Genomic DNA, 72,089 nt, shown 5'->3' with positions numbered 1-72,089 from the left:
ATGACAGATACATTGACCAATGGAACATAATTGAGAACCCAGCTGTAAATCCACTCACCTATGGTCACCTGATCTTCGACAACGGCCAAAAATCCATCAAATGGGGACAAGACAGTCTTTTTAACAAATGGTGCTGGCAAAACTGGATGTCCATCTGCAAAAAAATGAAACAGGACCCATACCTGACACCATACACAAAAACTAATTCAAAATGGATCAAAGACTTAAATATAAAACCAAAAACTATAAAGATCATAGAAGAAAAAATAGGATCAATGCTAGAGGCCCTAACACAGTGTATTAACAGAATACAAACCATAACGAACAACACAAACTCCAGAAGATAAGCTGGATAACTGGGATCTTCTAAAATTAAACAGTTATGGTCATCAAAAGACTTCATCAAAAGGGTAAAAAGAGAACCTACAGACTGGAAAAAAAATTTTGGCTATGACATATCTGACAAGGGCCTAATCTCTAAAATCTACAGGAAGACCCAAGACTTCTACAACAAAAAGACAAAAAATCCAATTGAAAAATGGGCAAAGGAAATGAATAGACACTTCACCAATGAAGATATTGAGGTGACTAACAGACACGAGGAAATGCTCTCGATCACTAGCCATTAGAGAAATGCAAATCAAAACCACGAGGAGGTACCATCTCACCCGGCATTTCTGGCACAAATCAAAAAAACAGAAAATGACAAATGTTGGAGAGGCTGTGGGGAGACTGGAACATTTATGCACTGCTGATGGGAATGAAAAATGGTACAACCATTTTGGAAAATGATATAGCACTTTCTTAGAAAGCTGGAAATAGAAATACCATATGATCCAGCAATCCCACTCCTAGGAATATATCCTAGAGAAATAAGAGCCATCACACGAATAGACATACGCACACCCATGTTCATTGCAGCATTGTTCACAATAACAAAAAGGTGGAAACAACCTAGACTCCCATCAACAGATGAACAGATAAACAAACTATGGTACATACACACAATGGAGTACTACACAATGATAAAGAACAATGATAATTTGTGAAACATCTCACAACATGGATGAATCTGGACGGAATTATGCTGAGTGAAATAAGTCAATCACAAAGGACAAGTATTTTATGAGACCACTACTATAAAAATTCATGAAAGGTTTACACACAGAAAGAAACAATCTTTGATGGTTACAAAGGAGGGGAGGGATGGAGATGGAAAAACACTAAATAGACAATAGATAAATGATAACTTTGGTGAAGGGTAAGACATTACACAGTACTGGGGAAGCCAGCATAATTTGTCCAAGGCAATGTCACGGAAGCTCCATAGACCCATCCAAACTGCAAACTGGGCTGAGGGCTGTGGGGACCGTGGGCTGTGGGGACTGCGGTCTTGGGGGACATCTAGCTCAGTGGCATAACATAATTTATAATGAAACTGTTCTATATCCTACTCTCGTGAATACGATCTGGAGTCCCAAAAGTTTGTGAGCAGTCGTCTAAGAGACTCCACTGGTTTCACTCCGTCTGGAGCAAGGAAGAATGAAGAAAACCAAAGACACAAGGGAAAGATTAGTCCACAGGACTAATGGACCGCAAGCACTACAGTCTTCACCACACTGAGTTCAGCACAACTAGATGGTGCCTGGCTACCACCACTGACTGCTCTGATAGGGATCACAATAGAGGGTCCCAAACAGAGCTGGAGAAAAATGTAGAACAAAATTCTAACTCATGAAAAAAGACCAGACTTACTGGCCTGACAGAGACTGAAGAAATCTCGAGAGTATGGCCCCTGGACACTCTTTTAGCTCAGTAGCGAAGTCACTCCTGAGGTTTACCTTTGAGCCAAAGATTAGACAGACCCATAAGACAAAAGCAGGCTAAAGGGGCATACCAGCCCAGGAGCAAGGGCTAGAAGGCAGGAGGAGACAGGAAAGCAGGTAATAGCAAAACCAAGGTCGAGAAGGGAAGAGTGTGGACATGTCATGGGGTTGGTGACCAATGTCACAAAACAATATGTGTGCCAATTGTTTAGTGAGAAGTTAGTTCTATAAACATTTAAAGTACAATTAAAGAAAAAGTTCAAAGGCATCAATTCTTCTTTGGTCTTCCTTATTCATTGTTCAGCTTTCGCATGCATATGAAGTGAATGAAAATACCATGGCTTGAATCAGGTCCACCTTAGTCCCCAAAGTGACATCTTTGCTTTTTAACACTGTAAAGAGGTCTTTTGCAGCAGATTTCCCCCATGGAATTTGTCCTTTGATTTCTTGACTGCTACGTCCATAGGCATTGATTGTGGATCCAAGGAAAATGAAATCCTTGACAACTTCAATATTTTCTCCGTTTATTGTGATGTTGCTTATTGGTACAGTTGTGAGGATTTTTGTTTTCTTTATGTTGAGGTGTAATCCATACTGAAGGCTGTGGTCTTTGATCTTCATCAGTAAGTGCTTCAAGTCCTTTTAACTTTCAGCAAGCAAGGTTGTGTCATCTGCATATCACAGTTCGTTAATGAGTCTTCCTCCAATCCTGATCCCCTGCTCTTCTTCGTATAGTCCAGCTTTTTGGATTATTTGCTCAGCAGATAGACTAAGTATGGCGAAAGAATACAACCCTGAAACACAGCGTTTTTTGTTTTTTTCTGATTTTAAATCAAAGGAATAAACAGAAAACCAAATAATCAAAATTATAGCAGATACTATGAATAAACTCATTTTGAAAAGGGTAAAAATTTCTAAATAGGATTTAATTATTTAGATACAATTCCTGGTATAAGCCATGTAGAACATACAACATTATTAGATTTGTGGATTTCCAGAAAACGAACATTTTATATACGAATGTTTGGGGAAGAGGGGTTGTCCAGTAGATAACAAGATTAAAGAAAGCATATACACATTTTTAGAAGACTACTTAAAAAACTGAATCTAAAGAAAAATTGTATACAGCAATGCCACAAATATTGAGGAGAACATAATGGATTGCAATAGAAGACTCTTGGAAAAATTCTAGGACATTCTATATTTTTTGTTTTGTGCCGTCTTTAAACTTAGGATCGAATGATGCTGCAAAAATCTATTTTGACAGCACTGAATTTTTTATGTCACGCAAGAAATTATATAACCACCCTTTTTGCTTCAACCAAATATTGGAGTATATTGAAGACACATTTATTGAACATAAAATTTAAAATCATTTTTGAACATGTGATGGGAAAACGGAAAAAATGCCATTTTGCTACTAAAACTTAATTAGAGGGAGGATGCCATGCATGTTAATGATATATCTAACAGTGCAGATTCTAAAATGCCAGTCAAAAGTATACTTGTAAAAATATCCTCTTTGAAATGCATTGCTCAGTACTAATTAGGAGTGAAGACAAAATTGCTATAAGCAAAATGAGACAGGAACCAAAAGTCGGTGTATATCATTCCCTTGAAAGCATATAAGGGATTAAGAAAATCTTTCAAGGAAAGCAAATTTACAGTATTTACAAAAAGATATTATTGTTGATAAATAAATTGCAGAGCTTCTTTTTTAACTGTACTTTAGATGAAGGTTTACAGAACAAACTAGTTTCTCATTAAGCAGTTAGTATACATATTGTTTTATGACATTGGTTAACGACCCCACGACATGTCAACACTCTCTCTTCTCAGTCTTGGGTTCCCTATTACCAGCTTTCCTGTCCCCTCCTGCTTTCTAGTCCTTGCCCCTGGGCTGGTGTGCCCCTTTAGTCTCGTTTTGTTTTATGAACCTGTTCGATCTTTGGGTGAAGGTTGAACCTTGGGAGTGACTTCATTACAGAGCTGAAAGAGTGTCCGGGGGCCATACTCTCAGGGTTTCTCCAGTGTCTGTCAGGCCAGCAAGTCGGGTCTTTCTTTTTGAGTTAGAATTTTGTTCTACATTTTTCTGCAGAGCTTCTTGATGGTGACCCCGACTTCCCCAATAGAGAAAATCCTAGAGAGGCGAGGAAGACTCATTTCAAATGGTAATTCCATGGTCAATCCACCTGTGATTCAAAGTATTATTTTTTCCTACATTGGTAACAATAATATTATCTTTAAAAGAAGGGTTTACATCGCTGATAGAATATCATGGCCTTTTCAGCATCCTAGATCAGTACTTCTCAAACTTTCAGGAGCATACAGAGTCCCCAGGATCTTATTTAAATTAAGACTTTGATTCCGTATTCCTGGGGTGGGACCTGAGATTCTGTACTTCTAGCAAGTTCCGGGTGATACTCTGATGATGCTGGATTCTTGGAGAAGCAACGTTCTAGATATCACATGTAATTGGAAGCATTACTATGACTATGAAGTATCAAAGCTGGGTAAAAATGTACAATTGAAATTGATAAACATGTTAAAGAACTCTATACGTTATCCATCAACGTATGAAGAATAAAAACTTAAAGCTGTCTTTTTAAAATCTAATATTCTCCCACTGAAATATTGTGCTATCTCTGTGACAATAACTTACCAGGCCCTTGTAATTTTCAAGATACAATTGATTTTGCCAATATCAATATTAATGGAGAATATGGCTTCTCAAAATTAAATTTGTTAAAACCAAAGTAAAGTCCACAATGCCATAGGAAAGGGTATCAATCTGGTGATCATTTCTATAAAGCAAGTAATCACTGAAACCATCAATAATAATTTTATTTCCACAAATACAAGGTGTCTATAGATTGTATGACAAGTTATTAGATCCAAGTAATTTTCAATTCCTAATTATTATAAACATTTGAATTTTCTATTATTTTATGACAAATCACTTAATTGTATAATTTATATAGAAAGACTGTTTTTAATTGTTATTACTGAGAAATTAATAATATACAAACTTTCTTTTTTCACTTGAAGACGGGGTAGCTTTTTAAAATTTGCATGAAATGCCATATGCACTGGTGGTAGACTTGGTTTGGGGAGTGCCTATAATAAAGATTAAAATGGCCCATGAAACCTATTTGCCTGGTTGAAAAAAATTCCTAACTCATGTAAATAAGAGGATCAAAATGTAGTCTGACCCAGGAGGGGATTTTTTTTTTTTTAAGTTTTTATTGTACTTTAGATGAAGGTTTACAGAACGAACTAGTTTCTCATTAAACAGTCAGTACACGCATTGTTCTATGACATTGGTTAACAATCCCACTACATGTCAACACTCTCCCTTCTCAACCTTGGGTTCCCTATTACCGGCTTTCCTGTTCCCTCATGCCTCCTAGTCCCTGTCCCTGGGCTGGTGTGCCCCTTTAGTCTCATTCTATTTTATGAGCCTGTCTACTCTTTGGCTGAAGGGTAACCCTTGGGAGTGACTTCTTTACTGAGCTGAAAGGGTTTCCGGGGGCCATAATCTCAGGGTTTCTCCAGTCTCTGTCAGGCCAGCAAGTCTGGTCTTTCTTTTTGAGTTAGAATTTTGTTTACATTTTTCTCCAGCTCTGTCCAGGACCCTCTATTATGATCCTTGTCAGAGCAGTCAGTGGTGGTAGCCGGGCACCATCTAGTTGTTCTGGACTCAGTCTGGTGGAGGCTGTGGTAGATGTGGTCCATTAGTCCTTTGGACTAATCTTTCCCTTTTATCTTTAGTTTCTTCATTTTTCCTTGCTCACCAAAGGTGAGGCCAGTGGAGTATCCTAGATAGCTGCTCACAGGCTTTAAGACCCCCAGGCACTAGTCACCAAAGTAGAATGTAGAACATTTTCTTTATAAACTATGTTATGCCAACTGAGCTAAATGTTCACCAAGACCATGGTCCCCACAGCCTTCAGCCCAGCAATTTGGTCCCTCAGGGAGTTTGGATGTGTCTATGGAGCTTCCATGACCTTGTCTTGTACAAGTTGTGCTGGCTTCCCCAGTGTTGTGTACTGTCTTACCCCTCACCAAATTTACCAGTTATCTATTATCTATTAAATGTTTTTCCATCCCCATCCCTCCCCCCAGGAGAGGGTTTTGATGGACCCCCAAATACACTGTTGTAAGAATACTCATGGTACTAAGGAAAATGGGACTCTAGAGCCATCAGTCTATCTCCCAGGTGACCAACCACCAAGCTTCATGGGAAAAACGAGAATTGTGGACCAGCACATGGCATAGAATGTCTGGGTCTAAGGCTGTTTCAGCTATGGAGTTCTTTTATCCTCTCGTCTGCAGTCTACACTTTAGCCATTCAACTGAATCATTCTCCCTTTCCCTCTTTTTTCCTTCTTCTGCCTCTGCTACCCCTCTCTGAGTAGCTCAGTTCAAGGGAGAAAATCTGACTGGTCTAATACGGCCCCATTGGAAGAAAGGCCTGGAGATCTACTTCTAAAAAATCAGCCACTGAAAACTGTATAGAGCACAGTTCTACCCTGACACATATGAGGTCACCATGAGTCAGAACTGACTTGATGAGAGCTAGTGCTGATGGTTCCTGCTAGACAAAACTCGCTTGACCAGAACCCCATAAGCTGATGGCTAATAGACTCCCTTAGAGAATCCCCTTGGCATGACTTTCCTGAGCAGGGCCAGTGGGGGGGAACTCCTCTTGTTCAGATTGGTGGCTATGGATTGACTACGTAGTGAACATTTTTTAAAACAGGTCAATTTGTTTAAAAGACTCCCTTGATGGAAATTATCTTTATAAACAACATTTATTTTTTGGATTATAAAAACAATACCTGCTTGCTTTAGAAAATATAGGTAACAATAAAGAAAAAAAATTATAGAATCGCTATTACATTTGATGTATTTTTTCTTTTGAATGTGTGTGTGTGTCTGTGTATACCTATATACAACATAAAACACATATAAAATTTCAAATTATGCTGCATGTATTTTCTTCATTTGTGTCATAAAATTATTCCTCCGTCATAAAAAAATTCTTCAAACACACCCTTGCCAGTGGCTCCCTAATACTCCAATGAGAGATGGCTATCATCAGCTGCTTCGCTATTGTAAGACAGATGTTAATTTTAACCAGACTTTATCTGTAAGAAAATGTTGGAGGGGTGGCAGTGGGGACAACTCAGTGTGTTATGCTTTGGGCTTTTCACCCCTCAGCCTGACTGAGGAAAAATAGCTGGTTTCTGTCTAGGTAAGCTCTGGCAGCCGGGACTCACCCACCTGAAAGGAGGCTTAAAGACGTGGAAGCCCTGGCACAGGGAACATGTGCACATATTTCTGGGAAGGAGCTGGTGCTAAAGGGTTACAGGATTAGAGAGCTAAGCTGAAGGGCTGCACCTGGAGGCAGTCCTGCCCACTGAATTTACAGCAGGAGCCTGGGAGTCGTATATATGAGTAATGCTTCATGATGTTCTTTTCCAAGCCAGCAGCAAAAATTGGCAGGGTCCCTTCCGTATGCTGTTGATGTGTCTAGAATTCAAATAATTTGATTCTGAGATACAATGACAATGGGAAGCAAGGCATTACCCCGAGAGAGTGATGGCAGACACAGCTGCTGCAACCAATATTCATGGAAGATGTTGCACTAATGAGTGTTCCCCATTTGCTGTCCTCCCTGAAATCTCTATCATGCCTCGCTGCTATTGCCCTTACTGAAGGGCATTAAATTAAAAAGTAATGTGGCTGACCATTCTTTATATTGTTTTCCCCCATAGTCTGAGCAGTGAAGAATTGGGGAATGTGCAATAAAACCTTGGCTTGAAACTGATATGTCTCTTTAAAAAAATGATGCTGGCATTAAACACAGCTCAGGAAAATATATTTGAATATCAGGGGGCATTGCAACGTTTAGCATCACTTGCTTTCTCTTCTTTTACATTTGTCTGTTGGCTGAACAGGTTAATATTTTTCCAAGGTATAATAGCTGGGAGGATTCTGACAGTAGTAACAGGAGATCTGGTAAACTGGGTCCTCCTCTCTTTTGAATCACAAGGTATTTTGCTCGTGCTGGTTGTTATTTCCATTAGAGGAACTGATAAGCAGATTCTGACTTTATTTGCCCAAATATAGTGCTCACACTGCCTCTTGTTTGTACAGTGTTTAGCCTTTCTGAAGAACTTTATTTTTTTAAGCTTATTTATCCATGGCGTAGCATCCTGGATGGGGACTGTGAGCTATTTGTCATGATTCCTGGTTTGCTATTGTGGCTTTCTTTCTCTGGGTCTCATTCTTCTTCATCTAGAAAAGGAAAGTATTGGTCTTTGCCCCTCTAGGTCCTCAATTCTCTGAATCTATTATCTCATTTGACAATTTATTACTAACGGTAATGTTGGCAAAACATCCTAGGTATCATAACTCCACATTTTCTATAAAAACCGCACTCCTCTAAGATGAATTTGGCAAATTTAACCTATTGACTCTTTTTCTTAACCTAATAATTTTTTTTTTTAATAATTAGTTTTCAGAATATGAACACATAAATAAGAATTGCAACCATTTACATAGCATTTACTATGTGGCAGGTATTGTTCTAATGCTATATTTATCTTTACAACAAGTAAAGTAGGTAGGTAGGTAAGTAGAACCAAAAAAAAAAAAAACAAACCATAGCTCCCATATAAGACGGGGTAAAACTACCTCCCAGGGTTTCCAAGGCTGTAAATCTTTACGGAAGTAGACTGCTACATCTTTCTCCCGAGGACTGGCTGGTGGGTTCAAATCGCCAGGTAGGTAAATAGGTAGGTTTCAATTTTACAATTGTAAGAAATAATTTATGGTATGTCTTGTTTCTGCTACAAAGGTGCCTTGGACAGATGGTCAATAGAGGACAATGGATTGGGTAAAAATTCATCAGCAACATGCCCCCAGATCCAGCTTTCTCCTGGACCCACAGACTTAGGGTAAAATCTCTTTTTTTTTTTAGTTGTGCCTTAGGTGGAAGTTTACAGGGCAAATTAGTTTCTCATTAAACAATTAATACACATATTGATTTCTGACATTTGTTGCCAACCCCAGGACGTGTCAACACTCTCCCCTTCTCACCCTTGGGTTCCCCATCAACAGGTTTCCTGTCCCCTCCTGCCTTCTTGACTTTGCCCCTGGGCTGGTATGCCCATTTCGTCTCATACATATGCTTGAACTACATGTATTATTGCTTGTTTTATGGGCTTCTCTAATCTTTGGCTGAAGGGTGAACATCAGGAGCGACTTCAGTACTGAGTTAAAATGGTGTCCGGGGGCCATACTCTCAGGGTTGCTCCAGTCTCTGTCAAATCAATAAATCTCGTCTTTTTTTTGAGTTTGAATTTTGTTCTACATTTTTCTCCCTGTCTGTTGTGATCCCTGTCAGAGAAGTTGATGGTGGTAGCCGGGTATCATCTAGTTGTGCTGGACTCAGTCTGGTGGAGGCTGTAGTACTTGTGGTCCATTAGCCCTTTGGACTAATCTTTTCCTGGGCCTTTGGTTTTCTTCATTCTCCCTTGCTTAAGATGGGGTTGGACCAGTAGACATATCTTAGATGGTCACTCCAAAGCTTTTAAAACCCCAGATCTACTCACCAAAGTAGGATGTAGAACCTTTTCCTTATGAACTATGTTATGCCATTTGAGCTGGATATCCCCCAAGACCATGGTCCCCAGCCCTCAGCCCAGTAACCTGATCCTTCACAGAGTTTGGAAGTGTCTATGAAGCTTCTGTGACTTTGCCTTAGTCAAGTTGGGCTGACTTCCCCAGTATTGTCTACTGTTGTACCCTTCACCAAAGTTACCACTTATCTATTGTCTAGTTAGTGTTTTTTCCTTCTCACCCCTCCCCTCCCTTGTAGCCATTAAAGATTATTTCTTTCTGCAATTGTGGTCTTGTACAGTATTTGCCCTTTTGTGATTGAGTGATTTTTTTTCTTCAGTGACTATAGGGTTGCTATGAGTCGGAATCAACTTGATGGCAAGAGGTTTGTTTTTCTGTTGTTGTTTTCTTGAGTTATAGTTAGCAGGGTATAAGATTTTTCTAACCCTGAGCAATATGAAGATGTTATTCTATTATTTTCCGCTTTCTAATGTTGCTTTTGGAAACCCTGGTGGTGTAGTGGTTAAGTGCTATGGCTGCTAACCCAAGGGTTGGCAGTTTGAATCCACCAGGCGCTCCTTGGAAACTCTATGGGGCAGTTCTACTCTGTCCTATAGGGTAGCTATGAGTCGGAATCAACTCGACGGCACTGGGTTTGGTTTTGGTTTGGTTCAATGTTGCTTTTACAAAGGTTACTGTCAGTCTACTTTTGTTCTTTTTTGCATTGTTTTTTTTCCCCCTCTCTGGCTCTTCTTAAGATTTTGTCTTTGGCATTCTGCAGGTTTACTACAATGTATTTTGGTGTGGATTTATGTTATATATCCAATTATGGACAAGCTGTGCCTCTGGCATGTGAGAATTCATGTGAGTTTAATCAATTCTGGAAAATTATCAGCTACTAACTCTTCAAATATTTCCTCTCTTCAAATATCTCTATTCTTTCCTTCTGAAACTCCAGTTAGATGTTGAAATTTCTCATTCTAATCTCCATTTCTCTTCATCTTACTCTGGGTAATTTTCTCAACTCTGTCTGCCAGCTCACTAATTCTTTACTTAACTGTCTAAACTCTTTAAACCACTCAATGAGTTTTTAATTTCGGTTATTTTATTTTTGCTTTCTAGGCTTTCTATTTGATTCTTGTTCAAATATGTCATTTTTTAAAAAAGAGAATTGTTCTTTTCTTACATTTCTATTTTTAATATCTTTAATTATTTTTACCATGCTTATTTTATATTCTTTTTCAAAATGCTTTTCTAATAACTGAAATTCTTGGGGCCTCGAATTTTTCTGTTCGTGGTATTTGCTGGCAATTGTTCATGGGGGGGTGCTGTTATCCTCGTGTATTCTGATTTTGTTTTGTTGAGTAAGGCTTTATTTTTCCATTGAAATTCCTTGGAATCTGAGTTTCAGGTGTGTCCCTTCAGAGAAAGTTTGTATTTGTTTCTTCCTGGTAAGACAGAGCAATTCACTGGGCTAATATAAATTTTTATTGTAATTTTTTGGATTGAGAAAAGTGGTTCCTGGGCTACACACCTATTGTAAATTCAGAACCTAGGTAAGCAGCAGGCCTGAGGTTTTGAGTTCTCAGGGGGGACTTTTATTTTCCCTCACCCAGAATCCTGGCAGAGATTACAAACTTCCTTGACATCTCTCTGCACCTGTGGATAGATTTTTTTTTTTTAAGTTCATCCTTTCACTGAGGATGCAGCCTTTTGAGATCTCTGCTTTATGTAGATGTCTTGCTTCCAGTCTCCTACTTCACAACAATATTCATCACTTTTACCTGCATTTAGCCAGATTATAATGGCTAGTAACTCCCCTAGAGCATCTCAGTGCCAGCAACTTTTCTGACCTCTATCTCTTTCTGGACCGAATATTCCCATTATTTGTTTTTCCTACAGTTCAGTTGTGCATTTAAATATCTTTGAATATAATTTTTTCAGCATCTGTAGGTATTGTAGGCTATCTTAGGCCACCATCTTCCCAAACTAAACGTTCTCCCATTTAGACTTTACTTCATCTTTGTATGTGGCTGAGTCTGACTTGTTTCACTTGCCCCTGTTTAGTAACGCTGGGTTTACTTGTCCTTGAGCACCTGGTTTCATTATAAGCCATAGTAGGCTGAATCAGAAGATTCACATTTTTTCTAATGATCCCAATTGCCCAGCAGTTAAGGCCAAGCATTTTTCTTTTCTTCTTCTTCTTTTTTTTTTTTGTTGCAATCACCTGATAATGCAGAAAGACTTTTGTCTAAATTCAAATGATTTTTTTTCTTTTTCTCAATAGCTCATTTCCTCTGGTCACACTAAGCAAGTAAAACCTTTCAAGAATAGGGCTAATAGTGTTGCCAGCAACACTGTTAAGACAATGTTTCTTCAACACAAAATGATGCACAAGATGGTTAAAGAGTCTCTATTAGTAGTAATAATAATAAAACAAACATTTGTTCAGTGTTTCCTAAGTCCTTTCAGCTACCTCTGAAATGTATCTTGAATCTGTCCAATTTTCTCCATTCTGCAGCAAATACCATGGTCCAAGCCACCATCGTCTTTCAACTGGATGATGCAATAGTCTCCCACCTGGTATCTCTACAGTCCAACATGCACATGGTAGCCAGAATGATCTTTTAAAAACATTGATCAGTATACCACTCTTTTGCTTAAGAGATTCCAGAGGCTTGCCACTGCAGTTAGAATAAAATCTGAGCTCACCTTCAGGCCTACAAGATCCTACATGATTTGACCTCATGTACCACCTTTCCCCTCTAGCCACTCTAGCCTTCTTGGTGTTTTTTGAGCTCACTAAGCTTGTTCTTGGCTTAAGAGCTTCAATTTGCCTATTCCCTCTGTTTCTGAATGTCTATATGGCTGGACCATCCTTCCCGTCATTCTGTTCCTAGCTTAAAGTCACTTCCTCACTGAGGCCTTCCCTGACCACCATTCACCCCCATCCAAAATGAGAACATTACTCTGCACCTCTTTGTTTTCTATCATGTTATCTTATTTTCTAAATTTCATTTATCACTCTGTAAAATAGACATGTTCATCTATTTGTTAATTTGTTTACTTTATGCTTCTTCCCACTAGAATGTAAGTACTATAGTAGGGACCTTGTCTGTCTTGCTCGCCACTGTATCTCTATTCCCAAGAACCTAGGAGATGCTCAGTGCATAGCTGTGGAACTAATTAATGCATGCAAGCATGAATGTTGGGAACTGTGCTAGTTGCTTTATGTAGATTACCTATAATTTTTACAATAATATGCTTAAGTAAATATTATTATCCCTATTTTATAGATGAGGAGACTGACTAGAACTTAAACTCGAGCCTGTTTGTCTCCAAAAACTATTGATAGTCTTCTACATGACATCTCCCTCACATTTTATCAAGCAGCATTAAGTGTGATGAAAAAGTTCTAGGTGGCAAAATTCTTTGGACATTTTCTTTTCACTGGTTGTGTTAGAATCTGCATTTTGTCTCTTTTCCTTAAAATAAATGGAGAAGTAATTTCCAATGTCCAAGAAAACATATGTCATTTGGTTATATAAAATAAAGTTTACTGAGATAAATAAATTAACGAAGCTAGAGTCAATATAATAGGTTTTGGAGTTAGACAACCGGGATAAAAGTCCAGGCTTTTCCTCAAGCTTCAGTATCCTTTTCTGTAAAATTAGGATAAAAATATCTGCTGCATAGGATTGTTGTAAGGACTACAAAATGCTTAGCACAGTACCTTTGTATGGCAAATGTTCAATAAAAGGTATTATAATATCAGTGATGATAATAATAATGCTGCCAAAAATCAGAATTCTATGGCTGGAAAATTGAAGGAAAACTCTCTAAGAGACGGTTCATTTACTGAGTGAGAGCTGGACCAGATAATTTCTAAGAAAAATTTTTAACTCTAAGATTATATTAATCTGATCCAAGCTTTTCAAACTCTATCGAGCAGGACTTTTTGTTTCTAATTTTCAATCTGTCATGTAGTGTACTTTTATAAAGAACAAAAATCAAATGACTGAAAAAATTAAAATTTTAAGACATACAAAATAAAAGCCTAATTTTTAAAAAGTTATTACATTCAACAAAAATAAAATTACTCCTTCAAATTGCCACCAAATTTTCTAAATGTGTTTTCCTTATTGCTTGCTGCATAACAATTCCCCCACACTCAATGGCTTAAAGCAATAATAACCAGTTGCCATGGAGTTGATTCGGACTCATGACCTCATGTGTGTCAGAGCAGAACTATGTCCCATATGATTTTCAATGGCTGATTTTTCAGAAGTAGATCCCCAGGCCTTTATTCCAAGGCAACTCTACGTGGGCTCAGACCGCCAAGCTTTCATTTATCAGTCAAGCGCTTAATTGTTTCTGCCACCCAAAGAACAGCTGTTTATCATCTTGCAATTTCTCTGCGTCAGAAATTCAGGAGCAGATCAGTAGATGATTCTGCCTTGGGGTATTTCGTGAATACATTCAAGATATCTGAAGGCTTGACTGGGCCTGGAAGATCCACATTCAAGGTGATCCATCCATATGATTGGAAAATGAGTGCTGGCTGTTGGCAAGAGGCCTCAGTTCCTCTTCTCCACATGGACCTCCCCATATTGCTGCTTGAACATCTCCATTGTATGGCAACTGGTTTTCCCCAGAGCAGGCGGTCCCAGAGAAAGCAATGCGGAAGCCACAAAGTTTTTTATGACCTAGGCTTAGAAGCCACCCTTGTCATTTTCACAACATTCTATTGGTTAGAATGGTTTGGCCTATTTCATATGGGCAGGGACTACATGGGGCATGAATACCAGGAGACAAAAATTATTGAGAGCCATATTGGAGACTGACTACCACAAAAAGCTTACTCCCAATTTCCATACTTATCTATCTATAAACCAAACTTTGAGTAGCAGTTTCTTAAAAATAATCTACTCCAAGTTCCTCATTTTGCAAACGAGGAAACTGAGGTCAGCCCAAAGACACACCCCCTACTTAGTGGGAAAATCAGGTTTCGTATTTCCATTCCACAGTGGTTAAGTGCCCGGCTAACCAAAAGATTGGCAGTCCAAATCCATCAGCTTCTCCTTAGAAACCCTACGGGGCGGTTCTACTCTCTCTATACGGTTGCTGTAAGTTGGAATCAACTCCACGGCAAAGGGTTTGGTTTTTTGGTTTGGTTTCATTTCCGTTCCAAGGGGCCTTAGTGGCACGATAGTTAAAGCTCTAGGCTGGTAACAGGAAGGTAGGAGGTTTGAACCCATCAGCTGCTCTGCAAGAGAAAAGACCTGGCAGCTACCCTATGGGGCAGTCCTACACCATCCTTTAGTCTTGCTATGAGTGGAAATTGACTGGATGGCTGGCACACGACAGCATTTCCATCCTAGTGTTCTATCACATTACATTGCCTTAATATCTATTTTATATCCTATATAACTAAAAGGGGAGGGGCATTTGCCCTGAGCCGCTCATTTAGTAATTAGAATGAATGGGGTGAGGTAGGGAAGCTGAGGCACAGATGCTGCTGCTATGAGTTCTTTTGGGATCGCCACAAAGCCATCTTCAAAGTGGCCATCAAATAGGATAATTCGGTGAGCCCAGTTCAAAAGCATCACAATGTGACAATGGGAAATTGACTTGATTTAGCTTCAAAGATTCTATTAACTCAGAGCAATGATGATTTTCTTGGAGAATTAATATACAGCCACGGGTAGAGAACAGAAGTGACATTAGTGCTTTGAAACTTCTTTTAACTCAATTCTTAGATCTACGTACAAAACATTATCGCTCAGATTCCTGCCCCTATAATACACTCATTTCTGAACCAAGTGGTTAAATATTGATCCCAATTACAAAAGAAATACAGAATATTTAGCAAGCTCATTTTATAAGATTGGGAAGTAACCTGCTTCAGAAATTGACGGTAAGTGAATCCTCCTAAACACATCATTCCTATTAAGCGGGGAGAAAATCAGTTGCTTGAGACACATTCTTTATTTTTAAGGTCAAAACTACATTAAAATTCTGACAAATGCACAGTAGTATGTTATTAAATTCTAGACCGTATTTTCCTGTCTTCATCCCCCTTGTTCTCCTAACAGAGCCCAAAGCCCAAAACAAGACAAAGCCAATGTTTCTGAGTTGTTTTTTATTTTAATTTTTATTTGGAAATAGTTTCAAGTTTACAGACAAATTGCAACAATAGAAATAGTGCATCTTTATATCCTTTGCGTAGTTTCACCTATTGTTAACATTTTTACCCCATTTGCTTTACCATTTGTTCTTTCTCTTTCTCTCTCTATACACATACATACACACATGTCTGTTTGATATATATCATTTTTATTTATTATAAACATAAATTTTTATTTATTTTAAAAATAAACTTTATTATGAAAATTAAATTTTATTTATTGTAAAATATATTACATGTGTTTTATTTTATTTATACTGTATATAATTTTTTCTCAATCATTTGAGAATAAGTTACAATGCTCTTTACTCCTAAATATTTCAGTGTGTATTTCCTAAGAAACGGGGTATTCTCTTAAATCACCACAGTACAGTTGTCAACTTCAGTAAATTTGATATTAACTCAATACTTTTAACTAGTCCACTCATTTGTATTCCAGTTATATTAATCGATCCAGTAATGTCTTTTATAGCATTTTCCTCCTCTAGTCCTGGATCCAGTGTAGGACCAGGCATTGGATTTAGTTGTCAGGTCTCCTCAGCCTTCTTTATTCTGGAATATTTCCACAGCCTTTTTCTTTTATGACATTAACATTTTTGAAGACTAGTGTTTCCACCACCACCTCCCCCCTTTTTTAACATAGAAGGCTCATCATTTTGGGTTTGACTGATAATTTGTCTCATAATTAGATTCAGGTTATGCATTCTCAGCCAGAGTACTGAAAAGAGTGAGGTTGTGTCCTTTTCAAGGTATCACATCTGGAGCCACACAATGTCCATCTGCCCCTTGTTGATCACCTGGTCAAGGTGTTGTCCAGTTTCTCCACTGTGTAGTTAATGGTTTTGAGTTTTTCTTCCCCTCCCTTGTAACTAATAAGCAATCTATGGGAAGACACTTTAAGACTGCGTGAATCTCCTGCTCTTTGTTGACATTTAGCATTTATTGATGGATCTACCTTCATCCAAGCTTTACTGTGATAGTTGCAAAATGATGATTTTTCAGGTCTAGCGCTTTCTTCACATTTGCCAGTTGACATTCGGGAATCTACTGTAAGCAAAAGTCCTCCCTTCTCCCCATGTATTTATAATCGGTATGAACTCATGAAGTTTTATTTTTCTCAATGGTTTATAACTCATTGTTGTCATTAATTATTTTGGTAGTTAAGTTGTCCAGACTTGGCCAGTGAGGGCCACGTTGAGCTGACTCCTTTTTCTTTCTGGCATATTGACATCACTTTTTGGAGCACTTCCTTACTTTCTGGAATAACAAGATGCTCCAGATCCATCTCATATCTCCTCTTCCCCAGGCCTGGAGGTTCCTGACTTTTGTTCCCAACTTAGGCTTTGGTTTGTCATTCAGTCTCAAAATGGCAGAAAGCCTCAGCTCTCTATCTATTTACTCTCTACCCCTCCCTCTCATCTATTCATCCCATAAATATTTACTCCATGTTTTCTATATACATAACCTTGGCCTAGGTGTCCTAGGTGATGCTTAAGAACTTACAGGCATCAGGAAACAAGATTAACATACATAAATCAGTTGGATTCCTCTACACCAACAAAGAGAACGTAGAAGAGGAAATCATCAAATCAATACATTTACAATAGCCCCCAAGAAGATAAAATACTTAGGAATACCAGTGACATTTTTTAATGAGATGGAGAAACAAATCACCAATTTCATATGGAAGAGAAAGAGGCCCCAGATAAGTAAAGCATTACTGAAAAAGAACAAAGTGGGAGGCCTCATGCTACCTGATTTTAGAACATATTATACCGCCACAGGAGTCAAAACAGCCTGGTACTGGTACAACAACAGATACATAGACCAACGGAACAGAATTGAGAATCCAGACATAAATCCATCCACATATGAGCAGCTGATATTTAACAAAGGCCCAAAGTCTGTTAAATGGGGAAAAGACAGCCTCTTTAACAACTAGTGCTGGCATAACTGGATATCCATCTGCAAAAAAATGAAACAAGACCCATACCTCACTCCATGCACAAAAACAAGCTCAAAATGGATCAAAGACCTAAATATAAAATCTAAAATGATAAAGATCATGGAAGAAAAAGTAGGGACAACATTAAGAGCCCTAGTATATGGCATGAACAGTATGCAAAACATTACTAACAATGTACAAACACCAAAAGAGAAACTAGGTAACTGGGAGCTCCTAAAAGTCAAACACCTTTGCTCATCCGAAGACTTCACCAAAAGAGTAAAAGATTACCTACAGACTGGGAAAAACTTTTTAGCTATGACATTTCCAATCAGTGTCTGACCTCTAAAATCTATATGATACTGCAAAAACTCAACTACAAAAAGACAAATACCCCAATTAAAAAATGGGTAAAGGATATGAACAGGCATTTCACTAAAGAAGACATTCAGGTAGCTAACAGATACATGGGGAAATGCTCATGACCCTTACCCATTAGAGAAATGCAGATTAAAACTATGATGAGATACCATCTCACCCCAACAAGGCTGGCATTAATCCAAAAAACACAAAATAATAAATGTTGGAGAGGTTGCAGATGGACTGGAACACTTACACACTGCTGGTGGGAATGTAAAATGGCACAACCACTTTGGAAATTGATTTGGCACTTCCTTAAAAAGCTAGAAATAGAACTACCATATAATCCAGCAATTCCACTCCTTGGAATATATCCTAGAGAAATAAGAACCTTCACATGAACAGATATATACACACCCATGTTAATTGCAGCACTGTTTACAATTGCAAAAGGGTGGAAGCAACCAAGATGCCTATCAACGGATAAATGGATAAATAAATTATGGTATATTCACACAATGGAATCCTACTAAATGATCAAGAACGATGAATCTGTGAAATATCTCATAAATGGAGGAATCTGGAAGGCGTTATGCTGAGTGAAATTAGTTGCACAAGGACAAATATTATATGAGACCACTATTATAAGAACTCTAGATAAAGTTTGAATACAGAAGAAAATTTTCTTTTATGGTTACAAGGGTAGGGAGGGAGGGAGAGGGATATTCACTAACTAGATAGTAGACTAGAACTATTTTAGGTACAGGGAAAGGCAACACACAACACAGGGGAAGTCAGCATAACTGGGCTAAACCAAAAGCAAAGAAGTTTCCTGAATACAACCAAATGCTTTGAAGGCCAGAGTAGCAGGGATGGGGGTCTGGGGACCATGGCTTCAGGTGACATCTAGGTCAATTGGCATAACAAAATGTATTAGGAAAGCATTCTGCGTCCCACTTTGGTGAGAGGCTTCTGGGGTCTTAAACGCTAGCAAGCAGCCATCTAAGATGCATCAATTGGTCTCATCCTACCTGGAGCAAAGGAGAATGAAGAACATCAAGAACATGGTAAAGATGAGCCCAGGAGACAGAAAGGGCCACATAAACCAGAGACTCCATCAGCCTGAGACCGGAAGAACTAGATGGTGCCTGGCTACCACCGATCACTACCCTGACAGGGAACACAACAGAGAATCCCTGATGGAGCAGGAGAAGAGTGGGATGCAGATCTCAAATTCTTGTAGAAACACCAGGCTTAATGGTTTGACTAAGACGGAAGGGACCCTGACAGTCATGGTCCCCAGACCCTTCGTTAGCCCAAGACTGGAACCATTCCTGAAACCAACTCTCCAGACAGGGATTGGACTGGACAATAAGATAGACAATGATACTGGTGAGGAGTGAGCTTCTTGGCTCAGGCAGACACATGAGACTATGTGGGCAGCTCCTGTCTGGTGGTGAGACGAGAAGGCAGAGGGGACAGGAGCTGGTTGAATGGACACGGGGAATACAGGGTAGAGAAGAGGAATGTGCTGTCTCATTAGGAGAAGAGCAGCTAGGAGTACATAGCAAGGTGTATATTACTTTTTGTATGAGAGGCTGACTTGGTTTGTAAACTTTCACCTAAAGCACAATAAATGAATAGGAGCTTACAGGCTAGTTTGACATAAACCTTTCTTCCCATGTGAAGTTTTTAAGTAGTGGATATACTTTAAAATTATGATGTTGGTAAAGAATATTGAATATATCATGGACTACTGGAAGAATGAAAAAATCTGTCTTGGAAGAAATATAGCCAGTATGCTCCTTAGAAGCAAGGATGATGAGATTTCATCTCACACACTTTGAACATGTTATCAGGAGAACCAGTCCCTGGAGAAGGAGATCATGCTTTGTAAAGGAGAGGGTCAGTGAAGAAGAGGAAGACCCTCAATGAGGTGGATTGACACAGTGGCTGCAACAACGGGCTCAAGCATAACGATTGTGAGAATGAGGCAGGCCCAGGCAGTGTTTCGTTCTGTTGTACATAGCGTCCCTCTGAGTTGGAACTGACTGTATGGCACCGAACAACAACAAAATTTTAAATAAAACAAAGACTATATACAATAAATACTATGAAAGCTGTGAAAAAGCAAATCCACTGCCGACGAATCGATTCCAACTCATGGTGATGCCATGTGTTACAGAGTAGAACTGCTCCATAGGGTTTTCTTGGCTGTAATCTTTACAGAAGTAGATCGCCAGGCCTTTCTACCATGGTATCACTGGGTGGGTTCAAACAGCCAGCCTTTAAGTTAGTAGTTGAGCACAAGCCATTTGTACCATCCAGGGATCTATGGAAGATGTGAGGAGAGTTAAAAATCATTTCAACAACATGTAAATGCCTACTATATTACCCAGACACTAGCACATGCATGTAAGTACCTAGCCAGCATGTGCTAGGGTCTGGAGACATAGGGATAAATAAGAGACACCATCCCTGCCTTCAAGGAATGAAGGGTTTAACGGCAGTTTCTGGTTGAAGTGAGGAAACAACCTACAATAACAATAAAGTACAACAGTAAGAGAAAGGGGCGGGGGAGTGGGTTGGCGAGCATGTAGATTCCTGGACCACACTCCCAAGAGATCATGACCCTGCAGATTTGTGGTTCAGCCCGGGAGCCTGTGTATTAATAGGCTCTTCTTTCAGTTGACCAAAAAAAAAAAAAAAAAACCAAACCCACTGCCATCGAGTCGATTCCAATTCATAGCAGCCCTACAGGACAGAGTAGAACTGCCCCATAGAGCTTCCATGAAGCACCCAGCAGATCTGAACTGGCAACCTCTTGGTTAGCAGCTGTAGCACTTAACCACTAAGCTACCAGGATTTCCATTTAGGAGACTCCTAAACACTAAAGCTTAAAACCACTGAATGAGGAGTAGATGTAAATTGGAGAGGTTGAGGGAGACTGCTGGGAAGAAGAGGGGCTTGACCAGAGGGTCTATGTCAAATAAGAAGTCAGCAATATTCACTGGACCCAGATTTTGTCCCTGGGACAGTAGTAACATTATGTGATGGAACTGAGAATTAAAGATCACCCCACCAGCTCCTCTCTAGTCAATACCCCACCCCCAACCTTACCACCATGAAAATTCCAGGCTCCCCTGAAGACTTGCCTTGTATAGTCCAGGTCTCTGAGTCTTTATTCTTGCCCATACAACTCCCCACTTCCTGGTCCAAGGCCATTTCAAATGTCACTTCCTCTTCACTCCAGACAGCCACCCCCTCCCCTCTCCAGGCAGATTTCATTGTTCCCTTATCTGTGTTTCTATAGCACTTTTTATGTATCTTTATTATGGTGCTGATCTTGTATCCTTGTGATTTGTTTACATTTCTGGCTAGACTGAGCTCAAATATCCTCGAATAACTCTAGGAGAAAGGCATTCATTTTCCCCATTTTGCAGATGAGAAATTTGAGGTTCAGTGAGGTAAGCCCAAGAACACAGAGGCTAAGAGCCTTGGTTCAAGCTTATTTGTGTCATTTATCAGTTGTAGGATCTTAGCTAAGTAAATGAACCTCTCTGTGCCCCAGCTTCCTCAGCAGTAAAATGAAGATGATAATAAATAGAACCTGGCCTGCACCTAGAATTGGCAAAGCACCAGGTGTAAAGCACATGCTAAGTGATATATAAATGTTTGTTAAGTCATGTCATTGCAATTGTGAAAATGGTGCGGGGACAACATCTGACCTCCTTTAATTTCACAAGGGGGAAGGAAAATCGAGATCAGCTGCTCAAGGTTGAGTCCTACAAGGCGGTGGTCAGACATGCCTCTTCTCTGTGCCATCTTTACCACCTCTGACACCAACCATCCCCCCCACGGTACTCTCCACTTCTCTGCTGGGTTTGATAATTCATTGCAATGGCCACACAGAACTCACAGACGATACTCACAGTTATGGGGTTTCTTAGGGAAGTAACAGGTTACAATTCAGGTTGAGGAACGCTCAGGATACACTTCTCCCATCAGGACAGCCTCTTCCCAGCCATGCTCGCCAGCAGGCCTCTCTCTGGTCCTAGGCCTCTGTCCTGCTCAGGCAAGTATTACAAAGCTCTTTTAGCCCTGCCACTAAGTCCCCAGAGGCAACCCAGGTGCTCAGCTTTTTCGCTCCGTGTGCTGGACATCTCCTCCCATTGTTTCTCTGCCACCACTTCTCAAGCTCTCTCTTTCTCTCTGTCTCCTGGTTCCAGGAGCTTCTCAGCGCAGGGATGCCGGGTTCAAAGGATGCACTCTCCGCTCCTGGTGATGGTGGGATCCTCTCTTTCTCACCTCTGGGGTGGCTCATTTCAAGCTCAGCAGAATGACAAAACCAACGAATCCCCTTGGTGGGCCACAATTACCCTATTTGCACAGTCCCACACAAAAGCGATCCGTTGCACAAAGCAATTCAAACCAACTAGGAGTCTGGGTGGCACAAGCAGTTTGTGATCGGCTGCTAAACTACAGATTGGTGGTTCAAGCCCACCCAGCAGCTCCATGGAAGAAAGGCTTGGTGAACTGCTTCTGTAAAAATGATTACAGCCAAGAACATCCTATTGAGCAGTTCTACTTTCTAACACATGGGGTTGGTATGTATTGTAATTGACTTGACAACAATGGGTTGGGTTTTTGGTTTTATCCACTACTCTATTTTAACTTTATAGGATTCCAAAGTTCCCTGAGAAGTAATGGCTCTGTTAAAGGTGGAAGAAAAGGAAGCTGGTTTGGGACAGAAGACGTTAATGAGGTAAGAGGAAGTAGCACGTACAGCAAACTGCCTAATTAAGGCACTGGATCATGGCAGGGAGCAGGTGCCTGGTTCTCCTGACACCAGGTCTAGAGTGGAGGGCACACGGTTACACACCCAGGTGAGGACCACCAGGGTAGACTCAAGGGGCTGGTCCCCTTTGAGATCCCTTTACATGTCCTCTCAAGTCAGTTGTGGGTTAGACATTTAGGCCCTGAGGTAACTTGCCACAAAGACCCTACCTGTCCATCCGCAATTCTGCAAGATGGTGCAGTTGACAAATAGAAAATGTCAATTATTACTTTGTTGAGGATACTAATTTGTTGAAGTATTGGCTGATTTTTTAAATTTGAGATGTGTAGTATTATAATGAGGATTAGGAATAAAGAATCATTTTTATTTTTACCTAATACTTTTTAATAGGATAATTGCATAGCCAAAATAATTATTACAGTAGTAGTATTTATGTTGATAGGATTTCAAATGGGGGACTGAGGTGTGATTGATCTGGTAAACAAAGCACAGGCCAACTGTTAGCTGAGTGACAAAAGTACATACACGTCATCAGTTTCGGGATCATGGATAGAAAGTGTTTGTCTACATGTGGAAACGTTACTCACTGATGAACCTCTGTGTCAAATATTGACCATTAACAACTTAGAGTGCATTACCTTCCTACGTGGAGGATGATTAGAACAGCAATTCTCAAACTTGAATGTGAGTCAGAATCACCCATAAAACCTGTTGCTGCCCAGTGGATTCCAACTTACACAGACACTGTAGGACAGACCAGAACTGCCCCATAGGGTTTCCAAGGCTGTAAATCTTTACAGAAGCAAACTGTCAATCTTTCTCCCAGGAAGCTGCTGGTGGTTTTGAGCTGCTGACCTTTTGGCCAGCAGCTGAGTACTTTAATCACTGCACCACAAAGACTTGTTAAAATAGATGGTTGGACCCCATCCTCAGAGACTGTGATTCAGGAGGCCTGGGGTGGGGCCCAAGAATCTGCATCTCTAACAAGTTCCAAGGTGACACTGACACCGCCGGTTCTGGGACCATGTTTAGAAAACCACTGATTTAGAACAAATTTCCCCCCATGGATAGCACCTCACCAACCACCTCAGCTGGAACGCGATATAATTAGATTTGTTTTAAATAGGTACCTTAATGAAATTTCTCAGCCACTTTTAGCACTTTACAGACCAAGAGAGGCATTACTTAATTATTTCTCATCTCCAAGGAGAAAAAGGAGCCCTGGTGGCTCAGCGTTTGGCTGCTAACTGAAAGGTCAGCAGTTCAAAACCACTAGCCACTCTGCTGGAGAAAGATGTGGCAGTCGGCTTCCATAAAGATTACAGCCTTGGAAACCCTACAGGGCAATTCTACTCTGTCCTCTAGGGTCCCTGTGAGTTGGAATCGACTCGCCGGCAATAGGTTTGGGTTTTTTTGGTTTAGGAGAAACAAAACAGAACAAAAACTTTAGTAATGACTGGTGATAAACGTATCTCATGGTTAACTTTAGCATTAGCTGCATGTTTCTGATGTCATAACAATTCAACATATTAACACTTCCTGGTGTTTTCCAATATTTTTAATGAAATAGTTGAAAAACGTTATCTTTCCTAGAGGTTTGTCCTCATTGAGACATTCTTGGGCTAGCGAGCCGAGAGGTGATGACCAGCAGATGGCGCTGTGAATCAGTTCATGGTCCCGGCTGGATCCAGTGAAAGGCACAAAGAAAGGTGCCTGCTTTAAATCCTCAAAGTAAGGTCTTCTTAATCACTTGTCATAAAATACTCTGAGACACACGTCTCAGAAAATCGAAGTGTCAAGCTCAGCACCTTTGCCACATTTCACACTAGGTAATTACCTTCTCTCCCAAAGGGAACCTGTTTTATGTATTTGTGTCCTTTCTAGGTTACAGGTTTCCCAAAGGCAATAATCTTGCCTTCCACTCACTCTATACAAGGCTGAGGTGAAATGCATATTTTACAACAACAATTTAATTATTCTACATCCCCTCTGAGCTAAATGATGACCTGTTACGTAATTGCTAGTAATAGAGAAACATGCCTGCCTCATATAAACCCTAGCAATAAAGGGAAGTTTTTATTTGACCTAAAAATAAATTGCTTATTTCCTTCTCCTTTCAATATAAAAAGCAGGCCATTGCCTGCCATCCCCAAACTGTAAGTCGTTACCAAACAAGCAGCACTGCATTTTAGCCTGTCATTTTTATTAAGTCTGCAGGGTTTTCTGTTTTGTTTTTTATTACACACCACAAATACTTTGATATAGTCTAAGATAATAAAATAGTTGAACAACATTTTTTTTTTTTAGATTTACATTTGTATAGAAACAATCTGTGGAATCCCTCAAAACAAAGGTGTCTAAAAACAGTGATTCATCAACAGTGCTTTAAATAATTGGTGAAAAGTTGCAGTTTCCATTCTCAACTGAAATATGTCTCCATGCAGTTTCCCTTGGTCCAAAGCTTAAGGCCTTGGGAAGACGGCCAAGGAAAAAAGGATGGCCACTCTAGTCTCTGTCCTTTCCTGCGTGGAGGACAGTGATTGGAACAGGGTCATTATAAAAGCCAGGGAGAAAAGAAATCAATTGCACATCTCCAGTTTGCAAGGGTCATAGTCATTACCAGTCTTTACACAACGACTATCTGTAGATGCGAAATCCCATCAGGATGGCACAGCTCCTGCTTGCCCCCCCAAACGCTCCTTTCCTCTGCTAATCACATCAGTTATTTCAACTAGGCTGTGGCCATAAATTCTCCCTAAGGACTGGTCCTTTTGTCCCATTTATATCTCTTCCTTTGCATTATGTCACTTGTTTGCTATGTCTCGGTGCCCAGTAACGGTCTACCATCACCTAAGAAATGCCTCACCCCCCCACCCCCCGTAAATCCCCAAAGTGCCTAGGAGTGAAGACCCAATGGAGACAGTGTCTGCAGTAAAACACCTCCCCGAAGATGCTGGGGGGCTCTGGCCTATATCATCCCATTGATCTTAGTCCACTCATAGATGTCCTGTTCACACACTATGTCGGAGTTGATGAGGAGGTATCTGTCGCCCACACAGAAATGCTTCTGACAGGCAGCACATTTGAAACATTCCAGGTGGTACACTTTGTCTTTCACCCGCATTGTCATCTCATAGGCACGGATCCGCTTGTCACAGGAGGCACAGAGACCATCTTGACCAAAAAGTCTGGGGAAAAAAGAAAGAAAGGCTAAGAAGACAGTGGCAGAGACAGTACTGGAAGAAAGGGCTTGGGGACGGGTTCCATAAAGTAGGCCGGATTTCCAAGAGGTCAGAAAGTTAGGAAGACTTGGGCTCACACAGAAAGCTAACTCCTGTAGTCTTGTCTAGAAGGGAGAAGGTAGTTGGGGACGAAACAGTAACCAGTGGTATTTGTGTTTGGTTTTAACTCCTGTCTTTCCTGAGCTTGCCTTCAGAAACCACTCACCACAGCCTGTAGGCTGTCCCAGGCCTCTCTGCTATAGAAGAGACTGCCAACTGAAGTGATTTGAGTTAAAGGGTTAGGGATGTAGCAGTATGCCCTCCCAGGGAGCTTTCACTTTAGAAGAGGAGCTAGAGTAAACCCCTAGGGGCTCTCTGTGGGGAAGGGACTGACCAGAATGTAATGAAATGGGTATCCTCCTGGGGCTCCTCAAACTCTATCATGTCAACAGTCACTAATTCCACCCATGAGGAGGGTTGGCCTTGAATTCCTCCATCAGCTGCAAAGCCCATCTCCACATGATTGTTCTCTGGGGACAGAGGGAATTTGACAGAAAGCACCTGGTGCAGTTAATCATGCCTCAGCAATCTGGAGGACAAACTATCTCCCCACATTGAGTGGAAGACCTTAATTTACAATCGTCCTTGCCCTGCTGACATGGATCTCTGGGGAAACTTTTATTCTGACATTTAAATCAAGCCATTTCTAAATCTCAGTTGATAAACCACTTATTTCAAGCAATATTCAATGTCAAGGTGGGTGATGCAACATGGTAGAGCCTGGTGCCTGTTAAACCCGTTGCTGTCGAGTCTATTCCAACTCATGGTGACCTTTGTGCTTAACTAGTAACTTAAAGGTTGGCAGTTTGAACAAACCTGGTGGGACTGTGGAAGAAAGGCCTGGCCATCTGCTTCCGTAAAGATCATTGTTGTTAGATGCCATTGAGTCAATTTTCAGTTTGTAATGACCTCATCTGACAGAGTAGACCTGCCCCATAGGATTTCTTAGGCTGTAATCTTTACAGGGGCTGTTGGCCAGGTCTTTCTTCTGCGGAGCCACTGGGTGGGTGCAAATCGCCCATCTTTCAGTTAGCAGCCAAGTGCTTAACTGTTGCGCCACCAAGTCTCCTCCGTAAAGATTAAAAAAAAAATTTTTTTTTTTTTTTTTTTAATCTTTACGTAAAGATGTCAGCCAAGAAAATCCTATGGAGCAGTTCTACTCTGTAACACATGGGGTCGCCATGAGCCTAGTGCTATTGTTGTTAGGTGCTATTGAGTCAATTATGACTCGTAGCAAGCCCACGTGACAGAGTAGAACTGCCCCATAGGGTTTTCTAGGCTGTAATATTTTTTTTTTAATTGTGCTTTAAGTGAAAGTTTAGAATTCAAGGCATTTTCTCATACAAAAACTTATACACACATTGTTATGGGACCCTAGTTACTCTGACTATAATGTGACAGCACACTCCTCCTCTCCACCCTGTATTTCCTGTGTCCATTCAACCATTTTTTTTATTCAACCAGGTCCTGTCCCCCTCTGCCTTCTCCAGACAGGAGCTGCCCACATAGTCTCATGTGCTACCTGAGCTAAGAAGCACACTCCTCACCAGTATCATTTTATGCCTTATAGTCCAATCTAATCTTTGTCTAAAGAGTTGGCTTTGGGAATGGTTTTAGTTTTGGGCTAACAGAACTTTACGTGAGCAGATCGCCAGGTCTTTCTCTGCCAGGTGGGTTTAAACTGCCAACGTTTTGGTTAGCAGCGGAGTGCCTAACCATTGTACCACCAGGGCTTCTCTAGTGCAGAGGTTCTCAAAGTGTTATCCCAGTACCAGCACTATGGGTATCACCTGAGAACTTGCCAGAAATGCGGGTCCTCAGGCCCGCCTGATTGAGAAGCTCTAAGGGTGAGACTTAGCAGTCTGTGTTAATGAGCACTTGCAGGTGTTCTGATGCAGGCCGAAGTTTGAGAATCAGCCTGCAAGAGCGCAGTAACACAAGTAATGGAGTCAGAAAATCAGATTCAAAGTACAGAACCAGCCATGAGTACATGAGCGACCCAGGTGAGATACTTGATTTCTTGGAGTTTCAGTGAAATAGCAGTGATTACAAAATCTACCAAGAAGGAGCCCTGGTGGTACAGTGGTTAAGCGCTCGGCTGCTAACTGCAAGATCAGCAGTTTGAACCTACCAGCCACTCTTTGGGAGAAAGATGTGGCAGCAGACTTCCATAAAGACTACAGCCATGGAAACTCTTTAGGGCAGTTCTACTCTGTCCTAAAGGGTCACTATGAGTCTGAAAGCAGAGAATACCAGAGAGATGTTTACCTGTGTTTATTGACTATGCAAAGGCATTCAACCGTGTGGATCATAACAAATTATGGATAACATTGCAAAAATGGGAATTGCAGAACCCTTAATCGTGCTCATGAGGAACCTGTACATAGACCAAGAGGCAGTCATTCAAATAGAACAAGGGGATACTGTGTGGTTTAAAATCAGTAACGGTGTGAGTCAGGGTTGTATCCTTCCACCAAATTTATTCAATCTGTATGCTGAGCAAATAATCCGAGAAGCTGGACTATATGAACAAGAACTGGGCATCAGGATTGGAGGAAGACTCATTAACAATCTGTATTATGCAGATAACACAACCTTGCTGGTTGAAAGTGAAGAGGACTTGAAGAACTTACTAATGAAGATCAAAGACCACAGCCTTCAGTATGGATTATATCTCAACATAAAGAAAACAAAAATCCTCACAACTGGACCAATAAGTAACATCATGATAAATGGAGAAAATATTAAAGTTGTCAAGGATTTCATTTTCCTTGGATCCACAATCAATTCCCATGGAAGCAGCAGTCAGGAAATCAAATGATGTATTGCATTGGACAAATCTGCTGCAAAAGACCTCTTGAAACTGTTAAAAAGCAAAGATGTCACTTTGAGGACTAACATGTGCCTGACCCAGGCCTCACATGCATGTGAAAATTGGACAATGAATAAGGACAACTGAAGAAAAATTGACACCTTTGAATTACGGTGAGAAGAATATGGACTTTCAGAAGAATGAACAAATCTATCTCGGAAGAAGTACAGCCAAAATGCTTCTTAGAAGCAAGGTAGCGAGACTTTATCTCACATACTTTGGACATGTTGTCAGGAGGCATCAGTCCCTGGAGAAGAACATCATGCTTGGTAAAACAGAGAATCAGCAAAAAAGAGGAAGACCCTCAATGAGATGGAGTGACACAGTGGTTGCAACAATGGACTCAAGCATGGCAACAATTGTGAGGGTGGCGCAGGACTGGGCAGTGTTTCGTTCTGCAGTGCATAGGGTCGCTATGAGTTGGAACCAACTCGAAAGTACCTAACAACAGCAACAACAACCTTTTGGTTAGGAGTCGATTGCTTTATTTTTAGAGTCAGGGCTATCTAATTTCTCCTGCATCCTACTTTTCATCTGAAGATCTCTGAGTGTTTTCAGAGTACCACCTGGGAGCAAACTCATTACTGGGGGAGAACATTTATCCCAATGTAGCAGATGGCAGAGCTGTAGGTAACCGCCACATTGGAGGTCATGGAGTGGAAAGACAGTTCTGGTTTCCTGGCTGTTCAGTAAGTTAAGATTGGGCTTGAGCAAGGATAAATGAGACAAAACAGTGTGCGCAGAATGACTCCAACTGCCTGAGGTGCGTGCCCTTTAAGGAAGGAGAGAGTTTACTAAAGGGATTTCAGGGAGTAAATTATAATACACATCAGGCAGCTAATGAAGGGAAGGACAAAGTGCTGAGATTTGGAAGACAAGCTCAGGTCCCAGCATCACCTCTAAGTAGCCAGGTGACCCCAAGCAAATGACATCCTCCCTCTGGGTGTCTGTGTCTTAAACCATTAAGCAAAGGAATCAGAAGAGAAAGGTTCTATGGCTCCTTCTAGCTCTGGCATTCTGAGGCTCTAATATATTGGTAAAAGTAAACCAGCACTTGGCACTAATTTGAGCATTAACCTTTGGCACCAAGAATTAGTGTCTTGGGTTGGATATCCCAGAAGAAGATGCTGAGGCAAGGATTTGTGTGCAAGGGATTTTTTAAGGATATGTTTCTAAGGGAACCCCAACTAGAAGGGGAAGCAGGGGAAGGTGAACTAGAAGGACAGGAGGTTAAGTAAAGTTGCAATCTCAGCCAAGTCTCTCAGAGGGGAACTTCACCCTGATGCCACGGGGAACTCTGGAGTCTAAGTTATGTCTCCAGTCATCCTGATCCCAGGCAAGGTTGCAGGGCTTTCATGCTCCTAAGGTGTCAGTCATTGGTTAAGGTCCACCGGGGTTGGGGGATGTGGAGGGTGGTGGAGGATGCAGGGGCGCTAGGATACTTCTGGCTCTAAGAGACTCAGGTACTGACTATTGGAAATAAAACCACTGGGAATTTGGGAGCTACCTCAGAAATTGATAAAAAGGGATCCAAGGAGATCTGGGCAGGTACTAACAGCTACTGTTAGGATCTGAAAAACACAACAGTGGCATGATTCGGGTTTGGTATAGGAGTCTCGTGATTATTTCAGGTTAAATACCTGGAAAGGATTATAACAGGTGAGTGGGTCATTGGGAATCCTCAAGGGGAGAAGCCTCCTAGGGGAAGGACTGAACCCCGTTACAGATGCCATTCAGTCAACCCTCCTTGCATTTTTACGAAGACACCACCAGATAGGTTAAGAATGCCAGTAAAGGTCTCACCCCTTCGGGAGTAAGGAAAAATGAAGAAAGCTAAATATACAAAAAAAAAAAAAAAATACACAAGGGGAAGGTTATTCCAAAGGACTAATGGACCACATCTACCACGGCCTCCACCAGACTGAGTCCAGTACAGCTAGATGGTGCCTGGCTACCACCACTGACTCTTCTGACAGGGATCACAATAGAGGGTCCCGGACAGAGCTAGAGAAAAATGTAGAACAAAATTCTAACTCACAAAAAAAAAACCAGACTTACTGGAGAAACCGCAAGAGTATGACCCCAGGACACCCTTTCAGCTCAGTAATGAAGTCACTCCTGAGTTTCATCCCTCAGCCAAAGATTAGACAGGCCCGTAAAACAAAACAAGACTAACGGGGTGCAACACCCCAGGGGCAATGACTAGAAGGCAGGAGGGGTCAGGAAAGCTGGTAATAGGTACGGCCAAGGTCGAGAAGGAGAGTGTTGACATGTCATGGGGTTGTTAACCAATGTCAAAAAACAATATGTGTACTAGTTTTTTACTAACTGTTTAATGAGAGACTAGTTTGTCCTGTAAACCTTCATCTAAAGTATAAAAGAAAAAAAAAAAGAATGCCAGTAAACAAGCCCAGGTGAAAGGACCATCCCTGAAACAAAACCATTTCTCTTTCCTCTGTCAAGAGGTGTCACATCTTAAGCTTTCTGCTGCCCCTTTTAATAACAATATAAATATTAAAGAATGGCTGGAAATACCCGCACTAACACGGAGTTAATTAACATGTTGCCTGGGAATGTAGCAGGGAGAAGAATTATTTCATGTCACCAAGACACAAGTTAATTAACATTGGGTTCTTCCAGACTATTTTTTTTTCTTTCCTTTTTAAAAACGGAAGAGATTAACAAGCCCAGGCAGCCCTGGCTGTATTCTTGAATGTTCTATAAAAATTACAGAGATAGAGAGAAGCCCAGGCTCTTCTGACCTTACCCAATCTGCACTTCATTTAATAAGATTCAAATGGTTTGACAGGGATGTAGTCAGGGAGCCCAGTGGGAATCATTTACCCGTCTGCTTTCTGCGCTGACTTGGCAAACCAGTTACTGAGCAAAACCAGGTCTCTATTTATCCCCGTTCTATTTTCTTGTGATGTAAAAAAAAAAAAAGACCAAAAATATAATCATAATCATTGAAAACCACCAAATATTTTGGAACCACCAAATTTGCAAAGGCTCTATGAAGGAATTTAGAAAAAAAAAAAAAGGGAGGGGGATCATATTCTATCAGTCTCTGGGTAAACAGAAGCTTCCTTCACTATTGAATTGCCTGCAGTGTTTTTTTCTTAATGTAAAATGTTCTCGGGGCAGGTTTGGGAGGACAAGCTAGCCTGGCAGCCAAGGGCACTGAAGTCTAAACAAGCTTCCACTGGTTGGGTGGTCCTGTACGCTCCACAGACCCTCTGCCACAGAAGATGGCAAAAAACTGACAGCTACACAGCTGAGCAGGTCTGACAGTAGAGGGCACAGAGTTACCTGTGCAGTAGCTAATATGAAACTAGGAATGCCAGAACATTCCAGGCAAAGGCACTCGTTGAGTGCCTGAAAATCCACACTGCTGAAAGTACGGCCCAAAGCATTAGAGATGTCCTCAGCTGGTGTCTCACTTGGTGTTGTAGAGTTCCTATCTCACTCCTTCACACTTCTATCTCCTGTCATTAGACAGAAAAAGACTTATACATAATGTCATGAGGGTTAGTTATAACAGTAGCTAATCTCTATTCGATACTAGGTACCAAGCCAAGGGAAACCCTGGTGGTGTAGTGGTTAAGTGCTACAGCTGCTAACCAAAGGGTCGGCAGTTCAAATCCGCCAGGCACTCCTTGGCAACTCTATGGGGCAGTTCTACTCTGTCCTATAGGGTCGCTATGAGTTGGAATCGACTTGATGGCACTGGGTTTGGTTTGGTTTTGGCTACCAAGCCAAGTGCTTTACATGTATTATCCCATCTAATCCTCACCATCACCTTGGAAGTTATGGTTGTCTGCTGCCATCGAGTTGGCCCCCAATTCATAGCAATGCCATACACAATGGAACAAAACCCTGCCCAGTCCGGCGCCATCCCCATGAATAGTTGTGGAATAGACCATTGTGATCTGTAGGGTTTTCACTGGCTGATTTTTGCCAAGAAGCTCACTAGGTCTGTTTCCTAGTCCATCTTAGTCTGGCAGCTCTGCTGAAACCTGTTCGGTATCATAACAACACACAAGCCGCCACTGATAGACGGGTGGTGGCTGCACATGGGGGGCACTGGCAGGGAATTGAATCCGGGTCTTCCATACGGAAGGTGAGAATTCGACCACTGATCCATCACTGCTCTCTCACCTTGGAAGCAGGTACTATTATTGTCCCCATTTTACAAATGTGGAAATGGAGGATTAGAGAGGTTAAGTAACTTGCCCAAAGCCACAGAGCTAGAAGGTAATAGTGCTGGAACTCAAGCTTACAATTGACTCCTGGGCCTCTGCCCTTAGCCATATTCCATACTGTCTTCCTATGGGCAGGCACATGCTTGGTGCTTCATGGAGAAGGCATGCTTTCCATCTTTAAATTTCTCATCCCATAATATCAGAGCCATACGAAAGAATATTTATAACCTATATGTATGTTTTGAAGCATGAAAATGAACTCCCAAGAACCCATCCCCAAGTATATAAAATGAAACATTCTCAGCTCCCATGATGCCCAACTCTCCTTTTGCCTGCTCCCCAGAGGTAACTACTATTCTGAATTTTGTGTTTATCATTCTCTTGGCTTCCAAAAGGGAGCCCTGGTGGTGCAGTGGTTAGGCACTCCGCTGCTAACCAAAAGGTCGGCAATTCGAACCCACCCACGGCCCCATGGGAAAAAGATGTGGCAGTCTGCTCCTGTACAGACTACAGCCTTGGAAACCCTATGGGGGTAGTTCTACTCTGTCCTATATGGTTGCTATGAGTCAGAACCAACTCGAGTGTAAATGGGTTTGGTTTAGTGTGTCGTTCAAAAAAATTAGTATTTTACCACTTGGGAATGTATCCCTGAGAACATGCTCCTCAAACAGAAGGAAACGCCAAATGCTTCTCCGCATGGTGCGGCTGAGACTGAGCCTCCACAGCCTGACCTCATTCTGGCAGCATGATGGCTCTGTGGCAGGAGCTGAGGGAGCTATATCCAGAGACAGGTGTCTGTGGACAACCTACCTCCTTTCTGAGGCCCCGGAGGGCCAGGGATGAAAGAAAAGATACCTGAGATAGTCTCTGCGGCAGAGCTTCCGGCCCAGCTTGTAGTAGAGGCGCCGCCCCACCTCGCCCAGCCGGCACCCACAGAGGTCACAGCTAAGGCAGTCCTCGTGCCAGTACTGGTCGATGGCCTTCAGGAAGTAGCGGTCCCCAATGTTCTGCTGGCAGCCGCCGCATGTCAGCAGGGATGGGGGGATCTGCAGCACTTCGTCCACTGGCTCCCTGAAAAGGAAGCCAAGCATTAGGGACAACCTCATCTTGGTGAGACAGGCACCAGACACCAGGCTCTGAGGCAAACAGGTCCGTGGCAGAGCTTCTATTATGGGAATCTCACTTGATTGCCTTTTGGTGACAGAAGGAGAAGTGACAGGCCACCATATCTCTAGGCCAGATTGCAGAGACACCCACCCAGCCTCGAGTAACAACAGGAGTGAGCTAGACTGGAAACCCCAGATCCTATAAGAAGTGAACACAGGGCACAAAAAGCATCCAAGACAACTGTAGGTGGTGCTGTATCCCTACCACAGCCCAGCACCATTCTTGGCACGCTGGTGTCCCTTCTTTTCCCAGCTCTCCCTGCCTACTCTCCTCTATCTTCACAATTCTCCCTCTTTTTTCCTCCTCCCAGACCCAGGACCCAAGAGCATGGCCTAACCCCAGAGGAGGCACTTGGGACTAAACCAGTTGCTTGCTGCCCAGCAGCCAACTACCCAGAGTGCTAAAAATCCACAAATTCCTTATTGAATCTATGTGTGGTCCCTACTCCATGTCCTTCCCAGTTATCCAAAAGCAGGAGGTAAGGGAGAAAGAAAAAAGCAATAAAAAAATTATTTTAGGTTGCTTTCTCTTTCCAAAATAAAAATTCCATCAAGATATAATAGGAATTCTCCTTGTTTTATTTTCTACGGAAATTTCTCATCCCATCCTTCTTAGTGAATGACTCCTTGGAGATCTTGAATCCAAGATGTTAAGGGTCATTGCTGTTCTTACAAAGGACGTCAAATACAAGTTTCTTTCCTCACATGAAAATTTTTACAACAGCAAAACTGATCTGAAAGAAGTTCACTTGGTAAGGAAAATGGGGAGGGAGGCAAGATTATTTTAAAGAGTAGAAGGCCATTAGCAGGCTTCTGAACTCTCAATCCAGGCAATTCTGATACACGTTCTTTCATTAAAAACTTGTACATAGCATCTTCTGTCCACTTTGCTTAGCAGGAATCTGAATACATTTGTTTTACATATTAAAATAAATAATGTTGTCAAAATAAAATAAAAGGGGTGGAACGATTCTAGCGCCAAATGGGACACAGAAAAAGCCTAATACTTGTTGATTTGTAATAATTAACAAGTGCTCTTTGGACAAAAATCTATTATTATTATTTTTTCTTTAAATGGACCTTCTTCCAACTGTAAAATTCCCAAAGGGAGTTTCCCCCTGGGTACCTCGGGGGTATAAATCTTCTCCTATTTCTAGCTGACACCCACTTACCAGATGACCTCAAGTCCTAACTGGTCTGTGCCCACAGAACTCAGTACCCATTGAACGTAGGGACGATGAGCCTCAGGTAACCATTGTTTTTAACACCCTTTGACAACCTCAGGTGACTGTCAGGTAAAGTGCACGCCTCCATATGAATATGTAGGAGATGCTAAAACCATCTCTTTTTTGTAGATAAAGGACATGTTTGGGAGGTTATCTCCTATTAGAACAAGAAAATGTGAAATCCAAGCCGATTAAAAAAAAAAAATGTGATCTTAAATAGTTATTAGAATTCACTGGAGCCTGACTTCCTTCTCTTTGTTTCTACAGATCATGTATCAGGACTTCCATTTTTCCTTCTGAAAAATAACTAATATCCTTGGCATTTTCATGTGCATCAACTCAGAATTGCATCTCTTCTTCCATAGGCCATGATCTTATTTGGGACTTTCGAAAGGCGCCTGACACTGCTGCCAGGCTGAATGCCCCCGGCACTGATGCTGCCAACCAACTGTGAAACAGGAGAATTCACCCTTAGCTCGTGCAAAACTGCCTGGAATTAAAAATGAACTGTTCTTGTTACGGGAAGGCAGCAGGGGCCACAGATTGCATTGTAGAGGAAATCTCTTAAATTCGTGAATTCTGGTTGTCTTTTGTCTTGCATAAGCCTAGGCAAGACTCCATCTGTAATATGGAGTTGCTGATTGTAAGACTCAAGGTGGCCTTGAGTAAGAATACAAAAAACATCTAGTAGGATCATGGTCCACCATAGAAATGTTAAGCAAAAGAGTTATCATGATGGCCTAAGATGAGATAGGAAAGGACAGGATAAGATATTGCTTCCAACTATCTTTCTATAATTAATGATAATATCACATTATCTTTGGTGGAGGTTCCAAGCCAATGAGTGAGTGGAATTTACCCTTAATGTTTTATATTCTCTTAGAGCCTATTCTGAATATTGTACCAGAAAATTACTTCAGCCTGGATTTCTAAGATAATTTATCACCAGTTTCTGAGAACGATAAAAAAGGATGCCCCGCATCATTTCATCAACTATCTTGTCCATCTTCACTTAGAACCCGTCTTCATTGGCCAAATAGTGAAGCAAAGGATGGAGGAGGTCAGCATCCTTCAGTGGGTGCCTGCTATGTTACCAGGTTGGATGCTTCAATTTTCTAATCTCAGTGAAAAAGAACAAACTTTGAAGAGAGCAAACTTCCTTCAGGGAACTGAAACCTCCACATTTATCTTCTAATAAAAGGATTAGTGACTCACTTCTGCTGATCGAAAGGGCATTAGGCACCAATGCATCCAATTCACTCTCTTATTATTGTATTGCTGTGGTCTTGTCCAGTCTCTGAAAGCTCAGGGCTAAATTGTCATTCTGGGCTTGTAAGAAAGTAAGCAAACCATTGTTTGCATAGTTATGGACTTTAAAGTAAAGGAATGTTATTTTTCTCCAGAGAATTTGTTTAAGGAAGCTTGAGTTTTTGTTAACACAAACGTAGATCCTTATAGACTGGTGTCTTAACCTTCAAGATTGAATAGTGATGTTTATATTCTCGTTGGATGGAGGCACTTCCTGTGTTTTATGAGAACATACTGAGCTTTTATGTTGGTAACTCAGGGTAAAACCCAGGTAAATAAACAGTGGAGGGCTGAAATTGGAGGGGGGAGACTTCCAGCAGGAAAGCACAATTCTTTTAAGGCAGGAAAAGAAAAAACAAAACAAATGCCTCTTAAAAGCACAAATGGACAAGTCATTAACCAGCTCCTTTGGTCTGTGTCACAAATCCCTTCAAAGGATTAGCCAGGGACTTCAAAGGAATAAAAATTCTCAAAACCAGACAACTAATGAATCTTTAAAGGGCATTTGCGTTAATGGGAAAATGGTATCTTAAACCACATTTTTCTCCCCATGTTAACACCAAGGAATGAGTTGGGAGTGTAGGTTCGAAGTGGGAAACACTCGAAACCAGTAAAAGGTTCAGAAAACAGATGCGACAAATACTCATTAGAGCCCTGGTTCCCTGACTCCAAACCCGTTTAAAACTACAGTGCAAACCCTGAGACTCCTCTCTCCAGAAAAATTCACCTATACACAAAATGGTGCACTGACTTTTAAGGGGTGGGGGTTACATGAACCCAGATTAACTCTGGATTTGGCGGCTCTAGAAGCCTCGAGGCCAGGGCGTGCTCCTAGGTGGGCGCTCAAACCCCTCACCCGAGGTCCAGCGGCACTGCTAGCCGCCACTCCGCCTGCGGACTGGAAAGGGCTGTCGGGGATCCCGGACACCTCCACTTGGAATGTCCCTCTTTTCAGGATCAAAAGGACAAAGAGAAAAGCAGCTGGGAGCGGACAAGAGGGGAGAAGGGAACAGAACCGAGCCCTGCACGATCTCCAAACAGCATCTGCGCCCCTCTGAGCTCCCCCCTGGGCCTAACCCTGTGCAAACTTTCCAGCTCGCGGCCGCTTCAGAGAGCGTCCCAGGCAGCCGGAGGGGTACAAGGAGGTGCCGAGCCAGTCCCCTCTCCCTGCTGCTCTCTGCCCAGCCCCTCTTGCAGGGTCCCCGGGGCTACCCCGTGAGAAAAAGAGAGCCCTGCTCAAGGCAGAGAGAGCCAAGGGCACGCTGCGGGCGCGCACCTGGAGCCCCCTCGCGGGCTCTTCTCACCACCCTGCCGCCCCGGAGCGCGAGGCCGTGGACACCACGGGTGGCGGGGGCAGGAGCGCCACACTTACTCAGACGGGTCCAGGCTCTTCCTCTCGATGGCCGAGGACATTGGGGAGGGAGGCGGCGTGCCGGGTGGCGGGGGCACTCCCTTTGTGGCGCGGGGCTGGCCGGCTACCGGGACTCGGACCCCCTCGGGTGCTCGGACGCCGCTGCCGCCGCCGCCGCCGCCGCCGCTCCTGCGCCTTCTCTTGCTCCGGCGCTCCGGAGGCGAGCTCGCCCCTCCGCGCTCAAGGACAGTCACCGCGCTCCCTTCAAACGCCAAAGAGAGAGAGCGAATCACCGGGCTGCGGGCGCGCCACGGCCGAGGATGGGGCCGGGGCGCGCAGCCTGGCCCTGGGCGGCTGAAGCAGCAGCTGCTGCTCAGGACTTAACCTTCCATCCCGGTCCCGCCGCCGCCGCCGCCGCCGCCGCCGCCGCCCGGTCCCGCTCGCGCGCTGTCGCCGGCTTCGCGCCGCCCGCGGGGATCGTGCGCGCCGCCCGGTGCCCGGTGTCCCTCGCACCTTCGGCCCGGGTCGCGGCGCGCAGCTCGCCGCCGAGAGCGGGGGCGGGGGGAGGGGGTCGGGCAGGGGGCTGTGCGTCTCCCCCCCGGACTCCCTCCTTGCTCGGGAAGGTCTATTTTCGCTCAGCTTCCCTCTGTCTCTGGTTTCATTTCCTTTTTCCTGATCACGATTCAAATACAATAGAAGGAAATCACATTTAAAGAGACAGCTGCCCGCCCCCCCTTCTTCTTCTTCTTCTTCTTTTTTTTAAACAGGGCTCCAGGGGATTAGCAATACAAACAGCAGCAGCCTCAGGACTGACTTGGCTTCTTAAAGGGGCAAGCATAGGGGATCGGAAGAGTCACTTCGGAAACACCTCTCCTTGGAAAGGAGACCCGGCTGCCTCGAAATCCTTCCTTAGGGCACCCACTCTTTCACGTTCCCCTTCTGGCGTAACTGAAACTAAAGTAACCAGTGGGCCGCTCAAGGAAGAAATAAAAGACAAATGTGTGAAATAAGCACATACAGAAACGCCAGCTTTCGGAGTGGCTTTCGCGCCTGTCGGGGGTTCGAGGTCCCAGGTCCACTGACGCCGGGCGCCGGGATGCCTGGGACAGTGCGGCTCTGCTGGCTGCCGGCTGGGGACTGCGTCCACGCTCCAGATATGCAACTCGAGCTGTGCAAGCAGGGACCGCACGGGCTGGGTACGTCTGAGCGTGCCAGGGGTAGCTAATCCCGGAGGGAGGGACTACGCTGGTCCAGGTCTCCTCTCCATCTGCCGGCGGTAGAATTTTCTCCCTCAGCATCTTTCAAAAGGCGACTGAGGCGGACGCCTGCAGTTTAACTGGCCCCGTGCAAAGTGTCAGTAAGTAATCTGTACAGAGAAAGCGCTTTTCCAATGACCAAGAGCAATAGGGAGCTCATTTTGTCCAGGATCAGTGAAGGGGAAAGAAGCCAGATTTGATGCTGGGGTTAGTTCAGGTCTCCCCCCAACCTTTAAGGCAAAGTCTAGGAAGAGTGAGGAATGCAGAAGGAGACAGGAGGACCAACAGAGTCTGCCCTCTGTAGAGAACAAATTTGGTTCCCCTGGGCCTCAAACTTCCTTGGAAATGTCTACCTTCAAAGCGATTAAAGACCTATTTGTGCATGAAGTGATGATGTCAGCCATAACCCCAAAACACCCAAACCAGTTGGGGTGGAGTAGATTCTGACTCATGGTGACTCCATGTGTTGCAGGGTAGAACTGGCTCCATAGGGTTTTCAAGGTTGTGACCTTTCAGAAGCAGATCACCCCACCTTTCTTCCAAGGTGCCTCTGAGTGTGTTTGAACCACCAACCTTTTTAGGTTAGTAGTCGAGTGCTTAATTGTTTGCACCACCCAGGACTCCTGTGCCAGTCATAAGTCTTGTAAAAAAGGAAACTATCAAGTACTTTCAGAATCCATAATTTTATTTGAACAGTCTTACTCATGGTCATAGGCATTTGATTCCCATTTTAAACATGGTAGTGAAGGGGCTTGGATGAGCTCACCCTGAAAAGTCGTGGCTGAAGTCAGAAATGAATCTTTGGATGCTTCATTTTCCCTCTTCAGACAAATCCTCATTGACTTTTCAGGACACAGCGAGAATTTTCTATTTTCTGCATTGCTTCTGCCATTTTCTCATCTCTATGTCCCAAAGCATGAGTCCGTAAGGAATAAAATTAAAACTTGTGTGTGTATGTATGTGTGCACACACTAAAGTAAGTGTTAAGGGTAGTTTTCAGTCTAAGTCAAGGCCATCAGTATATCGGACATTCTCCTGATCAGACCCTTGTTTTTAACTTAAGAAAAAAAAAAAACAAAACTCCCTAGAATTTTGCAGCAGGCCTAAACTGTGTGATAAATATGTAACCTACAACTCTACGATCAGACATTAAAACAAACATATAGGTTGTGATTAGCAGTTTACTTAGTTATAACTGGTCAATATAGTCATTAAATGTGGAAATTTTGGAATGAGATTGCCTGAGCTTGATGGAGGCTCTTAATTCTCAGCTCGCGTGGATAGGAAAGTTACGTAGTATAAGGAGGCAGTATTGGATAGTGGCTAAGAGCGCAGAATCTGGAGCCAGACTCAGTGAGCTCCAACCCACCACTTACCAGCTGTGTGAACCTGGGCTAACCTGCACTATCCTCATCTGGCTCAATATCATCAGTCAGAACAAGGCAAGGGGCTGACTGTGGAACAGACCCTCAATTGCTCATATGCAAGTGCAAGTCGAAACTAAAGAAAATCAGAATAAGCCCACAAGAGCCAAAGTATGACCTTGAGTATATCCTACCTGAATTTAGAGACCACCTCAACAACAGATTTGACAAATTGAGCACTAATGACCTAAGATCAGAGAAGTTGTGAAATGACATCATGGACATCATACAAAAAGAAAGCAAAAGGCCATTAAAAAGACCGGAAAGAAGGAGAAGGCCAAAATGGATGCCAGAAGAGACTCTGAAACTTGGTCTTGAACACTGAGTAGCTAAAGCAAAAGGAAGAAATGATGAAGTGAAAGAGTTGAACAAGGGCAGCTCAAGAAGACAAAGTAAAGTATTATGATGACATGTGCAAAGACCTGGAGATGGAAAACCAAAAGGAAGAACACACTCGGCATTTCTCAAGCTGAAAGAACTGACGAAAAAACTCAAGCCCCAAGTTGCAATACTGAAAGATTCTATGGGAAAAATATTAAATGACTTAGGAAGCATCAAAAGAAGATAGAAGGAATACACAGTCACTATACTAAAAAGAATTGGGCAACCTTCATCCATTTCAGGAGGTACCATATGAGCAGGAACCAGTGGTACTGACAAAGTCCAGGCTGCACTGAAGGCATCGGTGAAAACAAGGCTCCAGGAGCTGACAGAATACCAACTGAGATGTTTCAACAAACAGATGCAGTGCTGGAAGTACTCACTTATCTATGCTGAGAAATGTAGAAGACAACTACCTGGCCAACTGACTAGAAGAGATCTATATTTATACCTATTCCCAAGAAAGGTGATTATAGAACAATATCATTAATATCACACACATGTAAAATATTGCTGACGACCATTCAAAAGTGGCTGCAGCAGTATATTCACAGGGAACTGCCAGAAATTCAAGCTGGATTCAGAAGAAGAAGTGGAACCAGGAATATCATTGCTGATGTCAGATGGATCCTGGCTGAAAGCAGAGAGTACCAGAAGGATGTTGACCTGTGTTTTACTGGCTATGCAAAGGCATTTGACTCTGTGGATCATAACAAATTATAGATGACATTGTGAAGAATAGGAATTCCAGAACACTTAATTGTGTTCATGAGGAATCTGTATATAGACCAAGAGGAAGTTGTTCAAACAGAACAAGGGAATATTGCATGGTTAAAAGTCAGGTAAAGTGTGCATCAGGGTTGTATCCTTTCACCATACCTATTCAAACTGTGTGCTAAGCAAATAATCTGAGAAGCTGGACTATATGAAGAATGGGGCATTAGGATTGCAGGGAGACTCATTAACAACGTGCACTATGCAGATGACAACCTTGCTGGTTGAAAGTGAAGAGGACCTGAAAAACTATTGATGAAGATCAAAGACCACAGCCTTCAGTATGGATTATACCTCAATGTAAAGAAAACAAAAATCCTCACAACTGGACAAATAAGCAACATTGTGACAAACGGGGAAAAGATTGATGTTGCCAAGGACTTCATTTTACTTGAATCCACAGTCAACACCCACAGAAGCAGCAGTCAAGAAATCAAAAGACACATTGCATTGGGCAAATCTGCTGCAAAGGACCTCTTTAAACGGTTGAAAAGCAAGGATTTCACCCTGAAGACTAAGGTGAACCTGACCCAAGCCCTGGTGTTTTCAGTTGCCTCCTATGCATGTGAACGTGGAGGATAAATAAAGAAGACTAAAGAAGAATTGATGCCTTTGAATTTATCATGGCCTGCCAAAAGAACCAACAGACCTGTCTTGGAAGATGTACAACCAGAATGCTCCTTAGAAGCAAGGGTGGCGAGAATATGTCTCATATACTTTGGACATGTTGTCAGGAGGGATCAGTTCCTGGAAAAGGCCATCATGCTTGATAAAGTAGAAGGCCAGCGAAAAAGAGGAAGACCCTCAATGAGGTGGACTGACACAGTGGCTGTAACAATGGGCTTAAGGGTTAGGGTTAGGGTTAGGGTTAGGGTTAGGGTTAGGGTTAGGGTTAGGGTTAGGGTTAGGGTTAGGGTTAGGGTTAGGGTTAGGGTTAGGGTTAGGGTTAGGGTTAGGGTTAGGGTTAGGGTTAGGGTTAGGGTTAGGGTTAGGGTTAGGGTTAGGATGGTGCAGGACTGGGCAGTGTTTTGTTCTGTTGTACATAGCATTGCTATGAGTTATAACTGACCCGATGGCACCTAACAACAACAACATCCTCACCTGTAAAATGGGGATAAGAATACCTACTGCATGGGTTGTTGTGAAGGTTGAATGAGCTAATGCATGCACAGCATGGTACACAGACTTGATAAAGCAGTGGGGGTTGATAATAGAGTCTCATCATAATGAAGATGAACTGAGCTATGGGATTAAACTTGTGGAAAGCCCCGGCTTATGTTAAACCCATTGCCATCAAGTCAATTCTGATTCACAGCAATCCTATAGGCCTATAGGACAGAGTAGAATTGCCCCACAGGGTTTCCAAGGAGTGCCTGGTGGATTCAAATGCCGACCTTTTGGCTAGCAAGTGTAGTACGCTTATCCACTACTCCACCAGGGTTTCCAAGTGCTCATAAATGTTGACTGCTACACTAGAGCAAAAGACTTCATTGAGAGAATTTAGAAAGGGTTTGAAGTTAAATTTAAAGGTGAAATGGGGTTTAAAATAAGAATTACCCACCCAAATTAAAAAAAATAAAAACTAGCCCTTATTTTTAAAAAGAAATAGACCAGGGTTCCTTCATGGCATTCATGGCAACCCGTAATTGCTCCAAAATAAAAAACATTTTCCGTTTTAATAATCATAATCTTGGTGACTTAGATATGTTTACTTTAATTAGATCTGATAAGTTGCTACCTTCCTTGCTACTGTTTTGCATAGGGCTCAAATCAGTTGTTAAAATATATATATCCTTGGGTTCCAGGAGGTAACCTCAGAACGACCAATTTTTTTGGCGTGAAGTTTCCTTTTAATAATATGCTTCTGCTTTGACCCGAGTATGTGAAGCAAGCGAGAGTACTGCGTATGACTTTGGGTCAGTTTCTTATCTTTCACAACTCTTTGGGGAGAACTTCCTTAGAGAAGGTGAATATTTGAAATGGTATCTTAAGATTTCAATTTCACACACAGTGGTTGTAAGAAATAACTGCCTACCGGTGGGATTTCATTTCTAGTCAACAGGCAATTAAATCGCTCAAATTTAAGTTTAACATTTAGAATCAAATCTCAAAATGTGTATTTATTATGAATAATGTTAAAGCAAACGTGACTTTATTGTATCCTCCGGTAGCAACTTGTACAAGCCTTATTCAGAAGAGCGACTCAGTAACTAAGAAGTGATTCTGAACGTGTAAAATGGTTCTTGAGAGTTGGGGAAATCTGAACTCGACCCCAGCCCAGTGGGATTGAAATGTAATTCCTTTTCCCTCTCCCTCACTCCTTGTGAATCTTAAATACTCTAAAATCTAGACATTTCCCGAGTTTTCCTTCCTGAATGCAAACGTCAACGGACTGAATCAGTCTGCATGATGAACCCAATCCCTGGGTGGGCAATTTTCTCCTCTGGTCATTTCCTATTCTTTTTTCCTCATTACATTTACTGTTGTGTTCTAGGGAAGGAGCGGCATTTTCAAGTGATGAAGGCTACCTTCCTCTGTGGAAAATGGACATCTAGTAGAAATGAAAATGCAAATGTCACTGGGAAAATGCCACAGATGGCAATTTACCGCCCTTTTTTTTCAACAATTATGAGCCGAGTTGCAACATATGCCTGTTAGTTGTGACATTCACATAGAGGAACGAAAATAGAGATTTATCTTAATATGGCTTTTGCTTCCTTGCAAAATTCTTTTTTCAGTTGTCACAGGCATCTGGCTCCCAAACTCCTTTCGGAACATTTCAGGGCCGGTTGATGGACATATTTTCACAGAATTTTAGAGCTATTAACCTCAGTGATAAATAAATCAGGTTTCCTATACAGTACAGAAGAGCCTGCAATAAATCTAAAAAAAAAAAAAAATTTTTTTTTTAATGAACTGAATATTAGGAGTTAGAAAGACATATTTTCAGCTGTTTACCTGCTGTGTGATTTGGGGAAATTGCTTCACCTCTCTGAACTTCAGTTTCTGTTATTTGCCAAATGGAAATGATATGATGCTCAGCAGAGCCAGGACTAGGGACCCCACCTGCCTCACCCTAGTCCCAGCCCTGCGCACCTCACAGGAGTTTTGGCAGAATTCAACAGGATAATGCTTTGCAGAGTGCTGGCAAGTAATAAATGCTCAGAAATGATAGCTGTTGCTATTACCCCGTCTTTTAGAAGCAATCAGCACCGTACCAGGAAGCAACAATCTCCCCGTCAATCAGGCCACCCACCAAAGTATGCTGAGACTGAGGTGTGGAGGCACTACAGAAAGAGGTGAAGCATGCCTGAAGTGTCAGCAAGCCTCAGGCTTAGGGAGCCCAGCATCTCTCAGCTATAAATGAAGGGCTGTGCCCATTTAGCCACTGGTTGGCTATTGACAGAGTCCCTGGGTGGGACAAGCAGTCAATGCATGCGGCTGTTAACCAAAAGATTGGCGGTTCTAGTCCATCCACAGGTGCCTCAGAAGAAAGGCCTGGCAATCTATGGCCAAAAAATCAGCCCTTGAAAACCCTATGGAGCGGTTCTATTCTGACCCACATGGAGTCACCATAAGTTGGAATCAACTCGATGGCAGCTTTTTTTTTTTTCCCATTACTGACAACTTGCTTCCTTTACTACACTGCCTGCTCCTGCCACATCCCTGAATTTATTTATCAAATTTTCCCCCTTCCAACAACTTCTAAACCATCTCTTACAACTAAAAAAAGAGATTAAATCAGGTGCTAAAGTAACTGCCCCCAAATTTCACAATTCTACAGCGAGTTCTTAGAAGTTACGCTCATATCATGCCCCAGTGGAGGGAGCTTTAGAAATCTGACTTCCCAGCTCACACCTTGGGGTGGCAGGGGTTTCAAAGTACCTCGTACCTAGCGGGCTTCCCCCACCCTTGCTCCAACCACAGCAGCTCTGCCCTTGTTGAACTTGAGCTTGTTGCTTCACCTCTCTGCACTTCAGCGTCTGCATCCGTGAGATGGGGGGTATTCAGAGTACCTATCTCACACAGCTGTTAAAGGAGTCTATGCATTAAAAGGTAGAAGGAGCTTGCAAAGGAGACTCGCACATAGTAAGCTTCTATGGAAGATTTTGCCTGTATTAAAAGATTCTAACTTTAGAATATTTGAAACTCCATTGATAATTCAAACCCTTGGTTTGATGGACAAGGTAAATACAGAATCAGCAGCTTCTTCTTCCTCCTCTATCACCACCAAACCCTCCGGCACCTTCTTCCTTGGATACCGGACTGTTATGGGTTGATTTGTGTCCCCAAAAAGATATGTTTAAGTTCTAATCCCTGGTACTTGTGAATGTGACCTTATTTGGAAACAGCATCTTTACAGATGTGCTTAGTTAACAGGAGGTTATACTGGAGTAGGGTGGATCCTAATCCAAAATGATTGTTGTCCTTATTAAAAGAGGAGAGGAGACCCAGAGAGACAAAGAGACCCAGAGAGAAGAAGGCCATGTAATGACGGAGGCAGAAACTGGAGTGACGCACCTACCAGCCAAGGAACACCAAAGGCTACGGGCAACCACAGGAAGCTAGGAAAGAGGCAGGGAGCAGACTCTCAGACCCTCCAGAAGGAACCAACCTTGAGTTTAGATGCCCAGCCTCCATAACTGTCAGGCAGTACATTTCTGTTGTCTTGAGCCACTCAGGGTGTGGTACAGCAACTCTAGGAATCTAAGACGTGGACTACAGACTTATCTGTCGCTCACAGTTCAAAGACGGAATCAGGACTGAGGGGGCTGGCTCACTGAACTGTCTTTGAGCTGTTTGTTCCTGCAATTGTCTCCCCTCTTTCGTTACTCAGAGGCAGCCCACCTAAGTGGCACACTGCAGTGCCCGGGATCCTAGAACAGCACATTTGAAGTCCTAACTCCTCACTGTGCCTAGAAGACCAGCACTATCTGACCTCTGCTATCCCTCTGACCTCTTCTCCATCACACCCCCCTGGTGCTCTGTGCTTGAACTGCACTGGCCTTCTTTCTATTTCTTGGAACAAACCAAGCCAACTCCTACCCGAGTGCATTTGCTCTTGCTCCTTCCTCTGCCTGGGATGATCTTCCTCTAGGTCACACTGTGGCTCTCATGTACTTCATCCAGGTTTCTGTTCGTATATTTCATCCTCAGAAGACCCTTTTAAAATCCCACTCCCCACACTCTCCATCCCCTTATCCTGCTTTACTTTGCTTCCCAGCCTCATTGCCACTTTCACTTTGTTGTTGTTGGGTGCCGTTGAGCCCGTGTTTGACTCTTAGTGACCCTATGTGACAGAACAGAACTGCCTCATAGGGTTTTCTTGGCTGTAATCTTTACAGGAGCAGACTGCCAGGTCTTTCTCCCGCAGAGCTGCTGGGTAGGTTCAACTACCAACCTTCTGATTAGCAGCCAAGCACTTAACTGTTGTGCCACCACCCAAAACCCATGCTGTCGAGTCAATTCCAACTCATAGCAACCATATAGGACAGAGTAGAACTGCCCCATAGGGTTTCTGAGGAGCACCTATGGATTCAAACTGTTGACCTTTTGGTTAGTAGGTGAGCTCTTAACCACTGCACCACCACGGCTCCTTAAAACCACTTTGAAGGCAGAAACTCTTTTTGAGTTATTCCCAGTTGTGTCTTCAGCACCTGGAAGGTGCCTAGCATGTGATAGACCCTCAATAAATGTTAGTGGAGAGAATGAATGTACAAATGGTAGCCTTGCCCCCTTGGCTAAAGCATGTTGCGCTGCCCTCTCGGGGTAAAAGTTGTGAAGGAACTTCAAGATCTCTTGTTTTTCTCGAACATCATTTTTGGGAGAACAAGAGCCCAGGTACCATTCAGATTCTGTCTCAAAATTTTGATTTGGGAAAGAGGTCAGGTTCTTGGTTCCCAGGAACTTTGAATGTGAGTGGAATCAGGAAGCAACAAGGGCCCCTCCCACACAAGGAGACATGGCTGCAGTAGACCAACGTATAGAGCACAGTCAATCATACAGGTAAAGCACAGGATTTGGAGACAGACAGGCTGATGTTTGAGTCCTGGCTCCTTCAAACCGGTTACCATCAAGTCGACCCCCGACTCATGATGATCCTATGTATGTCAGAATAGAACTGTGCTCCCTACAGTTTGCAATGGCTGATTTTTCAGAAGTAGATGGCCAGGCCTTTCTTCTGAGGTGCCTCTGTGTGGACTCACACTTCTAACCTTTCGGTTAGCATCCAAGTTCATTAACTGTTCATACCACCCTATACGGTTTTAGGCAAATTATTTAACCGTTCTGAGCTTCGATTCTATCATGTGTAAAATGAGGATAATAATACCCCCTCACAGAGCTGTAGGAATAAAATGAGATCATGCATGTAAAATGTTAGCAAGGTGATGGGCATGAAGTAAGTGTTCAATGTGTGGCAGCTATTATTAGAACTAATTAAGCAAAGAGAAACTCAGAGGAGGATAGCGCAGCAGGGTAGGCATTCCTTGGCTGAACATAGGTGGATAACTGGAGTTGTGCCTCACCGAGGGCTCAGCCCAAGCAGGGTGGAGTCAGCCTCTTGCCTGGGGTGGGGGAGCTCTTGCCTTACCTTACCTGCTCTGCTGACTCCCATGGGGCAGGTGGGTTAGGATCACAGAGGCCTGGCCCAGTCTCATGCTCAGGAAGGCAACACAAGGAGATGGTGCTAGGAGCCTGTCCTGGCCACCAGCTCATCAGAGTCAGGGGCCCCTAGTCTGACACACTGTACCCCAGACAGGGTTTCTGTTGCAGGAAGGAGAGGGAGAGGAGCCAGGCCATGGCTGGGGAAGCTGTGTTTTCCACCACTAATGCCTAGCTGAGCCTGGGCTGTGACCTTCCGGATGACTTGTCCCTACTCTCATTCTGTCTGTCTCTGTGTATCTTCCTAAGCTACAGACCTCAGTGGGAAGGACAGAGCTGGAATCTTGTTTATGATGCTGTCTTAGTTGTCTAGTGCTGCTATAACAGTACCACAAGTGGGAGGCTTTAACAAACAGAAATTTATTCTCTCACAGATTAGGAGGCTAGAAGTCTGAATTCAGGACGGCAGCTCTAGGGGAAGGCTTTCTCTGTCTACTCTAGGGAAAGGTCCTCGTCTCCTTTCAACATCTGTGGGCCTGGTGTTCCTTAGAGATCTCCCTGTATCTTGGCATCAATCTTCCCCTTGATCTCGGAGGTTCTCAGTGCAGGGAACCCAGGTCCAAAGGATGTGCTCCACTCCTGGCTCTTTTTTCTTGGTGGTGGTGAGGTCCCTCTTGTCTCTGCTCGCTTCTCTCTCCTTTTATCTCTTAAGATGAAAGGTGTGACTCAAGCAAGCATGTGGCTTGAGTAACGGTGGTGACTTAAGTAAGGATGGTGACTTGAGCCACACCCTCTTGTAAGGCTGTGACTGAAAGTATACCCCACACTGATCCTGCCTCATTAACATGTAGAAGTTATGATTTACATCACAAAATGGAGGATAATTACATCAGGTCAAAAATGGAGGACAACCACATAATACTGGGAATCATGGTGTAGACAAGTTGACACATATTTTGGGGGGACACAATTCAATCCACGACAGATGCTCCCTAGAAATATCCACTGCTGAAATGTCCTTTGGCAAAATCCAAGGAGAGATCTGCTGGCTTTTCTCTGCCAGTTTTCTCTGCTTCTCTTCAGCTGCCCCTCATGTATCTTACTGCCAAACTCACCTATCTGGAACACTGTTTTCTTCACTGTCACTACCCTGCTCAAGAATTTGCAATGGTTCCCTGTTGCCTGTGAGCATGAGCAAGTTGCTTCACCTCTCAAGACCTTCATTTTCTCATCTGTATAGAGGGAAGAGATGAGCTGGAAGGTTAAAACTGAAGCTTACCTGTGTTTCTATCATTCTAGCAGAAAACCAAATTCCCCAGGCTTCCACTAAAGGTGCTCCATAATTTGGCCCATTCCAATTTTATTTCTCACAACCCTAGAGCCTGAAACTTCCCATTCAGCTGCCCTCCTCCCTGATCTCAAGCACCCTGCTCATGCCCATTTCTGTACATTGTCTTATTCCATTCTATCTGGAATGTCTGCTTGTTTGTGTTTCAAAACTCCTGTGCTAGAATAGAGTTTTTAAGAGCAGAGACTTCAAAGATAAATAAACCTGGTTTCAAGTCTCTGTTTCACAACTGCTACCAGGGTCATCTTAAGCAAATCTCTGAGCTTCAGTGCTCACAGTTATAAAATAGGGCTGATGATAAATATAGGGTTAAGAGGAGTAATTGTAATCATGTATGCAGCAGGCATAGCACTGTGCCTGGCACATAGTAAAAAAAAAAAAAGCCAAATCAATCAATTTGCCATCGAATCAATTCTGACTCATAGCGACCCTATGGGACAGAGTAGAACTGCCCCATAGAGTTTCCAAGGAGCACATAGTAAGTGCTCAACAAATGACAATGATCTCAGTTAGTACAAATCCTCCCCACTCCTCTCTGCCTCTCCAGATCCTGCCCATCAACCTGGACCTAGGTCAAGTGATGTCTGAAGGCTTCCCTGCCTACCGAAGCTCATGGTAGCTAGTCCCTTCCTGAGTTCTTCCAGCTCCTGGCTCTATGACCTGGTTAGATGCCTCATTGGGCTCTTACGTGCAATGATTTCATGTGTGTGCAGCATCTTGACTCGAAAATGCCCTATGTATTCAGAGAGGCCATGATTTGCATCTTTGCTGGTTCCCACAGCATTGATATAAATCTGAAGACATCTGGAGGTACTCAGTGTTGTCAATTGAATTGTGTTCCCCAAAAGATATGTTGAAGTCCTAGCCCCTGCATTGGTGAATGTGACGTTGTTTGGGGAAATAGGACTTTTCTTAGCAGATGTTATCAGTTAAATTAACAAAGTCATACTGAAGCAGGGTGGGACCTAATCGTAATCCCTTCTGAGTAGGGTCTTGTAAAAGAGGACAGACACAGAAACACAGTCACACACAGGGAAAGACAGCATGTGAGGATCCCCCTACAAGCCAAGGAATGCCAAGGCTTGCCAGCAGCCACCAGAACTTGGAGAGAGGCGTGGAACAGTTCCACTCTCAAAGCTCCCAGAAGGAATTCACATAGTTGAGATCCTAATTTGGACCTCTAAACCCCAGAACCGTGAGAAAATAAATTTCTGTTCTTTAAAGCCACCCACTTTGTGGTATTTTTGTTATGGCAGCACTAGGACACTGAAACACTTGTAATTACCTTAGCATTGAAACCTTCAAATATCAAATGCATGCCATCAATTGCAGGATACATCAGCCCAACTCCTAGATCATACTGACCTGTGGAGGAAGGGTCTTTACATTGGTGAAGAAGGTCCTATCTGGGACCCCAGAATTGGTACTGGGGTTGGCAAAGTTGGTCTCAGACCTCTTAAAAACCTGGTAAAAGCTAAAGACCAGGCCCTTAGACACACCTCCATGCCTACGTGATTAATTTTGCATATAATTCAGGGAGTTCACAACCTGCTCAGGTTTATCTGTGGATCTGTTTAACTGGCCCAGCGTTATGATAAAACCAGACCCAGGAGTTCCAAGACATTCAATGGCAATCCTTGCTGCTTAGCCCTTCGTGGGCCGTGCCAGTCCCTGACTTGCACACAACTTTCTTTGCAGGAGCCCACTTAGCTCCAGGGACAGAAAAAAAAGGCAATTTGTCATTATGTACAGCTACATCCTGAAAGGAACTCAGTGTTTTTGTATCTGTTCTCTCCTCCGAGTCCCAGAGTTGGATGGAATGTAGCAAGCCCAGGCTCCATTTTGGGCGGTGGTGACAGTGGGTGGGGAGGTCTCATACACAGCATTTTTCATGCCCATTCAGGACACAGCCTGTTTCCAAAGGCCCGGGGGCTGCTCTTGGGCCAGCTCGCCTCCTCTCATGCTTTCAGGCTACATTGCTTCCCATCATATTGCAGAAGGCTGCCTTGAGTCCTATCTCGCAAAGGAAGAGCTATTAAAAATATATTCCATTTGTATTTCCTGTGTGGCCCTCCATCTGGAAATATCTTTCATCTGGCAACTTTCACAAAGTGAACTGAATCTTGAAGGAGGTCCTGGCAGGTTTATGCTGGCTTCTCTATCACTCTAATAAGTCATTTCCATCCTAACCTTCATGAGGGTCGAGCAATCGTGACTTGGTCTCGGAAATAGGATTGTCCTGGAGTGGCAGCCAGGCTTCCGGCTATGAAGCATCTTTTTAACCCTGAAAACACCCACTTGGAGGGCAAGAGCTAAATCTACAAGATTGCTAATACACACTCCATCTCTTGGCACAAATGTCACTTCCTTGGGGAAGTTTCCCCCGGCCCCTATGACCAGATCAGGACCTGCTATTCTACGCTCTCACTCAAAGTTCAGATCACAGTTTGTAATTCTACATTTTGTGATTGTTAAATACCATCTGGCTCTCCCCAAAGACTGCAAGCTGCTGTCTATTCTGCTCAGAATTGAGTTCTAGCATAGTATCAGCACACAGTAAGCATACAATAAACATTTGCCGAATGAATGAACCAACAAATGAGTGAGTGATGAATGAATGAAACCTACCTTACCTGCCTCTCTTCAAGTCCAGGTTGAAATATATCTTCTTTTCAGAACTGTGGTTCCTGAAAGAAAATGACAAGGAACCCTTCTGTTTAGGTAGCTAGAAGTAGAAAGGAGAGAGAGAAAAATGTCCTTTATCTTCAGTTAGAGAAATGTTTCCACAAGGTCCCTGATAAACTAGGGAAAAATGCCCCTGGGGCTTTCTGATAGGAGTGGGTGTCCTCGATAGTGCAGGCTGGGTAGGGCAGAAAGAGCTTTGCCATCAGGGCAAAGAGGTGGATTCTAACGGTTTCTTTGCTGGTTGAAAAGACTGCTTCCTGCCTGACTTTTTTTTTTTTTTTTTTTTAATTCTTCACATGCCAGCCCAGCTTGTAAATATGAAGGAGTGGCTCCCACTCCCAACATGTGGGGTCAGGGTATCAGGAGTCCTTATCGCTCCTGTTGTGGCCTTTCGGGTGGATGCTCTGTGGTCCCAGAAGGCAAGAGCTCTGCTTCTGTCTCACCATTTGCAATCTCACATCCTTTTGAGTCTCAGAAAACCCCCACGAGTTAGAAACGGGAGGTAGCCAAGTTCCCATTTGATATTAGGAAATGAGGCTAAAAGCCTTCCAAATCTCAAAGCTGCCTGAGATAGAGAGTCACAAGACACTATTTTTCAAGAGGAAGAGCTGCATTAGGAAAAAGTCAACTCAGAGGCCATGTTACCTAGTAAGTGGCATTTGTTGGATAGGCCTTTTAAGTAATCAGACAAAAGACTACAGTTAGGAACAGATGAGCCTATCATTGCAAGTGGCGCCCCACTGGCACAGTTGTTAAGAGCTATTTCTGCTAACCAAAAGTTTGGCTGTTCAAATCTACCAGCTGCTCCTTGGAAACCCTATGGGGCAGTTTTCTACCCAGTTCTATGGGGCTGCTATGAATTGGAATTGACTTGATGGCAACAGATTTTTATTTTTTAACATGGCAAGTAATAACTATCTTTTATTAAGCACTTATTTGGAGCCCTGGTGGTATAGTGGCTAAGAGCTACAGCTACTAACCAAAAGGTTGGTAGTTTGAATCCATCAGCCACTCCCTGGAAACCCTATGGGGCCATTTTACTCTGTCCTATTGGGTTGCTATGAATTGGAACTGACTTGCCGGCAACGGATTTTTTTTTTTTTTAATGTGTCAGGTAGAGTCCCTGGATGCTGAAAGGCTGGAGGTTTGAGTCCACCCAGATGTTCCTCGGAAGAAAGTCCTGGAAATTGACTTTGGAAAAATCAGCCATTGAAAACCCCATGGAGCTCAGTTCTACTCTGACACACATGGGATCGCCATGACACAGAATCAACTCGACTCCCTGGCAAGTGGTATGGGCCAGCTAATTTATATGTTTTGTCTTATCTAATTCTTATAACAGCCTTCTGAGATCAGTAGTATTATTATTCCAGTTTTACAGATAAGGAAACTGAGGCTCAAAGAAGTTGAATAACTTTCCCAAGGTCACATAATTACATACGGGTAGGAGATGGGATTTGAACCTAGGTCTTCTGACTCCATGTCCTAACTCTTACTCACCGTGCCAATGCTTCCCAAACTTCCTACATTTGCTGATTAACAATACACATTCTTAGGCCCACACCAAATCTACTGGAACAAAATCTCTAGGGGCTCAGAAAATCTTTGTCTGAACATTCGGTCTAAAGTAGCCTTCCCCTTAAGCATTAACATGCCATTGTTTTATTTTCATCTTTGCACTTACCACTGCTTGATATTTTCTTATTTATGTATTTGCTTATTGTCTTTCTTCCCCACTAGGTGACAAGTCCCAAAAGTGCAGGGACCAGACATTCAAAATTGTATCTCCAGAATACTGAACCTGGGGTGGTACCTAAACCAGTAAGTACTTTATACATATTTATTGAATAAATTAGTAGATGTTGCCCAAAGCACTCTGTTAAAAAGGATTCTGAGTCTGGACCCAGGTTCTGGGTGAGAAAGAGGGTCAATCATTGAATACTGGTGTCTTCCAAGATTGTGGTATGAGGAAATGTTGACACACACATCATGGATTTGACATCCCAGAGAGAAAATGGAATCCCCCAAAAACTAAATGCAAGATGACTCAGCTGGTCAGTGAGAGAACCAAGTTCAAGGACTTTTATATCTTACTTGGGATGTCAAAATGCACATATATGCAATGGAGAACAACAGTTCGATACTGACCAGAAATGCAGTCAGGAGAAATCAGAGTGGGAGTAGGCATGGAAGCCTTCCTGGAGGAAGTAGAAATTGAGCTGCCCCTTGATGGGTGACTACCTGGGGACTTCCTTTGTGTCAGGCCTTGTACCATTAGCTTTAAATAGAGTGTTTCATTTGGCCCTTACAAAATCCTAATGAAGTATTACTGTCATAATTTTATGGATAAGGAAGCTGAGGCACAGAAAGGCTAAGGAAATTGTGCCAGGTCACAGAGCTACTAAGGACTGCTTGTTGGAATTAACAGCCAGCTTCCTGTGATTTCAAAGCTGGTTGTCTTAACCAACCCAGTAAGCAGAGCAGGTGCGTCTGGCAGGCAGTAGCCTGAGTAACGGTGTCGGTGTGGGGTCAAGAGCTGGGTGCACAATTCAGGGGTAAAAAACCCATTGCTGTCGAGTCGATTTCGATTCATAGCAACCCTATAGGATGGAGTAGAACTATCCCACAGGGTTTCCAGGGAGCACCTGGTGGATTCGAACTAGCAACCTTTTGTTTAGCTGCCATAGCTCTTAACTGCTACACTACCAGGGTTTCCAGTTCAGGAGTAGTGATGGAATAATGACGGGCTCAGGTTTCCTTTTGCTGGAATATTGTTACAGTCCATCTCGGCTGCTGGGTCTGCTCTTCGCTCCCATCTAAAGCCATTGGATGTCAAAATGCACCACAGCGGAGCCAGTAATGGCAAGTCCTTCAACTGTTTGTTGCTCACTCAAGCATAGCCAAAGCGAGGGGAGTCCCTCAACAAGGAGGTCCCCTGGCAAGAGAGTTCTGTGATGTCTCAGCTGAGAGAGGGCCTGGTCCTGGGGCCATAGATATAGGACAGTCGCTCACTGGAGGTAGTTTTTAACAATGCTAGAGGCTGGGAGGCAGACTCATTTCTGGCAGTCCGTCCCTGTGTGGGGTAGTGGATCAAAACAGGAAGGGTGGGATGCCTCGCATGCAACTACTTGGGTGTAGCAGAAGTGTTTGGGGCTGGGGTTCTGATGGTTTCTGCCCTGGCCAAATGTCATTTTGCTATGAGTAACTTTTTGCACCCAACTCAAGTTGCCCCTGACATTTGGTTCACTATGTCACAATTCTTACTAATATACTTGCATGTAGGCTGTACTGGTTTTTCATAGCCAGCTGTGTATGTAAAGTCCACCTGCTAGCAGGAGGACCCCCTGAAACAAAGTACCCCAGGCTACAGGGAACATTCAGGAAAAAAGGTCCTTGGGAGTTTGGGGCACCTTGTGCAAAATTTGAGTTACATAGTTAACTTTTAGGAGCCTTGGAGGCACAATGGTTAAGCGCGTGGCTGTAACTGAAAGGTTGGTGGTTCGAACCCACCCAATGGATCCTCAGGAGAAAAAGACCTGGTGATCTGCTCCTGTCGAGTGGACTCCGACTCATAGCAACCCCATCGGACAGAGTAGAACTGCCCATAGGGTTTCCAAGGCTGTAATCTTTAAGGGAGCAGACTGCCACATCTTTCTCCTGTGGAGGAGCTGGTGGGTTTGAACTGCCAACCTTTCAGTTAGCAGCCAAGCGCTTTAACTACTGCTCTACCAGGTGTCCTTCTGTAAAGACTGCAGCCTAGAAAACAGTATGGAGCAGTTCTACTCTGTCATATAGGGTCACGAGGAGTCGAAACAACAGTTAACTTTTGATTTGGTGGTGCATCTTTTGGGCTATTTAGATACTTTGCCTGCGTTATTTATACACACATAAAAGGAAATTCCCTAGGGGGTACACGCTCGTTGCTGGGCAGCTAGCAAATCACCTGGAACTAGTCTATCATCTGCTACCCCCAGCAGTTAGGAAATTTTGTCCTTTGGTTAAAGCCCCAAGTGCTGGCACTGTTGGTGTTATGTAGGCCAACAGAGCCTTGAATATTCTCTCTGCCGCTTCAGCTATTTTTCCTTGTATAATCATATTGTGAGGAGTCCCTGGGTGGTACAAACAGTTGATGTGCCCAGCAGCTAACTGAAAGGCTGGAGGTTCAAGTCCACCTAGAGGTGCCTCAGAAGAAAGACCTGGAAATCTCCTTCAAAAAAAAAATCAGCCATTGAAAACCCTATGGAGCACAGTTCTACTCTGACACACATGAAGTTGCCATGATTCAGAATCAACTCAATGGAAACTGGTTATTAATTGGTCATATTGTGAGCCCCTAATTCTATTCCTCTAGCCCCAAATGCCCCTTTTATACTTAGGGCAATGGGTAGGAAGATGGCTTGTTACCTCCTATTGGGGACCACAACCAATGAAGTCCAATAAGGGGGTGGCTGGAAGTGTGTCAGGATGGGCAGTGTTGCAGGTGAGGTTGCTAAGAGTGGGTCTAGGTAGTTGGGACATCAGAAGGGAGTTATCCAGGGGAGTGGCACCAGTGAACTTGATTCCCTCCAGGCTTCTAATTGCTCATTTAATATCTGGGCCAGAGGAAGGCTGTGCCACCCATCATGTTATGTAGGCGTCGAAACGTACAAACATAGGCAAGTGCATTTGGACAGGTGAATGATCTGGACTCATGGGCCAAGGACATGATAATGTCAATTAATGTTCCATAAAACTGGCCCTGGAGGGGGTAAGGCAAGACCTAGGGGCTTAAACTGGTAGTGTTTGGTATTGTGGGCCTGTTTCATGAGCTGAGGGTCGTTGGCAGGCAGGATGGGAATTAAGGGGTAGCCTTCTCTTTTCTTTCTTTTTTTTTCTCATGGGAGCAGATAGCAGGCCCAACATTGTGTGATGTTCAGCCATTGGGATGTGGCCTTGGCTATGAGTAGATACAGATTAGCCTCGGGGTAGCCTTAAGCAGTAGGCTTGTTTTGGGTGGTGCAAGAAGGGACGTTATAGCAAAAGTGGGGACAGGGACTGTTTTCATAGGGTGAGAGGACTAAAAGCAAGGGTAATCATAAAAATGGGGTCCATCGTGCTTAATGGGGAAGATGCGGAAGGAGAGGGAGTTAAAATTTTGGAGGTCTGAGTGGGGGTCAGCTGAGTGAGGGTTCCCGAATGTAAGAACTCCATGCTCTGGCAGGGGGAACCTTGGTAAATGATGTAGGTAACCAGGTAGTCATCCTCTGGGATGCTGTGGTTGGCTGGGCTGCGGTCATTGTCTGGGATGCAGTGATTGGTTCCCCAGACAGGTACAACTCTTGAGCCAGATCCATGTTATGGAGCATAGGTTGACATCAGGAAGGCTGTCCTAAAGATGTGCAAAGTGGGAGGAGTGCCTGGGGTACATTTAGCCACGCTGGGCTGCCATTGAGCACCATTACTGTAGTAAAAGTAGCCCAGGCCAGGCTACAAATGCAGGACCACATTCTTTTTTGTTTATCCTGATGGCTGTTTGGGATAATGTAATATGCCCAGCCTGTGGTGTTATAGAGGAATAGTTGTACATGCCAAACAGGGATAGCACTGTGGGTGCAATATTGCCCAGGTGTCCTGGCATTGAGTAGGGGAGATTGTGTTTCAGACCCAGGTCATCAGCCATATCAGGTATAGCCAGCTAGTGACAATCAAAAGGCTCCACAATAACATTTTCAGGTTTTTAGGCTCCACAGCAGCATTTGGGGCTGCCCGTTTATAATAATGGGGCACATCTGAATCTCACAGCTGTGAGGAGCTGCCGATGCTTCAGCATCAAATAATGGGGAATAGATGGCTTCAGGCAATAGAATATTGGTAGGTCTCCACCACCAATAGCGTATTAGTGTTGGGAACCAGGAACTCTTTCACCTTTCTCCAAGATCCACATGGTGTTAGGTGTCAGTCCAGGCGCCAAAACTTCTGTCTCCTGTGGGAAGGTCTGGAGTTAGCTAGCCTTTAAATCCATCATAACTGGAGTATGCTTTAGGTGGTAGTGGTGCTTGCTTTCCAGGCAGGCTAGTAGAAACGTATCTTAGGGATTTTGCTGTTGACCAGTAGGCAGAGGCATAACTAAGGTATGGCAGGTAAGGTGCATGCCCTGGGTGCCCCTTGAGGAGGGGCGCTAATGAGCAGTTTCTATTGGTCATCACAGTTTCCATCACCAGTTGTGAAATGCCATTCAGCAATTTAAAACTAATTGCCATAGGCTCTATTTTCCATAGATAGGCCCCTGCCAGCAGGGTCCAGCTTATAACTCACCCTTGGTCTGGGCGCCAATTCTTTGTGGATGGTGCTTAAATTGAAAAAGGGAGAGGAATGGAGGGTTGGGGGAGCTTGAAGCAGGCAGCTGAATGTGGACATCCATGACTTGGAGCCTGGATCTCCTGTTAGAATCAGGAAGGGCAGAATGAGGGAGAGGTGCTGAGGGCATTTTGGTATGGGTGAGCGGCCCATGAGGACAGGTAGTGAGGGACATAAGAGCAATGAAAGCCCACTTGGGAATCCACATGCCAATCTGTAGCTTTAACACTTTTAAAAAAGGTGCTTTTTAAGAAGCTGTCATAGAGTTTTACGAGACCAGCTGCTTGGGGCTGATACAACAGGTTGAAGTTCCAGAGGATGTATTGTTGGAGTACCCAGGTCTGGGTGGCTTGGGCTATGAAATCGCTGTCCTGATAAGAATTAATAATGTCCAGGAGGCTGAATGAGATCAATATGGACTTGATAAGACCCATTATCACAGAGTCCGAGGTAGCATGGCAGGAGGGATGAGCCAATAATAGATAAGTATATGTGTCCACCCTGGTTGGACATACCAGGCAGTCCAGGGGACCTGGGGTAAGGGTCCGTTATAATCAATTTGCCATTGGGAATGCAACTGGGTCCCTCAGTCATTCTGCTGGGAGTTACGTATCATGCCCGATTCTTGAACTTCTATCTGATTTGACAAAAGGGGAAAGTGAGACTCAGGAAGGGTAAACAACTTGTCCAAGCAGGATGGCTAAAACCAAAACCAAACCTGTTGCCATTGAATTGATTCTGACTCATGGCGACCCCAGGTGTTACAGAGTAGAACTGATCCATAGGGCTTTCTCGGCTGTAATCTTTACAGAAGCCGATCGCCAGGCCTTTCTTTCATGGCACTGCTGGGTGGGTTCAAACCACTGACCTTTAGATTAGGAGACAAGTGCAAGTGGTTTGTACCACTCAGGGACCTTAAGTAGGTGACAAAGCCAGGATTCAAACCCAGAATGGTTTTACCACAAAGACTGTGCTCTTTTTTGTTAGAGATGCAATATTCCCAAAGAGTTTTGTAACTAAGAAAATGGGTCTTTAATGTACAAAAATGGGGAAATTCTGTGGAAGAACAGGTTTGGGTGATGAGAGGGGAAAGAGGATATAACCGTTTTGGACTCTGCTCTTGTTTGAGTCCAGCTGGAGTTAAAAGTCCAGGGTTAGTATTTCCTATGTACTTGAGTATTTCCTGTGTGCCAGGCACTGTGCTGGGCACTAAGGATTTAAAAACCAGAACATGGTTCCCTCCCTTGAGATGCTCACTGTCTTTGGGTGAAGATCTGAGGGCACACTTAGTGAATTCAGGGTGTGGTAGCTAGGCACCAGGCCAACTACAACACTGAGATAGGCATGTGGCCAGACTCTCCAGGCCAGGTACCTGCCACGTAGCAGTGCCTCCTGGTCCTGCTTGTTTAATCAACAGAGTCACGGAACACTTAACACTGTGTCAGACATTGTGGACACATTAGAGATACAGAAATGAGTCAGGCAAGGGCCTCAACTCAGGAGCTCACAGAGGCAAGGAGGAGACAAATACTTCATTCACTCAATCATTCATTCACCAGCTAGAAACAGAGTGCTTACAGTGTGCCAAGGACTCCTAAGATCTGGGTATAAAACAATTAACAACGCAGACACTGTCCCTGCACTCAAGGAACTTACAACCTAGTAGCAAGTAATTGTAATAAATATTATTATTGTTATTAACAACAACAACTAATAAGGGCTGACTCAGTGCCAGCCACTGTACAAACACTTACATGATTTATTTCATTTATTCCTCACAATGACCCTATTGTCACCCCATATTACAGATGAGCAAGTTGAGGCTGCAGTCTCCCTAAAGTCTATAATAATTCTTTGGAAGCACAAAGGAGGGCATAACTAATTTTACCTCGTAAAGTCAGGAAGGGCTTTACAGTAGATGTCATATTTCTGATGGAAACCTAAAGAACTATGGGTTTTCTCTAAACAGAAACATTGGGGCAGGAACCATCTAGAATAATGAAAGTGTAATACCTGCTTCAAAGAGTATTTGTGAAAAGTCAACAAAATACGTGAAACCCAAGCACAGTGCTTGGCATGGAGCAGGTACTCCCAGTTGTTTTTTCCCCTTCATTGGTCGTGTGCAGTCAAAGGAAATCGTGACCACTTTCCCCCACCCATTCACTTTGGTTTTTTAAAGACACCCTTCAAATTATAACTTCCCTGGGAGCCAAGGCCTCTCTAGGGCACTCCGTTATGATCCTTGCCTTCAATTCACAATTGGAATGTCTTTGGAAACGTCAGTGAGGGCAGTGGACCCACCTCCTCATTGCATAAGGTGGTTGTGCAGACACGCAGATACACACACGCTCACACACACACACACACACACACACACACGGTTGCTGGGGAGATTGTGGTAAACACCAGCCTCTCTTCAGGATCAAAATAACTGAGTGGTCTCCCTTTGTGGCTGGTGTAGAGGAACAAATTAGATGGGTAAATTAGCAGTTCCCGAAGACATTAGCAATTGCTCACAGCAGTGCCTGCCTCACTGTGAGGCCTCTCCAAGTCACAGCCTATGAATAGACACTTCCTCTCTGGAAGAGAGAAGCCAGAGTGCCCAGAACACCATGGGGGAAGCTTGAAGGCTCACACTCCCTTCAAAATGGTTTTGTTTTTAAAGACAAATTTAATTACCACTTCTTTTGGCTCCTTAAAGAAGAAAAAAGTTCCCTCATCCATCAGAGAATTAATCAAGCCTACTCACCGGCAGATGATGTAATCCTGGTGTCTTCTTCTATCAGATCTAGGCCGCTGCCCTGCTGATGCCTTCCCCACTAATTGCCCTGCTTTGCACCTGTTTCTTCTCGGGAGGCCCTAGCACCCTAACTTCAGGTGCCTGTGCTACCTCCTCTCCCTGACAAGACACCCACAAGCCCTTGTGGACAGCAAAGCCTGCTCCAAGACTGAGGGGGTGTTTCCTTCTCACGTCTGCTCACGGCCAGTAGCTGTCCTCTGAGTGTGTTGCAACCCAGGGTTCGGAGGGCTGGGCCTGTCGACTCTGGCTGTCTATCTGATAGGGCGGAGCCTTTGCCCTCACAGTGAGCTCTCTCACGCCAGATGTGCTCTGTATGGAACCCGAGGCCTTCAGGGGAGGTCCTCTGTGCAATATAGCAAGAGCTGGGTGGCTCATATCCTAACTCAGACCCTCACCCTCTGGCTCAGAACATGGACGAGGCTGACAATCTGCAGCTTCGAACCAGTTCCGACAGACTCTCCTATTCCAAGAAACTACCTTGGACCCTGTTCACACAAAGCTCCCTCTTCTTCCTATGGCTCCTCCTTTTGAACTTCTCCTCTCCACCATCAACCAGTATTTACTTTCCCTCTTGCCCAGTGCAATGACAAAACAACCAGTTGATGTTGAGTCGACTCCAACTCATGGCGACCCCACGTGTGTCAGGATAGAACTGTGCCCCACAGGGCTTTCAATGGCTGATTTTTTGGAAGTAGATCTCCAGGCCTTTCTTCTGAGGCACCTCTGGGTGGGCTTGAACTTCCAACCTTTCAGTTAGTGGCCAAGTGCATTAACTGTTTGCATCACCTAGGGCCTCCCTGCTCAATGCAGGACTATGCTATCCCAGTCAAGGGACTGCAGATTGTTATAGAAACCTCACATAGACTTGGAATTGAATCCCAGCTCCACTCCTTACTAGCTGGACACACTTAAATAAGGTATGCAGCCTCTCAGAGCCTCAGCACAGAACCCTCATCTGTAAAACAGGAATAATGGTACCCACATTTCAGGGTTGGTGAGTGATTAAATGTGATCATGCAAGGGAACAGCTTGCACAAGTGCCACTAGTCCTTTACATTTGCAGAATTTGCTCATCCAGCATTAATTTCAGTCTATGGATTTGCAATCGCTTCATTAGATGGTAAATTCTAACTTAGTGTTTCTTCGGAGCACCTCAGGGCCTGGAGCAGCTACAGGCATGCAGAGGTCACTCACAAGTACTTGGTTCTTTACTGGCTCAATATAAGGAGTCTCCTGTCTCTCAGTTTTCTGTCGTCACCACAAAGCTTTATCAGCTGCTCTCCCAGCCCTGCCTCTTTGATCCTGGGCTTTGGGGCCACTACAGGCTCAGGCTCTCCTTTCCTTGTGCTCCACCCCCTAATGAGCTCCTGACTGCTGAAGCCTTGGTCTGCACGCTATTGTTGCCATCCACACATCTCATACCCTGAAATGCCTGCTTCCTCATATGGCAGTGTCTGTCAGCTGCCCCTCTTTCCCACCCCCCCCAACCTCCCCCCTACATGAATTGTCTGTCTGCTGGGCCAGGCCCTAGCCCAGGGCAACAGCTCACCAGGCCTCACCTCTGAGTCTCTTCCAAGCACTAGCAGCCCACCCTGGTCCAAAGGTACCATTTATAGCTGATCTCTGTCAGCACCTCCTACCTTCCACTTGGGAGCCTGTCAACACCCCAGCCATCACTGTTCCTGCAATGGCTGACAACCCTGGTGCTGCTGAGGCTGCTCTGGGAGAGTCAAGCAAAATTATTTCCATGGTGGTGATGGTGGTGGTGAGCACAAGAGTTGGAATCTAGCTGAATCTGTGTCTAGTCCAGCCTCCTCATTTTGCAAGGAGGTGTCTCGTTCCTCTTTGTATCTGCCACACCAAACTTGGGGTCTGGCATACAGTAAAAAAGGTACTCAGTAAATGAATGCTTACAAGTTGGAAGTCCTAAGGACACATAACTAGCTAGGGATTTCCCTTTCTCAATGCCTGTTGATGTCCCGTTCACATTTCTTTCTCTTGTACTTGCGAACCAGAAAGTTAGCTCATGATTAACCTTTCATGATCTTTCCTTTACTTCTGTGGTGGAAAGCAAATTTGCAGCAGAAAAAAGAAAGATGCCCAACCCCTTTGTTTCTGCCTCTTCAACCTTCTCTAGATCTTAAGATCATGGCGAGGATCTCTAAAATTCAGGCCCATTTTCAGAAACTGGAGCTGATGAAGGAAGTATGACACAATCTAACATTTTTCTTATCTGGCAGTGTGGTCTGGTGGTTTGCACAGGGGCTCTGTAAGTCGGAAGTCTGGCTTTCTATTTCTGGGGCTTAAGGGAAACCATGTAACAACAGTCTTTGCAGCCCTGGGCACTCTTGCTTTCTGTTTTTCTTGTTCCGTGTAATAAGCCTGGACTGGAATGGGTTACCCACAGAAGACAGTAGTTCAACAAGGAAAGGAAGTGTACCACCCTTCTGCCCCACCTTCTGCCTTGCTTGAGAATGTGAAGGTTAGCGGTCAGTAGAGGAAAGATAATCCAAAGAAATGGAAAGTGAGGGTAACGAGCGGGAGGAGAGTGGTTTGGGGCTGAGAGTATGAAGATGTGGTGATAGGTTACTTCACCACATCAAACTAAACCTTTCTCCGACTACACCTTGTGAGCAGGAAATCATGATGGGCTCTTAGAGGGGGAGATTTTCACTGGCTGAGGAGCCCCCTATGTGCCTGGAAAAGGAGGTGGGAAAGAAGCAAGCCTTGCTTTTCACTCCAGGGAGCAAATCCAAAAAATGAGGAAATGGAGAAGTTCTTTGTTCTAAAGTAGAAAAAGGGAAGAAGAGATGGAAAAAGCAGAAAGAAAGTGACAGTTTATTTTTATTTTTATTGTGTTTTAAGTGAAAGTTTACAAATCAAGTCAGTCTCTCATACAAGAATTTATATACACCTTGCTATGTACTCCTAGTTGCTCTCGCCTTAATGAGCACACTCCTTCCCTCCACTCTCTATTTTCACGTCCACTCCGCCAGCCTCTGACCCCCTCTGCTCTCTCCCTTCCAGACAGGGCATGCTGACATAGTCTCACGTGTCTGCTTGATCCAGGAAGCTCACTCCTCACCAGGATCATTTTCTATCCCATTATCCAGCCTAATTCCTGTCTGAAGAGTTGGGTTGGGGAATGGTTCCAGTCTTGGGCTAACAGAAGGTCTGGGGACCATGACCTCCGGGGTCTTTCTAGTCTCAGTCAGACCATTAAGTCTGGTCTTCTTAAGAGAATTTGAGGTCTGCATCCCACTGCTCTCCTGCTCCCTCAGGAGTCCTCTGTTGTGTTCCCTGTCAGAGCAGTCATTGGTTGTAGCAGGGGAAAGTGGCAACAAATTTGATTGAATCAGAAAAGGGGGAGGAAAAAAAAGAGGAGGGTATTAAGAGCAGATCTTCTGAAGGGCAGAGAACAACAATAACAGGACTTTATTGCTGGGCCCGGGACGGTGTATACTGCAGCTTCATAAAGGCCTCCTGAAGGAGTCTCTGCGTCAAACCAGCCTAACAATTCTCAAAGATGGGAGCGTAAATCTCTGAGGAATCCGACTGCATCCCAGACTTCAAAACACATAGAGATTTGAGTAGCCTTGAAATTGATAGAAATCTTTCAGAGTTTGATCAATCAAATGATCTCACTATCATTACTCAGGTTCTGGGGCTCTATCTAGAAAGAACAGGGTGAGTTGGGGAAAATAGTCATTTAACAGGCCATTTCCTTCCTCATTTCTACCCCACTGATCTTTAGGTCTCAATTCCTGCTACTGTAGTTGTTGTTTTACTAACCAGGAAGCTGTGAGACCTTTTGGGTTATCTTTAGAGTGACCCCCTGCAGAAGGTGTGAGGCTGAGTCTTGGAGTGGGTGATCAGATGGCATTCACCTCAGGCTAACTAAAGTGTTGGGACGATGTTTTCTCTCTACAAGGGTTGTGCAAACAGTATGTTTCCCTGGTTAACTATATGTGAATTATAGAGAGTCTAAGATGATGGTGGGAACCTGGCATTTTATGAGACCCCTGTGGTGATAGCACAGAGAAAGAAAAGAAAATTTGAATGCCAGGTGTAATTATATGATTTGGGATGCCTTAAAGAAAAAACAGTCTCTCTGGAAGGGTCAGCACCAACAAAAAGAAAACGGACTTTGTGGTTAAACAAACCTGGGTTTGAATTCTGGCTCAGTCTCTCACTTGGTCAAGCCACTTACTCTCTCCACCTCTACTTTTCATCTATAAATGGGTGTTGTAAACCCTCTCAAGGCTGTTTCAAGAATTTAATAAGTATATAATACATAATTTAATTTAATAAAATATATATTAATTTCATAAAATATTCCAATTGCTGTTGAGTTGATTCTAACTCATGGAGACCCCATGTGTGTCAGAGTTGAACTGTACTTCATAGGGTTTTCAATGGCTGGTTTTTTAGAAGTAGATTGCCAGGCCTTTCTTCTGAGGCACCTCTGGGTAGATAAACCTCCAAACTTTTGGGTAGTTAGCTGAGTGCTTAACCGTTTGCACCACCTGGGGACTTCTGAATAAAATATAGACTATACAATCTTTTATATATATATATAATTAGTATAATTGCTGGTAGGTCATAAGCACTCAGTAAGTTGGAATTTGTTGCCCTTCTGTCCCAAAGTGCATTCTGGGGATTCATTTTTAAACATCAAACAGATATTTCCACTAGGGAGATTTCTCTCTAGCCAGTTGATGTTTACAGAGAGAAAGCTTTCAACTAGCAAAGGAGATCAAGGTGGCAGAGCACATTTCAGGGAGGATGGCCAAGACCAGCGATGTCCTCTCATTGAGTGGAGACGAGCAAATGCTACACAAGGAGCCCACAGCGCTCTAGCAGGCAGCAGGGAAGCATGTGCCTCATTGTCTCTCCAATGGGTTATAATCTCATGTAATAGATGAGGTAGCTTAAGCTGGGTCCAGACACCCTGAGCCAGTCTGGAGGCCCTATGGGGCAGCATCCCAACCTCAGGACCTAATTACCTACAGGACTGAGTTGTCAAAAGCCAGCTTGCCCCAAGGAGAGGCAAAGTTGAGGGACATTTGTTTCATCCCCAAGGACACTGAGTAACAGTGAAGAGAAGGCAGAGGTGTTTCTGAGTCCTAGAGCAAGAGAGCTGTAAAAAGAGAGGGAGTGAAAACAGAATCAGAGGCTTCACTGAAATATCTGTGGGACAGCAACACAAAAGGTATTGGTGCCAGTTGCTTGGCTACGAGCAAAGATGGTACTGGTGGCTTCAGAAGACAGTGCCTGGAGGGCCAGTTTCAGTTGCCTTGGCTTTGGAAAGCAGCACTAGGTTTTGAGGTCATTCACTGATTCATTCATTCAACACATTTACTGAATGCCTATTATGTGCTGGGTTGGGCATCAATGCCTAGGATTCAAAAGTCAGTGCCCTCAATACATGTGAGCCACAAGAAACATACCTGAAGATTTGCTTCCAAAACTACACAGGGCAGTGCGGGGGGAAAAAGGGAATATGATGGGCCTGGAGTCACCACAGAGCCTGAGCCAGGGGATCCTGCACAGTGTCTGCCCCTGAGACCTTGTTTTTATCTGCAGCCTGGTGAAATCATGGGCTTTATTTAAATGCTCATCTGTAAAATGAATTGGCTCAACAAATGATCTAATACTGTATTTAAAGGTCTCCAAACTGAAACTCTAAGCCCTTATAAAAAGCACTAACGAAGTATGAACCGAACTTATAAACAGCACCCTATATGACTTTGTGATCCAGTTTGACAGTTTTGGATTATCAGCTTCTGAAATGGCCCGTGGGTCTCATTCCTCCTCTTTACCTTGTGTTAGGATCTGCTCCAGCTCCTTGCTGCCATGTGGGTCTATAGGCCCAGAGATGATAACTAATCTGCATTTCAAAGGGAATTCTTCTAGTTTTTAAGGACAGGCAACTAATTTAGCAATATTTTTAAAACCTGTCTGGGCCTACACTGTGGACTTTAAATAAATAAATAAACAGACTGAATTCAACCAATGGCTACCAGTTTATAACCTTTGGGTTTTACGATTGGAACTGGATCGAGTCAGGAGAACTGAGCTCCAGTCATATTTGCCTCTGATATCTGCGTGGTGTTGAGCAGACCATCAAACTCCTACGGGATCTTGGTGTATGCTCTGCTGTATATTCTCAACAACAATAAAAAATTAAATAAATTATAAAATATAAAACAACAACACCTTCTATGGCACCCAAGTTTCCTCACCTTACAATGAGATCTTAGAATTCAGTATAGCTTTCCCACTCTGACAGCCTGTACCTATGTTTTAGAGCAAGTACTTCATGAGTGGATACGTTGACTCGTGAATAACTCACTGTTTTTGCACAAGATTGGAAAGTGTGTCCATGTCCTTTTAGTTGGGAGGGGCGTTCCATAGGAGTAGAATTGTCTGCCTTTCCTCCTCCTCCTTTGCATTAGAACCAACTGTAAAATAGATAAAGAAGCCAAGTGGGAATTAAACTATCGTAAAAAAAAAAAAAAAATTTTTTTTTTTTTATTAGCTTTATTGCTGGTAAAGCTGAATAATCATTGCCCTTTCAACCTGTGGCCAAAGTAGGGGCCTCTTATTACCTTCTCCCAGGTTTAGGCCAAGGGACCTGCTTGTGGACAGAGTTCAGGGCTACAGATCAGAACCTTATGCCAACAGCCATACTGAGGATCTAGCCACCTTACCTTGTGGGAGCATTGCTGTGTCAGTTCCCAAGAGGGCTCATCTGGGCCGAAACACAGCCTGGTCCTGTGCCATCCTCACTGCTTGCTATGCTTGAGCCTACTGTTGAAGCCACTGCGTCAATCCATCTCAATGATGGTCTTCCTCTCTTTACTGATTCCCTACTTTACCAAGCATGATGTCCTTCTCCAGGAGCTGGTCCATCCTGATGACATGTCCAAAGTACATGAGACAAAGTCTCGCTATCCTCGCTTCTAAGGAGCATTCTGGCTATACTTCTCCCAAGACAGATTTGTTCATCCTTCTGGCAGTCCATGGTATAGTCAATATTCTTCACCAACACCATAATTCAAAGACATCAATTCTTCCTCCATCTTTCTTATTCATTATCCAGCTGTTTCATCATATGAGGCAATTGAAAATACCATGGCTTGGGTCAGGCGCACCTTAGTTCTCAAAGTGATATCTTTGCTTTTCAACACTTTAAAGAGGTCTTTAGCAGCTGATTTGCCCAATGTAATATGTCGTTTGATTTCTTGACTGCTGTTTCCATGGGTGTTGATTGTGGATCCAAGTAAAACGAAATCCTTGACAACTTCAACCTTTTCTCTGTTTAGCATGATGTTGCTCATTGGTCCAGTTGTGAGGATTTTTGTTTTCTTTACGTTGAGGTGTAATCCCTATTGAAGGCTGTAGTCTTTGATCTTCATCAGTAAGTACTTCAAACCCTCTTCACTTTCAGCAAGCAAGGTTGTATCACCTGCTTATTGCAAGTTGTTAATGAATCTTCCTCCAATCCTGATGCTCCATTCCTCATATAGTCTAGTTTCTCAGATTATTTACTCAGCATACAGATTGAATAAGTATGGTGAAGGCAACCATGATGCACACCTTTCCAGATTTTAAATCATGTAGTATCCCTTTGTTCTGTTCAAACAACTGCTTCTTGGTCTAAGTACAGGTTCACATGAGCACAGTCAAGTGTTTTGGAACTCTCATTCTTCACAATGTTATCTATAATGTGTTATGATCTACACAGTTGAATGCCTTTGCATAGTCACTAAAATACAGGTAAACATCTTTCTAGTATTCTCTGCTTTCAGCCAAGATCTATCTGACATCAGCAATGATATCCTTTGTTCCACTTCCTCTTCTGAATCCAGCTTGAATTTCTGGCAGCTCCCTGTTGATATACTGCTGCAAACACTTCTGAATTATCTTCAGCAAAATTTTACTTAAATGTGATATTACTGATATTGCTCAATGATTTCCACATTCTGTTGGATCACCTTTCTTTAGAATGGGCACAAATACGAATATCTTCTAGTCTGTTGGCCAGATAGCTGTCTTCCAAATTTCTTAGAATAGACGAGTGAGCCCTTCCAATGCTGCATCCATTTGTTGAAACATTTCAATTGGTATTCTGTCAATGCCTGGAGCCATGTTTTTCACCAATGCCTTCAGTGCAGCTTGGACTTCTTAATCAGTACCATCGGTACTTGATCATATGCTACCTTCTGAAATGGTTGAACATCAACCAGTTCTTTTTGGCACAGTTACTCTGCTTATTCCTTCCATCTTCTTTTGATGCTTCCTGTGTCGTTCAATATTTTGCCCATAGTGTCCTTCGATATTGCAGCTTGTTATGGGTTGTATAGTGTCCCCAAAAATGTGTGTCAACGTGGCTAGGCCATGATACCCACTATTGTGTGGCTGTCCACCACTTTGTGATCTGATGTGATTATCCTATGTGTTATAAATCCTAACCTCTATGATGTTAATGAGGCAGGATTAGAGGCAGTTATATTAATGAGGCAGGACTCAATCTACAGGATTAGGTTGTATCTTTAGTCAATCTCTTTTAAGATATAAAGGAGAAAAGTGAGCATAAAGGGTAGGGGCCTCATTACCACTAAGCAAGAAGAGCAAGAAGTATGTCCTTTGGACTCAGGGTCTCTTGCTAGGAAGCTCCTAGACCAGGGGAAGACTGATGACAAGGACCTTCCCCTAGAGCCAACAGAGAAAGAAAGCCTTCCCCTGGAGCTGGTGCCCTGAATTCTGATTTCTAGCCTCCTATACTGTTTTTTTTTTTTTATACTGTGGAAGAATAAATTTGTTTGTTTAAACCACCCACTTGTGGTATTTCTGTTATAGCAGCACTGGATAAGACAAAATTTGGTACTGGAAGTGGGGTGCCTCCAAGAACTTATTGGTAGAGCTAAAGAGTTTCATAACACTAGCCTATGCAGAGCAGAGGCCTCACTGGCCCAAGAGGCCTGAGGGATGGAGGGGCCAAGAGGCCAAGAAACCAGGAAGCAGAAGCTGAAGAAACAAAGAGCACAGGAAGCAGAGCTGCCTTAGTCTCAAAGGGTAGGGCCATGACCTCTGGGGTCTGAAAGGGTGGAACCACAGCCTGCTGGGTCTCAAAGGGTGGGGCAATGGCCTCTTACATTTCATACAGTCAGATCATCACCACCTTGGTTCCGGAGTGTGGGGCTGCTTTTCACGAGTGCCAGTGGGATGGGGCCAAATCCTCCGCCCAGTGCTGAGGGGGTGTGGCTGCCATGCCCAAGGGGCAGAATAACAGGGCCTGCCAGGGCCGAGGGGTGGAGTTCCCACTCAGATGGACTAAGAGAATTGGGCCACCCAAAGCTGAGGGAGCAGAGTTGCTGTTCCAGTGGGCCTGGAAGGAGGAGCTGAAGCCCAGGGCCAAGGTGCCTCCACCCAGATTCCAGACAGTGTGGCCAACACCCAGAGTCTGTAGGGAAGGACCATTGCCTAAATGGTCTCAGAAAACAGAGGATTATTTTCAAGCCTTGACAGATAATGCATGTGTTCTGCTAGGTTTTGGACTTGCTTCGTGCCTGTTATTCCTTCTTTCCCTCCAATTTCTCCCTTTTGTAATGGAAATGTCTACCTTGTGCCTGTTCTACCATGGTTCTTTGGAAGAAGATAACTTGTATTCTAGATTTTACAGATGAAGAGGAATTTTTCAGAAAATGGAATTTGCCCTTGGAGTTGATTTAAGACTTTTGGGGTAATATGATGGGGTGAATGTGTTTGACATGTGGCAAGGACATGAGTTTGGAGGGGCCAAAGGGTGGAATGTTCTGGATTGAATTGCATGCCCAAAAATGTGTGTCAAGTTTGCTAGGCCATGATTCCCAGTATTGTGTGGTTGTCTACCATTTTGTGATCTGATGTGACTATCCTATGTGTTGTAAATCCTAACCTCTATGATGTTAATGAGGCAGGGTTAGAGGCAGTTATGTTAATGAGGCAGGACACAATCTACAGGATTAGGTTGTATTTTAGTCAATCTGTTTTGAGATATAAAAGAGAGAAGTGAGCATAAAAGGTGGGGACCTCATTACAACTACACAAGAAGAACAAGGGGTGTCTTTTAGATCCAGGGCTCCTGTGCCGAGAAGCTCCTAGACAAAGGGAAGATTGATGATAAGGACCTTCCCCCAGAGCTGACAGAGAGAGAAAACCATCCCCTGGAGCTGGTGCTCTGAATTCAGATCGACTCGACTGCACTGGATTGGGTTATAATGTAAGAGAATAAATTTCTGTTTGTTAAAGCCATCCACTGGTGATATTTCTGTTACAGAGCACTA

General features: G+C 43.4%; 1 protein-coding gene across 2 annotated transcripts; it reads right to left on the bottom strand.

Moving 5' to 3' along the window:
* Nucleotides 1-18,443: 18,443 nt before the first annotated feature.
* LMO2 (LIM domain only 2) lies at nt 18,444-61,963 on the bottom strand. Of its 2 annotated transcripts, XM_010592138.3 has the most exons (5): nt 61,708-61,963; nt 52,566-52,624; nt 38,173-38,413; nt 33,956-34,171; nt 18,444-25,933 (listed from the first exon to the last, which is right to left on the bottom strand). In XM_010592138.3, exons 3-5 carry the CDS (start codon nt 38,211-38,213, stop codon nt 25,714-25,716), a joined length of 477 nt encoding a protein of 158 aa, XP_010590440.1. In that variant the 5' UTR covers nt 38,214-38,413; nt 52,566-52,624; nt 61,708-61,963; the 3' UTR covers nt 18,444-25,713. The 2 variants fall into 2 exon arrangements, with proteins under 2 accessions (XP_010590440.1, XP_064144380.1); XM_064288310.1 differs by lacking the exons at nt 52,566-52,624; nt 61,708-61,963 and adding an exon at nt 39,170-39,464.
* Nucleotides 61,964-72,089: the final 10,126 nt, after the last annotated feature.

The sequence above is a fragment of the Loxodonta africana genome, chromosome 7, assembly GCF_030014295.1.
Source record: "Loxodonta africana isolate mLoxAfr1 chromosome 7, mLoxAfr1.hap2, whole genome shotgun sequence".
NCBI classification, from domain to species: domain Eukaryota; kingdom Metazoa; phylum Chordata; class Mammalia; order Proboscidea; family Elephantidae; genus Loxodonta; species Loxodonta africana.
This window is presented reverse-complemented; position numbering and strand designations above follow the sequence as displayed.

Excerpts from the sequence above, each read along its gene's own strand:
- LMO2 (XM_064288310.1), bottom strand. The coding sequence starts at position 39,449 with ATGCTGAGGGAGAAAATTCTACCGCCGGCAGATGGAGAGGAGACCTGG. Across the intron at positions 38,414-39,169 it reads CTCCGAAAGCTGGCGTTTCT|GGAGCGCGGTGACTGTCCTT; the intron begins GTATGTGCTTAT and ends TGGCGTTTGAAG. Across the intron at positions 25,934-33,955 it reads TGCCGCAGAGACTATCTCAG|ACTTTTTGGTCAAGATGGTC; the intron begins GTATCTTTTCTT and ends TTTTTTCCCCAG.